This window comes from Sminthopsis crassicaudata, chromosome 3 (genome assembly GCF_048593235.1).
Source record: "Sminthopsis crassicaudata isolate SCR6 chromosome 3, ASM4859323v1, whole genome shotgun sequence".
NCBI lineage: Eukaryota > Metazoa > Chordata > Mammalia > Dasyuromorphia > Dasyuridae > Sminthopsis > Sminthopsis crassicaudata.
In genome coordinates this window covers 147,387,750-147,441,675 of record NC_133619.1, presented here as the reverse complement: position 1 = coordinate 147,441,675, position 53,926 = coordinate 147,387,750, and the positions used below count along the sequence as shown (strand labels likewise).

General features: G+C 34.5%; 1 protein-coding gene and 1 non-coding gene across 2 annotated transcripts; both read left to right on the top strand.

The window, feature by feature from the left end:
- Positions 1–7,603: 7,603 nt before the first annotated feature.
- TGDS (TDP-glucose 4,6-dehydratase) lies at positions 7,604–31,584 on the top strand. The gene is made up of 12 exons (XM_074299357.1): positions 7,604–7,796; positions 12,015–12,081; positions 12,962–13,030; positions 15,826–15,916; positions 17,584–17,726; positions 19,476–19,574; positions 21,850–21,909; positions 22,793–22,836; positions 23,417–23,582; positions 24,301–24,359; positions 26,381–26,478; positions 30,233–31,584. The coding sequence occupies exons 1-12, from the start codon at positions 7,729–7,731 to the stop codon at positions 30,304–30,306; spliced, it is 1,038 nt and encodes a 345-aa protein (XP_074155458.1). The 5' UTR covers positions 7,604–7,728; the 3' UTR covers positions 30,307–31,584.
- Positions 31,585–52,925: 21,341 nt separating this feature from the next.
- TRNAF-GAA (transfer RNA phenylalanine (anticodon GAA)) lies at positions 52,926–52,998 on the top strand. Its single transcript has one exon. It is a non-coding gene; the product is annotated as a tRNA-Phe (tRNA).
- Positions 52,999–53,926: the final 928 nt, after the last annotated feature.

Here is a 53,926-nt window from a genome sequence, read left to right as displayed (position 1 = left end):
CAACAATATTAAAAGTACCAGGCACTGTGCTAAATTCTGGAATTACAAAAACAGGCAAAAAGATACAACATACAAATATGTGTGTATCTTGTATATACCTATCTATATAGATATGTAGTTCACTCCTGAAAGTTGCTCACGTAGAGTAAAAGAATTCTTGCAACTATAGGAACAAAACTACAAAATACTTTCCACACAAATAAAGTCAGGTCTAACCAATTGGAAAAATATTAAATGCTCTAACATCATATATCAAAATGGATTCATGATTTAGACATAAAGAGTGATACTGTAAGATGTAGAGGGCCTCAGACAATGGGGGAACTCTGAGTAAGGTATAAGATTCTTCAGCCCAGAAGAAACCTACTGACAATGTATGCATATGTTTCAAAAATAAAAAGCTTTAAAAATGTTTAAAGAGAGAAAAAGATTTACACGTAGCAGCTCTTTTTGTAATGGCAAAGAATTGGAAACTGAGGGATGCCCATCAATTGGGGAATGGCTAAATAAGTTGTGCTTTATGAATGTAATAGAATACTGATGGGCTATATTAAATCTCCCTTAAGGGTTCTCATCCTTCCCAAGAAGTCAAGGAGGATGTGACCACCTGTGTTCCACTTGAAGCAAGGGATACTTATTTTTTTCTTCTTTTTTTAAAATTAATTTTATAATAATTTTTTGACAGTACATATGCATGGGCATTTTTTTTTTTTTTTTACATTATCCTTTGTATTCACTTTTCCAAATTTTCCCCTCCCTCCCTCTATTCCCTCCCCTAGATGACAGGCAATCCCATACATAATAAATGTGTTACAGTATATCCTAGATACAATATATGTGTGTGTAAAACCAAATTTCTTGTTGCACGTTAAAAATTGCATTCCAAAGGTATAAGTAACCTGGGTAGAAAGACAGTAGTGTAAACAGTTTACATTCAATTCCCAGTGTTCCTTCTCTGGGTGTAGTTATTTCTGTCCATCATTGATCAACTGGAAGTGAATTGGATCTTCTTTATGTTGAAGATATCCACTTCAATCAGAATATGTCTTCATACAGTATTGTTGTTGAAGTGTATAATGATCTCCTGGTTATACATATTTCACTCAGCATCAGTTCATTAAGTCTCTCCAAGCTTCTCTGTATTCATCCTGCTGGTTATTTCTTACAGAGCAATAATATTCCATAACATTCATATACCATAATTTACCCAACCATTCTCCAAATGATGGACATCCATTCATTTTCCAGTTTCTAGCCACTACAAAAAGGGCTGCCACAAACATTTTGGCATATACAGGTCCCTTTCCCTTCTTTACGTATTTCTTTGGGATATAAGCCCAGTAGTAGCACTGCTGGATCAAAGGGTATGCACAATTTGATAACTTTTTGGGCATGGTTCCAAATTGCTCTCCAGAATGGTTTGATTCTTTCACAACTCCACCAACAATGTCATCAGTGTCCCAATTTTCCCACATCCCCTCCAACATTCATTATTATCTTTTCCTGTCATCTTAGCCAATCTGACAGGTGTGTAGTGGTATCTCAAAGTTGTCTTAATTTACATTTCTCTGATCAGTAGTGATTTGGAACACTTTCATATGAGTGGATATAGTTTCAATTTCATCATCTGAAAATTGTCTGTTCATATCGCAAGGGATACTTAAAGATGCATTTACATAGCAATAGCAGGGTGCTTATAGTTAGCACTTGCTCAGTGTGATGTGATGATATAATGGTTTTCTAGTTGGCACAAGCTTAGTGTGCTCTTTACTCTCAAGACTTAACTTATAAAGATAGTAATCAGAACTTCAGTCCACTCAGCAGATTGAATAGTATGCAATCATACTAGCTCTTACTTATCCAGGAGATGTAAATATAATATCTGATTTGGCCTATTTAATAGATGTGATACAAAGAATTGCCATAGCCCAAATAAAATTTGTAGCTTCCAATATATTTCAGTTCTTTAAGGAACTTCAAGAGCAAGTGAGAAAGCATCCAGGTAAGATTTATATCTTACATGTCCACTCTCATAGTAGACTTTCAGGTCCTATTTTTGATGGTAATTCAAAGTCAGATAACCTGCCTTTATTGGCCAATACTCCTTTATTCCAGGCAGCCCAAGAATCTCATTCTAAATATCATCAAGCTGCTGGAACTTCACATTTGCAATTTGGGACAACAAAAGAGGAAACATAGTAAAAGCCTTTACAGCTTACTGTCCTTTCCATGCTCCTATGCTTCCTCCAGGGAAGAACCCTCATGTTTTGAGACCCAATGAAATTTGGCAAATGGATGTGACCTATTATAAATCTTTTGGTCGTCTTTTATCCATGTTGTAGTAGACACCTTTTCAAGATTTACTTTTGTAATACCAGCAGCAAAAATAAATAAATTAGAAGAACAAAGGATAATCTATCTCTCAGATCTATGGAGAAAGAAGGAATTTGTAGCTAAAGAATAAGTAGAGTACCATATGGAATGCAAAATGGATAATTTTGATTATATTAAGTTAAAAAGTTTTTGTACAAACAAAACCAATGTAGACGAGAAGCAGTAAACTGGAGAATTTCTTTTTTTTTTTTTTTTTTTTTTTTTTTTACATCCAAGAATTCTGATAAAGGCTTCATTTCTAAAATTTTTAGACACGTGACTAAAATTTAAAAGAATACAAGCCATTCTCCAACTGATAAAGGGTCAAAGGATATGAATAATTAATTTTTAGATGAAGAAATTAAAACTATTTCTAGTCATATGAAAAAATATTCTAAATCACTATTGATCAGAGAAATGCTAATTAAGACAATTCTGAAATACTACTACACACCTCTCAGATTGGCTAAGATGACAGAAAAAGATAATGATGAATGTTGGAGGGGATGTAGGAAAACTGGGACATTAATACATTGTTGGTAGAATTGTGAATTGATCCAACCATTCTGGAGAGCAATATGGGCCCAAAGGGCTACCAAACTGTGCATACCTTTTTTTTTTTTTTTTTGAGGCAATTGGGGTTAAGTAACTTGCCCAAGGCCACACAGCTAGGTGTTAAGTGTCTGAGACCACATTTGAACTCAGGTCCTCCTGACTTCAAGGCTAGTGTTCTATCCACTGCACCACCTAGCTGCCCCTGTACATACCCTTTGATCCAGCAGTGTCTATACTGGGCATGTATCCCAAAAAGATCATTAAAAAAAGGAAAAGGACCCTTGTGCAAAATGTGCAAAAATGTTTGTTGCAGTCCTTTCTGTAGAGGCAAGGAATTTGAAACTGTAGTGGATGCCCATGAGTTAGAGAATGGATGAATAATTTATGATATATGAATGTTACGAATACAATTGATCTATAAGAAACAATCAGCAGGATGATTTCAGAAAACCCTGGAGAGAGTTCTATGAACTGATGCTAAGTGAAGTAAATAGAATCAAGAGAACATTATACACAGCAACAAGATTATTTAATGATCATTTCTGATGGACATGGCTCTTTTCAACAGCGAGGTAATTCAGGCCAGTTCCAATGGCCTTATGAATCTGTACCCAGAGAAAGATTTGTGGGGATTAATAGTGGATCACAACATAGTATTTTCAATTTTTTTTTTTTTTTGTGATTTTTTGCTTGCATTGTTTTCTTTCTCATTTTTTCTCTTTCTGACATGATTTTCCTTGTGCAGCATGATAATTGTGGGGAAATGTATAGAAGAATTGCACATATTGAACATATATTGGATTACTTGCAGTCTTGGGGAGAGAAGAGGAAGGAAGGGAGAAAAAAATTTGGAACACAAGATTTTGCAAGGGCGAATGTTGAAAACTATGCGTATGTTTCAAAAATAAAACACTTTAAAAATGTTTTAAAAGAGAAAAAAAGGTTTACACATACAAAAATATTTATAGCAGCTCTTTTTGTAATGGCAAAGAATTGGAAATTGAGGGATGCCCATCAATTGGGGAATGGTTAAATAAATTGTGCTATATGATGAATGTAATGGAATACTGATGGGCTATACTAAAGGACAAGCGGGCAGATTTCAGAAAAACCTGGAAAACCTCATACAAACTGATCCAAAGTGAAATGAGTAGAACCAAGGGAACATTGTACACAGCAACAGCAACATTGTTTGATAATCAACCACATTGACTTATCTTTTTTCAGCAATACAGTGATCTAACACAATTCGAAAAGACTCATGATGAAAGATATTTTTCACATTCAGAGGAAGAACTGGTGGAGTATGAGTGAAAATCATTGAGTAGTATTTTCACTTTTTTTGTGTGTGAGTTTTTTCTCTTTTGTACTTTTTCTTCTTTTACAACATGACTGTTATGGAAAAGACTTTCCACATATAATCTATTTTATTTTTTAATTATAGCTTTTTATTTACAAAACACATACATGTGTAATTTTTCAACATTAACTCTTGCAAAACCTTCTGTTCTAAATTTTCCCGTCCTTCCCCCCCATCTCCTCCCCTAGAGGGCAGGTAGTCCAATACATATTAAATATATTAAAGTATATGGTATAACCTAATTCAAGTTAATTATCATTTTAGAGGGAGAGAAAGATAGCAGGGAAAAAATTTGAAACTCAAAATTTTATTAAAAATGAATGCTAAAATTGTTTTTACATGTAATTGGGGGAAATACTATTTAAAAGATTAATAATGTTAAAATACAATTAAAAAAAAAAACTAATTTCCAAAATATTTTACACATAGAATACTCTTTATTAAAGAAAACCAGCTAAAGAACTCCCACATTAGATTAAAATGGCAGTCTTTTTTTCAGTATTTGTCTACAACCTCTGATTGAAGAAGTTTATGATGATTGTGAAAAATACATTTCTATAAAATAGATACTTGTTGCAACAACTCTAGGAGGTAAATGCCATTATTATCTTCATTTTACTTGTAAGGAAACTGAAGCAGATAGGTTAAATGATTTGGCCAATTTCATAGAGCTACTAAAATTCTAAGACAGGTTTTGATTTTAGGCCCAATGTTCTTGCTTCTTTATTTTAATATCAATTATCAGTAATACAATTTTTAATGAAAATATTATTTTTTTAAATTTTAGTATAACTTTTTTATTTGACAATATGTCACAATATGCTGAAAGTGAACTAATTTAGGGTACAACTGTCAACCCTTCCAAATTTCCACTGTTGATTGGAAAGAACCTACATCTTACTACTATGTCTTACCATATCTTACTAGGCACAGGATATGTGGCACAATAGAGCACTTGCTTAAGGAAATCAGTTTATTAGAATTCTAGCATAGAAAGTTCAGAATGAGCCACTTTGATTTATTTTGTTAACTTTTATCTGAAATATGAAAGCTACTGCAGCAACCATGCCAGAACACTAATTTGGGTTGGATGCAAGAGTTGGAGTCAGTTTCAATCCTGGCTCTCTTGTTAACCTATAGATATATGAACAAGTCACTAAACTAGTTAAGCCTCAATCTTCTACTCCATAAAATGAAAGGGTAGGAATAGATGGGTTTCAAGGTCCCTTTCAGTTCTAAATTTGTAATCCTCATCATTCTTAGTTCTAACTCTCCCTGGAGTATTTGTCTTGTTTTGAGTCTCCCTCTTTAACTGTTTTGAAGTTATTTTATTATTTTATATATTATTATTTATGTATATATATATATACATATATATATATATATAATTTTATTATTATGAAGTTATTTATGTTATTGAAGAATTTAAGCTTAAAAAGGCCAAGGTCTCCCATTGCATCCAGTGCAGTCTGCAGTCATCCTGATCTATATTTAATCATTGGGCTCAAATGCCTCTGGAGGGTAAAGTGAGGCAGGTGACTTTTCACAGCCCTCCAATGATGAGACCTGAGAATTGAGGGTTGAGAAATCCCTTCACAGTAATGGGATCCCCTTGGCCCATGGCTGGCTTTGTGAAAGAATTTGCAAACTCCAATGAATACAGGCTCAAAGTTTGTGGCAAGAATGAATTTACACTAAGAAAACAGCTTTCTTGGTGGGCAAACTCCTGTTAGAAATTAGCAAAGGTTTACACTGAGAAAGACCCAGTGGGCTAAGTCCAGAAGGGCATTTAGCAAAGATTGGGGCTCAGAGTCATCTTTTACTTGACTGAGGTTTGAGTCTGAGAAGATTAAATTTTCTATTCAATAGAGGGTGGTGATTATGCCTCTGGCCAAGATCTCCAATTAAATGAGATTACTTATCTTGGGAGTTTCCCTTATGGATAGAAAGGTGTGCCCCTCCCAGGGATCTCCAGGGTTTTAAATCCTGAATCATCTCTCCCCCACAGATTAAAGGGGACACAATTTACATCACCATCACAGAAATACAATTCACTTGCTTGTCGTGACATCACCTCATTGATGTCATGGTTCTCTTCAAGAAGGAAGAATAAACAACAGAGGTAACCACAGTTTAGGCTAATTTTTTTCCCTTTCCATTCATGCCTTCCATTCAGTCTTCAGGCTTTTCCTTTGCAAATGTCATCCAATTGTGTCTAAGTGGAGGAGAATTTGATTCTCCTCTCCCCCATTTTACCTATCAGAGGAAATAGTAATAGATGATGAAGTAATTGGCAGATTATGGTAACAAAGTGTTAAACGTGTTCCCTTTCCAAAGTATGAGTGATTCTCTGTTAGAATGGCCTGTGCTTTGGGGGACTCTAATATATCTAAGCTGGCATTTGGAGAATTTGGCAATTTGATTGAGTTGAGGAAGATGTCAGCAGTTGGGTTAAAACCAAGCACTTCCCCTCTTCATCAGCCATGGCGTCCAGCAGCAAAACTACTCCCTTAAAAGGAGACGCCCCTAACCAGCAGGTGTATGTCATTCCAAAACACCTTAAGACACACTTGAGGGAATACCGACATATTCTCCTTCTATGGAAAACCTCGAGCCAACTTGGTGAGTTCAAGATATCTGCTGAACATCCAGTTTGGCCATCAGAGAGTCTGGGGCAGGATATGTAAATTCAAGAATCATCAGCATAGAAATCACAATTAAAGCTATGAGAGCTGAAGGGGTTGCAGCCTGTGAGTAAGTAGTATAGAAGGAGGAGAGGGGAAAAAAAAGGTCTCAGGATAGAGCTTTGATGGACTCCTCAGTCAGGGCATGAATTCGAGAAGATTCAAAGAACATCAAGAGAGGATCGCACATTTAATTGTGTACGATTAGTGTAGTTTTGAAAAAAAAATTTAACATGATAGTAACATCGCCCTGGCAGTTTGTCTCGGGCAGAACTCTTCCTTTTTTTGTCCTATTCCTTTTAAAAATGTTTCACTGGCAGTTTCTGGTTTTTCTCATAAGCACTCACCCACTACCTATGTGCTGAGCCAAGCCAAGCTAATTCGTACTTAGTACTGGTCCGAGAAAACGAGGTCTCAATTTGATCTCGTTAACAGTTTCTATAACTCTTCCCCAGTGGCCACCAATGAGGAGGTTGAGGACTAGCCAAACCTTTCCTCACCTCCATTCCCCAAGTCCCAGGCGGCTTACTGAGCATGTGCAGGCATGTACGCATGCCCAGTAACCTTCAATAGCGAGTGGCCAGCCTAGGCTGTGGCGTGGCGGGGTGGGGCTCCCCCCTGGACTCCTTAGTCCAGGTCGCAGTTCGGTCGCACTGTATTGCCGTCAAGTAAGCCAGATGTAAGGGCAAGGGTGAGTCGCAAAAGGTCGCAGTGTGCCGTTTCCTGTCAGAGTCCAAGGCAGAGCTGAGTCTAGAGATGTCGGCAGTCGCTAGTCCTAGCGGCTTTGCCAAACGAGTCCTGGTCACGGGCGGTGCTGGCTTCATGTAGGTAACGGTGATCTCTGCCCTCAGGGGGATGGAGGGATGTGATGGCCCCTCTGCTGGACGGCCCGGGACGAGCATGGGCGTGGTCCCCGCCGCCTGCTTGTCAGGTGGAGACTGATGCCTGGCCCTTCTTCTGGTCGTTCGTCCTCTGGGTCCTGGAAGGGATCTAGTGCGGAGCGCTTGAGGCCTTCTCCGGGAAGTAGTATTCCGCGCGAGGGATTCAGAGAGAGAGCTTTTCTCTCACCTTCGTCTTTAGCCACGTCAGAAGTTCCGAAAACTTAGACCTTGATTGAGTATATCATAGACATATGATCTGTGATCCAGGAGACCCGCGAGCTCTGAATTCAGCAGGCATTTGTTACCTACCTGCTCTGAGAGTGTCAAGACAAAGGTGCAGGGTGGAAATAGGACAGAATTCTGCCTTAATGTTACAGTTTGAAATGAAGTTGTGGTTTGTAATAGACACTAATTCTAGAGAACTCGTTAGTAACTTACATTAAATAGAAATAAACAATGCTTTGAAATGTAAGTCAGTCATGAAAAAGCTTGATTGGGAAGGTGTTAAATGAAGATGGGTGGAATTTTACAAAAAAGAGAGAAAGGAGGATGTTAAAGGCAAGTTGTCTTTATTAAAAAAACAAATTTTAATTAGTATTTTTTTGTTCTTATATTGCCAGATTCTTCCCTTGCATTTCTCCCCATTCCCAAAGAGCCATCCCAGCTAACAGACTTTTTTCAAAGGAGAAGAAAAGCAATTCAGCAAAATTTGCTATTATATTAAAAATAATTTAAAATTTAAAAAATCCTGACAGTACATGAAGCATTTAACACTCAACCATCCCACTTCTGCAGAAGAGTAGGATTTGATATCTTTTGGGGATAGGGGGGATGGAGACACCATGTTGTGTGTGTGTGTGTTTTTTTTTTTTTTTTTTTTGTAATTGACAATTTTGTCCTTAAACAGTTTTCCAAGTTTGGTCTAGTCCAGGGCCATTTTGGGGAATAAAAATAGATAGCCTCATTTTGCAGATGAAGAAATTGAGATTCATAGAGGTTGTGACTTGCCCATAGCTAGTAAGTTCCCAATAGAATTTGAACTCAGGTCTTCTTTTCTCAAGATCCAGCATTTTAGTCATATCACCAGGCTACCTTATATCTGCAAGCTAGAAAGAGAGTTGGACTAAATAGAATAAACCTGTTTTTATTTCTGACATTCAAGAAGGTTAACCTGGGTAAAGTACTCTCTGTGGTGTGAGGGGGTTAGATAAGATGAGTTCAGAGGTTCCTTATTTTATAATTCTTTGATTTTCAACCATTGAACCAAAGGTTCTAAGTCACTGAGTGAGTTTGGGCTTAAAACCGTTAGGTTGATGTGGTAGGCTTTGTAATTACTTAAGTGTCCCAGAAACTCAGTAAATGACAGTGATTCCTAGTGATGAGATCTAGAGTGGTATGTTGGACCAAGAGAAACTAAAGAATTGATCTCTGAGACAGATAGAGATCAGTTTAGCTCCAGAGTCCCACCCTGTGGGGAGGTCATTCAGTCTGAAATCCAATCTGTCAGGCTCCTGGAATTCATTCTGGGAATGTCATTTATTTCTATCAATTCAAGTTATTTTTAGATCCCTGAGATCACCCTGGATCTGGAGAAGTCTTACCTTGTCATGTCCTGTCAATAATCCCAGTCAATGTCCCTGAGATTAAAAGTTCCCTATAAAATCTATTTGTGAGCCACCTCATAGCTGTTACTGTCCTTTGTGTCAGTCCACACAGCACTCCCTCATGGAGTCTTTCTCTTTACCTCTCCCCCCATCCTAGTGGAATCTCCCCTAACCTCACTATTGTTTTATCCCCACTTCTTATAAGTAACTAACTCTTTTATGGTGCTAAGTCCCATTCAGGCTTTAGTCTAAGGATATTCCCTTTCTTTTGGGTAATTGTGAGTTCCACTGAGGAAGTTGTCTTTCATATGCTCTCCCACTCTATTTCATATTTACCCTTCCTGTTTTCTATTGTATCCCTTCATTTTGTCTGTAACCTATTCCCCTAAATAAATCTACCTTTTGCCAAAGAGAATGGCCATTGTGAATTCTTCACATGACTGAATCCCAACTTTTGATGCCTACCATCATCTGATGTCCACATCACATCAGTAGTATTTGGGTCAGTGATATTTGGCATAATTTGGTATAGCTCAGAGTCTTTCTCGTAGCCCTGTGAATCAGTTATTGGAAGTATTGCTTCCCCCAGTTAGAGCATAAATAGGAAATATAGGTTTAACTTTTTACAATTATAAATTCAGATGAATTAGTAATCAATTCTACATAGTATTATAATAATCATCAGGCCTTAATATGTAAGTTATGAAGGGTAAAGAAAACCTTTCATGGTGGGTGTTACATCTACTTTAGTTATTATTGTTTTCTTACATTGAGAATCAGGATGATTCATTGACTTCTTTTTTTGCTATTTCTCAAGAAATTGGCTTCTTTTGTTCATAGAATATTACCATGTAGAATAGCCTAGTAATAGTATTTTACAAATATATTTATCACTTGATTAAAGTAAAAACGCTTTTATATAAAAGCCATAAACATAAAGTAATGACTGATTTTCATAAGCCACACACAAAAAAGTTTCATTACTTCATCATACTTAAATATTATCTAATCTGATCCTCTTACTAGCCCCGTGAAATAGAATAGATTTAATGGGAAGTTTAATCTGTCAGTAGTATGTAAAATGTTATGGAGGTAGGTTGGAATGTATAAGAAGGTTTTTGTAATAGCCTCTAATGAGTCAGTGGAAGTAAAAAGAAATGACATTATGAAGTAGAATCATCATGTTTTCATATTCTCTATGTGTAGTAAAGGAGACTGATTGTGAGGGTAACTTGGAGAATGTTGCTGCAGTGTATAGAAGTAAAGAAGTCAAGAGGAACTCATCCTGGGATAAGAAAAGCAGTTTGCTTTTTGACAGTCTATTTGAGATGCCCGTGGAATGTGCAGGGGGAAATGTTCCCTATGAAGTTAGAAATGATGTATTGGAGCTTTGGAGAAAACTTTAGAAGAGAGATATTTGACAATAATTCTCGGAAGAGGAAATTAAAGACATTGGATTAGAAAAGATCAAGAAATACCCAAGTCTAATTTGATAAAAAGGGCTGAGGACAAAGTTTGTTTGGGGTGTGTGAAAACTCTGAGAAAAATAGACTTCCATATAAGCCAATAGAAAAAAAGTTTCAGGAAAGGATTAGCAAGTGGTGGCACTTGACTGTAGACAGGTTAGAGGGGATGAGAGCTAAGGAAAAGCTATAGAATTTAGTTACTAGGAAATCATTGATGCCTTTGAGAGAACAGCAGTTTTGAGAAAGGTTTAAATGAAATGTTTTTAGGCTTAAGTGAGGAGCCAGTGAAAAGAAAAAAGATTGAAGATGTAAAAAGAGGTGGGGGAAGTGGGGAAAAGGTCTCCTCTCCCCATGAAGTCCCAAAATTAACAAATGATTTCTGATAAAATTTTAGAACATACACCAGTGGAAGTGGAATTCCATTTTGCAAAATTAATCTTAGTGCATCATTTATCCTTAAATATTTGCAATTCAATTTCTTATAAACATTTTAATAAAACAAATTAGGGCTGTCTAGCCTCTGATAAAACAGAACTTTTCAGTGAGTACTAATGACTTCGTTTCAATTTTTTATTTAATACTTCAGTCAGTTTAGGCAGTCTGTTTAATTAGTAGACATAATTTTGGAGTCAAGTAAGAATTCTTTTCCTTGTTTAGTGTCTGGAAAGAACTTGAGTACTAATGTGCTATGTAGATCAAGTGCTGGATTAAAAGTCAAAGAACTGGATCCTAGTTTTCACTTTACACAAATAGGTCATCTATGTAACGAAGTCTATTTCTTTATCTTTAAAATAAAGTAGAATCCCTCACAGAATTGTTAAAAAGATCAGATGAAGTTATACATGTGAAAGTACTATAAAGTACTATACAAATATAAGATACTGTAATGAGGAAACTTAGCAGAAAAAAAAAATACTTATAGGACTTTTACTGTCTTTAAGAGGCAAGTCAGAAGACATAAACTGCCTAATTTTTTTTCAAGGACTAGTATAGATAAAAGATACATAAAGCCAACATACTAGAATTTGGGGGAAATGTCAGCATTTTTTTTTTTTTTAAATAAATTGCTCTATTTTATTTTTTTCTTATAGTGCATCACATGTAATAGTCTCTTTAGTAGAAGATTATCCAGATTATTTGATCATAAATCTTGACAAGGTAAGTTTTATAAAAAATATACAGTTTAACAAGTAATACAGAAATATAGTAATAAAAATGTTACCTTACCATGTAGAAGTATCATAATTTGTAGTTAATCATTTTAGTAAATAGATAACTGTTCAATGTAAAATGAATATAAAGCCTTGTAATTGTATGTAATTATTTATAACATGCACTGGGGAGGATAACAAATGGATAGCCCAGAAACTTAGAAAATATAAGAAAACTTTCAAGAAGACTTCTATCATATTGGGACAGTCATCTGGGATATACGTGAGAGACAAATAGAAGTTGTGATTTGCATTCAGGTAGTCAATACCTATGTCCCTTGGATCTCAGATCCAATAAGTAAGAATTACAACGCTTTGTTTACAAGCCTTCAATCAGTTTGACTTAAGTCATAAGCTCTAGCCCTGAACAGTGATGAAATAACAGGAAGGTCAGGTTTTCCCTTTAAGTTCAGAAAGAAAGGCTCTCATCGGAAGTATTACGGTGGTCATACAAAACCAATAGTGACAACTTAGGTCACAAAGATTTGTACTAAGGCTTGAATGAGCAGCCAACTGTAGATATGAGAGGATGTGGTCATTAAGAGATGTAGGCTGTCACAGAGACCTTATTCAGGTTCAGCATCTTTATTTTACAAATGAAGAAACTGAGATCTAGAGAAGTTCAATGACTTGTCCAAGGCCATGCTCAGAATAAGTAGAAAAGCTGGGCTTGAACTCTGATTTTATCATTTTAAATTCGGTACTCTTGCCACCTTAAAAGTTTAAAAGAGCTATCACTGATTCTTCTGTAATTATCTAAATTAATTGATAAAGGACAGTTCTGTGGTGAAAATCAATAATTATTTTGCTGCTTTTCTCTTTTTAAGTTGGACTACTGTGCAAGTCTGAAGAATCTTGAAACCATTTCTAACAAACAAAACTATAAGTTTATACAGGTATAGTATCTTTCTTATTACTATTCTACTATTCTATTACTATTGTTCTATAAGTCATAAGTCATAAGTTACATAAAACATGTAAACTGGCAATGAGGAAACAAAATTATTCTCATTTGTAGATGGCATGATAACTTTGAAAACTTCCAGGGATAAGCAAAGAGAACCTTTAAGAGATGATTTAATAGTTTCTGAATACTTTAAAAAAAAAAAAAAAATCAGCATTTCTCCACAGTACTAATGAAATCCAAGTGGAAGTTATGAAGAAATTTCATTTTAAAATACCATTAAAATGCATAAAATATTTGATTATTAACCTCCCTAGATATACTCAGGGCTTTTATAAATATAGAAATACTGGAAAATTTAAAATATTGATAAATTATTCATTGTTCATGGTTGGACTACATGAACAAATGATAGTACCACTTAAATTAGAGATTTAGTATTACTATAATTATCCTAATAAGATACTGTTTTATAGAAGTAGATAAAATAATTTTCAAATAATCATTTAGAGAAGCAAAGGATCTAGATACTCAGGAATGAAGGTGATATAGCACTGTCACATCGAAAAACTATTATAAAACAGTTATCCTCAGAATTATTTTGTGCTGATTTTGAAAAACTAAAAAAGTAGAAAAATGAAACAAAATAGACAAGCAGGACCTAAAAACATCTAAAATAATAGCCCCATGAATGCAAACTACCAGGGGAAGAACTCCTGATAGACAAAAGCTGTTAGAAAAATTTGAAAATAGTTTGGAGAAAAAAAATAAATGGGTTTAGGTCAGTATCTCATTCCATGTAATACAGTAAGTTTTCAATGTTTTTTAAGCACTTTTCTACGTGTTAGGGTTACAAAACCAGAAATAAAATAGTTCTTCACACAAGGTGCTTGCATTCTATTGGAGGAAACATGTACCTTTCAGAATCAATTATGACCTTTTTCTCGTTGCTTGTTGTCACTTTTTTTTTCTTAAGTGATATAATAATTATAATTGCTCTTATTTTGGGGTCCACAAAACCACTCTGTTAAGGTCAGCATGCATATATTAGCCTATTTTAAAATGATTTTACTCATTTGTAAATTGGCACGGAGGGCCAGTCAAGTATAAAGAAAAGTTTCTTTTAAAGTTTAAAGGACAATTATGATTTTAAAACATTTTTGAGAATTGGAAAAAATTATAGTTAAGTTTTTAGTAACTTTTTTTTTTTTTTTTTTTTTTTTTTTTTTTTTGCTAAGGCAGTTGGAATTAAGTGACTTGCCTAGGGTCACACAGCTGGGAAGTATTAGGTGTCTGAGATCAAATTTGAACTACTGACTTCAGGGCTGGTGCTCTATCCAGTGCACCAGGTAGCTACCCCCTTTTGTACCTCTTAAAAGAATTATCAAGGAAGTGTCTTCACTTTTTGATTAGTTGCATTGTTTTCAGTACCTTGAATCTTTTTCCTTTTAACCTTAATCAGTCTTCCTTCAGAGCAAACTACTAGACTAAAAAGTTTTTCTATGAAGACAGACTGATTCATTTACCAAACCTAACAAAACAAAACAAAAACTGCTTTTGGATGAGAGGCAAAAATATGAAGTGGAAATGTTACACACTTTTAAATTTCTTCTTGTTTCTCACAATTACTTTATTATATATTTAACAGAATAAAAGCTCTCTTAAGAGCATATACTCATAGATTCAGCACTAGATTGAGCTTCTTAAGGTTCAGTCTTAAAGTCCAACTCTCCCATTTTATAGATAAGAAAACTAAGATCAAAATTGAAGTACTTGCTCACAGTCAAAAGGTTTTGAGGCAGGATTCAAACCCAGGTCTAAATCCAAGTCTAATGCTAATAAACTACTTCAAAAGACAGGAGTTTGCTTTTTATATAATAGGCCTTTAGTAAGAATTTTAAAATTGTTCATAAGATTAGAAAAAAAAAACTTTCTTATTTTACATTTGACTAGGAATTGTAGAAATTGTGAAGATTTCTCTGAACTTGAACACAATTGCTTATCTCTTTAATATGCTTATAGGGATCCTAAATCCCCATTTCCTTCTCTTAAAATTCCTTTGCTACCTTGGATAGGTTGCCTGACACATCTAAAATTCTTTTCCCAAACATAATCGTTTGTTTCTTCAGCTTTCCTACAGCTGGTTAGCTCTTGATAATACATTTAGATTCTTTATTAAAATGTTAGGTCTCTGGAAAGATGAATTGAAAATTTTGGTAATCTGGAATCCTAAAAGCCATATGGTACTACTTCCTTTAATGTATTAGAGAACATTAACATTCTGGGAGAGGTCTCCTGGCCAGCATTTAAAGCTTAATGATTTAATTTACACACAATTCTAATAACTTTAATTATCTGATTCCTCTGGAGACTGCAGCTTGGAAAGCAGCAAATTAGAAGAAGAAAGGTTTCAAGGGCCCTGCTATTGCAACAGAAACTACAACTCTAAATGGATAAAAGAAAAAAATTTATTGAAGCAATAATTGATGTATTTATTATGGACTTGAGTCATTAGGAAAAAGATAATTATATTTATTGTACTTTTTAAAATAAAATAGAAAAATCATACATTTCAGAAGGATTTCTGTTTTAAAAGGTAATGACACTTAAGGAATAATCATAATGTGGAATATTTTATTTTTCAATCTTTACTTGGTTTGGTTGTGACTATTTACAATGTTATGTGCAAATTCAATTTTTTTTTCCTATAATTTTTATTTTTTACATGTTAAAAATGATTGTGGTGATGCTTAGGGAACTCATTTCTCTCTTTGTTTTCTTATTTAGGGTGATATTTGTGAGCCTCACTTCATAAAACTACTTTTTGAAACTGAGAAGATAGATATAGTACTACATTTTGCAGCCCAAACACATGTAGGTGAGCATTGTTATATATAATGATTGACACATTTAGTTTTCTCAGACCAAATGTTCTATTCACTATTTTTTTTTTCTATTTTGTACTTTTTATTCCATTTCTGTCAGTCCTCAAAACCTCAAGTGAAGCTAGATTGGCAAGAGTTCAAGGTTTTTGAGCATTTTTACTATAAATTAATTTATGGCTTGATCACAGAGAGTGTCATAATTGTTTGTTGAGTGTTCCAGCCAAGAGATTGTCTTCAAATTTTCTTTTAGTTAGCTGCTTGTGTGTGTGTGTGTGTGTGTATGTGTGTGTGTGTGTGTGTACACACACATCATGTGCATATATATTTGTATTTATTCCTTTTTTATACACATGCTGTATGTATTTTTATATGTACGTATTGTCTCCTTCATTTTACTGTAAGCTTCTTGCCAGTAAGGACTGTTTGCTTTTTTATATTTGTATCTCCAGATAGCAGTTAGCAGAATGGTTTTGAAAGGAGGACACTATTTGTTGTTAGAATTTGCAGGGATTTTATGTAGATAATAGTGCTGCTAAAGATTCCTATAAAATGGAGAAAAGAAGGTAGTATATTTGTAGGCATATATGACAATCATTTCAGAAGTTATTCAAGAGGGGGGATGTAAAGGAAAACAGAAGAGGGAAATAGACTTTGTCCTAGGGAAAGTGTAGTCATGTCACTTTTATAAAGTTCAGCAGATTTTCAGATAATCTTTATTTTAAATCCCTATTTAAAGAAATTTCTTATACTAAATTTGTGAGAGAAAAATATTTCCTCAGTATTTCCTGAAGAACATAGTAATGAAGGGCTAGAATTTTTTTTTTTAACTCTGAAAAGTTAATATGTATTTTTGATGTTGATAGACTTGTGTTTATGTCTTCTATGTTCTTCATTCAAGCAGTAATTCCTTCCTAAAACCATACAAGGTACTATGTGAGGTATAGAGTATGAAACAAGTTCTTTTTTTTATTTTAGTATGATTTTTCAGTTCATCAAATTTAGAAGGCAGGGACAAAGTCCTTTAGGTTCTTATTATTTATCTTATTATAAAAAAGAGGAATTAAAACTCTGCAATAATATTCTGTTTTTAAATTTTGAGATTAGGTTGTTGGTAAGTCTTTCAACTGTCCTTTGAATCTCTAGCTGGTTTAAGAGTAGAAAATTCATTTTAAATATTATCATTTTCTGCTTCCCTCAGATCATTTCTAGTGGTTCCTCTTAGCAAAACCGGAGAGAAATCATTTGAAGCTGTGGGAATCATGGTCCTTGTTTTTCATACAAATCTCTAGGGCTGGGAATACCAAAAGGATGAGGTTTTTTTTTTTTAAACTTTCTCTCCAAAACATAATTGTTATCTTTCTACAATATTAGGAATAGTTTCCCTGTAATATAGAGATGGCTGTTATAAATTGATTTTAATTTGTAAAACTTTAAAATGGTAATTGAAGAGAATTTCTCTTAATAGATTTTTTTTTTTTGTTTATTGTTCTTAAGTCAGAATCTACCATTTCACTGATTGTAGTCTCCTATGTATGATTCTCTCCTTTTTTTTCCTTTTGATCTCTGGAAATTATGTAGTAATTCTTGATGTTCTGGCTCATTCTGTTCTGTATTAAGTTCTGAATATCATATGATTTAACTTTAATTTTTTTTTTTTAAGATCTTTCATTTGTCCATGCCCTGGAATTTACCTATGTCAATGTTTATGGTACCCATGTTTTGGTGAGTGCTGCTTATGAAGCCAGAGTAGAGAAATTCATATATGTGAGCACTGATGAAGTATATGGAGGTAGCCTTGATGAGGTGAGTTTGGAAGAAATTTTTATATTTTATCTGCTTTGTTTTAAACTTTAAGAATAGATTTTTATAAAGTAGTGAAAAGTATGGGATTTGATAAAAATTGACATTTACAGAATCCACTTTATTCTTATTAGTGAATGCCTTTTTTAGCAGTTATATGTTTGTTAGATTGGATGAAAGAAAGGCTGGAAATAAGATGAAATGAGTGGTTGCTCTTATAGTCATTGGATTGTGGGTTTAGAACTGGAAGGAAGCTAAAAAGTCAGCCATTCAGGCATTTTACAATGAGGAAATAGATCCAGAGATGTTAATTCACTCAAAGTCTCATGGGGAGTAAAGTGGCCAAATTGAGGAATTAAATACAAGATTCTCTGACTATATCTAGTACCCCTTCTCCTGTCCCATGCTGTCTTTGTTTTAGCACATAGTGTGCACTTTATGAACCTGTCATAAACACAAAGCATAGTGGAGAATTGATGTAGATAGAAAAAACTGGGTGGGCAAGAACAGCTATGGATAATGTGTAAGATGAAATAGATCTGGTAAATTTAAATTAGTCTTGAAAAGTACTTAAATTTTCCTTGATTCTGAGCCTGAAATGAGCCAGCAGGGTGATAAAAGTGCTAGAAGTCCTATATGACCTCAAGCTTCATCCCGTGGAATATAGGGTTTAAATCAAGAAGAATATTAAGTCTATTGTATTCTCCATTGTTATGAGAGAGTCATTTACAATCTGGAAAGTACCCAGAGGGGCACTTGAAATCATATCAGTTGAATTAACTGGGAATATTTAGACTGAAAAAGGGAAGAGTTTGGAGGGACATGGTAAACATCGTCACATATTTAACAGGATTTTATTTCTTTGTGGCCTCAAAGGGCAAAACTAGAACCAATGAATTGAAGGTGCAGGAAAGCAGATTTTGGCTCTTCATAGAGAACTTTCAAACATACATCTCTACTGATGAAACGAGTGCTTCTTTAAGGTAGTGAGTTCCTAGTGATCAAATAGCAGCTAACTATCCATTCATTAGTAATGTCCTATTAGAGATTTATACATCACGTCTAGACACTAGTTAAATCTTCGAAGTGCTTTCTGTTCTGAGAGTTTATGTGCCTGTAATCCATATTGGATTACATATTCAATGTATCAAATGGTGGCTAACAATCTAAAAGTTTTACTAATAAAATATCGGCATGATTTTGTAATATCTGGATGAGTAGTCAGGTTTTATAGGCAAATCGTTATACCTAATTTCTTTGCAAAGTGTGATGATCAGAGCTTGGAGACAATCATGCTCTTGTCACTACTGACCTATCATGCTTTATTTTGTTAATGTATTTCTAATGTTGCAGTAGTAAACACATTATTTGAATGGCAGCTTGCCATAATGGCTAGAGAAGTTGTTCTTGAAGTTAGGAATACCTGAGTTCAAATTCTGCCTCTGACTAATCTAGGCTTTGTGGCTCTAGGAAAGTCACTTAACTTCCCAGGGCCTTAGAGCAACTCTCTAAGACCCTAAGTTGCAGAGAAGGGGCCAACCTGCATCTGAGATCCCAGATTAGTCCATGTCTGTACTCTAATTTATGATTGAACAGAAGCTAAAAATATCTTGTTTCAGTCCAGTTAAGATAAGCATACCTATTTCTTAAATGTGATGGACATGTGAAGATTATTACGTGCTTCACAGTTCTCTTGCATAGACATATATGCTAAAAGCTCTTTAATATTCCTTTTTTTTTTTTTTAAATTAGGAGTTTGATGAGTCTTCACCCAAACAACCTACAAATCCTTATGCATCATCTAAAGCAGCTGCAGAATGTTTTGTACAGTCATACTGGGAACAATATAAGGTAAGTGTTCATTTCAGAAATTTATAAAGTTATCTATAATAGCAACTGTTAATCTTTTACTTATAGGTAAAGAGACAGGTGCTGAGCAAAGTTATGTGTTGTTTAAAAAACAACAACCAAGAAACAATTCTCTTATTTGCTATTTTATGTCAACAAAATAGAGAAAACATGCTCTTGTACATGTCAACATTTAAATCACTAATTGCTCAGTTTTGTAACATTAGAAATAGAATTTGATAAATTAAGGGAAGATGATATTACAAGTACATTAAAATCCTTGTGCTACTGAGAAAATCAAAGTTCTTTCAAAAGAAATATTTAGACACATCAATGCTTTCAAAAAGTACATTGATTTTATCCTGATTTAGGACTGATTAATTAGTAAATGTGATATGGCATTTATAAGATTAAAATAAAAACAATACACCTCTGATTGACCATAGACCTCTCAAATTAAATGCCATATGGAAAATTGAAACCATATAGTTCATAAAAATGATATGAGCATTCATGAAGGAGGCTTTGAATTTTCCATTTCAAAATTTTGATACCTACAAGCAAAGGAGGTAGAACTAATAAATCCTGATAGGGTGAGGGGAAAAAAGGATGTCTTGTTCTTTCTTTTCATATTGGGATTCCATGGATTGAGGAAGTCAGGAGATAATATTAATTATTTCTTGCCCATGTTTTTGGTTCCCCATAAAGACAGTGGATTGCTCACAGTTGCTCTGTAATTCTTATTGGCTATGAAATTTGTTTCTCTCCAGTATCTATCTATAATAATTTTCTAAATGATATTGCTATAAGGACATACGTTTGGATTATTTACCTCAACTGCTTAAGGTCATTCTCTTGCATTTTAAGATTTTCAGTGTTTTACATGGGAGGACGAGGGAATTAGACAGAGGTATAAAATACCACTTCATCTTCCCCTTGCCTCCCAACAGAAGGAATCACAGGCAAGCAGGACAGCTTTGAAAGTTACATATTGATTATGCATAAAAAGAAAGACAAAATTATAGAAATTTTATGTCATCTATGTATTTAAATTAATTGTAGTTACTTTGCAATTTAATTTTCATTTATTTTAATGTTAATTTAATAAAAACATTTAAATGAAGTCATTTGTACATTACTTATTGTCCGATGGATGGAGAATAGGGGGAGAAAATCTTGAAGTGCTTTTACATATATTATTTCATGTAATTCTTACAGGAATCCTGTGAGATGGATATTGGAAGTATTGTTCCCATTTTATAGATGAGGACATGTGGTTCAGAGAATTTAAATGATTTTAAGTGTGTAGTTTAACTACCTATCACTGTGTCATTTCCCATTTCCTCAATATAATTTTCAACAAATAAATATTTTTAAACATTGATCATCTCTCAAAACATATACCTCATTTTTGCATTTCTGGTTCCCTCCCTGCATTAGCCATGCTTTACCATCAGTATCTCAAAGTCATGATTAATCACTGTATTGTTCAGTTATCTTAAGTCTTTCAGTGTTGTTTCTACCTCTACAAAATTATAGTCATTATATAAATTGTTTTCTTGGTTTTACTTATCTCACTATAGATTTATGAAAATTTTCACAAATTTCTTAGAATTCTTCATCTGGTCACTTTCTAAGACAATAAAGTTCAATTAAATATATGTACCACCAGTGTTAATCTTTTTCCCAGTTGATGGGCAGCTATTTCCCCCCTCCGCCCAGGTCTTTATAATTTACTACCATCATTCTTCTCTGCCTTTATTATTTAAATTATAAGATGTACTTTTTTATATGTTTGAAGAATTGCCTTCAAATATTTTATAATAACAGTCTTTATTTCCCCTTTTTTCCCTAGAAAAGGAGATTTGTGTAGCATGTGTAAAGATCTAACTTGAAGTTTAAAGGTTTAGCACAATTCTAGAGATGCAGTGGTGTCAATCTCAAATAGAAAATCACAATTTAACATGATCTGATTTATATTGTATTTTTATTTATTTTGGCATTTTCAGTTAGAGAACTGAATTTGTAGTAGAAGATCATTGTCAGGGACTGGGTTCAAATTTGAACTCTATTTCCTTATCTACGTGACCTCTAGGAAGTCATTTAGCTTCACTCTGTCTCTTTATTTTTTGGCAGTTTATGCATTAAGTAGTTTGTAATGTGCAGGGAGATTAACGTAAAATCAGATACCTTTAAAAATAATATTTAACTTTATAAAAAAAAAAGTCTTAAGCTTACACAACACCTCTTTAATAACTCTATCTTGTATATTTTGAAGTTTCCAGTTGTTATCACAAGGAGCAGTAATGTGTACGGACCACATCAATATCCAGAAAAGGTAAGCTTAGGTTCCAGTTGACATTTCTAGCAATGGTTTTTGTTTTTCAATGTGAAATATAAATTGTTTATAACTTTGTTCAGTCAGTGTCCACACCTCTGTCTAGATATTGTTTAGCCTACCTCTTTGCCGTCTTACCAAAATTATCATCCTTATACCAGTCAGGATAAAATTTAAAACTTGATTTAAGTAAATTTAGACAATGATATGTTAAACACAAATTAATTGCATTGCATAATCTCTGCTTTCTAGTTCAAGGAACCTAAAGTAGGATCTGAAGAGCCTAACCCTGTCTCCATTTCTCACATGGTTATATTGGCCATATTTCAAATAAGGTCATGCCACTTTAGAGGTTAAAGGCTAGCTTTAGCATATTTCGAACAGAATTGTAGTCATTAGAGAGTAGCAGTTTTCTTTTGCCCTGTATATTATACTTCTTTAACTTACAAAATCAGAAATTTTTTAATATAAGAAACCAGATTTAAGGATTATATCCTGTGAAGTATTTTATTTTTGAAATTTCCAGAAACCTTTTTTTTCTCTTTTGCCCCACAAAAAATTGGGTATGTTATGATGTAGTAGTTCTCTGTTATTTGTCCCAGATATAGTTAGTATATGATATAAAGTAGTCTCAAATATTCTTAGAGTTCTGAGAAAACTTAAGATGTACAATAGTGTCTTTTCATAGACTTCCCACATTGGAAAAAAAACCCCACAACGGAGATTCAACAAATACACACTTTTAGTAATGAAGCAGATTATGTGTAATCTGCTTCATATGCATATGCTATGATAACAGCTAATCTTATGGGAAAAGTCAAGTAAATATGAATGGGACCTAATTACTTCTAAACTCAGAAATAATGGTAAATATTTTCTTTAGGTTATTCCAAAATTTATATCTTTATTGCAACACAACAGAAAATGGTATGTAATCTTCCCTTTAAAAATTCTCTCTTCCTCCTCACTCCCACCGCTAGATGTTGTAACATTACACATGTTAGTGTGTAATGACTTATTAATTACTGATAATGGTTGCCACAATTCCCATTGTCCTTGTTATTTTTTAATGGGAGCTAATGAATCAATTAATTTTGGGGGTTAAATTTAATTCTCAGTTCTATTTCAATCAATGATATTGGAGTTTTGATTGTCTGTTTACATATAATTTAACTTTATGTTCACCTTGTGATTAGAACTGGATGTATTTGCAGTTTATTTTTCTGATATGAAAATTGATAAAATAGGGGCATATTTTCCCTAAGAAAGCATCCTGTAATCCTGATGTGATGTTAGAAAATCTGAAAGAATCATTTAAGACCAATAAAGTCACTTTGGAAGTCCTCTTGACACTATGGTGTCTGGGCCTCTGGCTTCTTTCTTAATTTAGGGAACCTAAGAAAACACTTAATTCTCTTATAAATGGGCATCCAGGCACATGCTATTTTTATAGTAAAAGTGGTCAGTTGATTATGATACATGATTGAATTTTATTTAATCTTTTTAGTTGCATTCATGGTTCAGGACTCCAAAAAAGAAATTTCCTTTATGCTGCTGATGTAGTAGAAGCCTTCCTCACAGTTCTAAAGAAAGGGAAACCAGGTGAAATTTATAACATTGGAACCAATTTTGAGATGTCAGTTGCACAACTTGCCAAAGAGTTGATACAATTGGTAAGTATAAAAAAACAGGATTTTTACAGTTGAGTTCTGACTTAATTTTGAATTAATTAGTTATCGAATAATGAGCACTTGAATAAACTATCTGAAAGTGTATGTATTTATAGAAAATGTAATAATTTTAAGTATTCAGTTCACACTTTTGTGTTATAGATCCTCATTTGTCATTGTTGGTATTAAGAATGATGGAAAGACATTGAGTTAAAAACAATCAATCAAATCTCTCCCCAACCCCGATTCCATTAAAAAGAGAGAGAAAGATAATCTTTTATACTTGAATAAAAGATTTGTTAAGAAAAAAAAAAAAAGTAATGTGTCAGGGAAACTAGGTGGCTCTGTGGTCAGAGCACTGGCTCTGAAGTCAGCCTCAGACAGCTGTGTGACCCTGGGCAAGTTACTTAATCCTGATCACCTCACCCTCCCCTCCCCCCCAAAATTTTAAAAGCAATGTTTCTGTCTCATTTTGCTTACATCCAACTATTTTCAGGCTATATAACGGATGATTCAGATGTTCTATATTATAGATACTCCTCCTTTTTTGTCCTTCTTTGGGATATGTATTCTTTTTCAAATTAATATTAAAATTAATCATCCTGTTATAGTGTGTGTTTTATATATATATATATATATATATATATATATATATATATATATATATATATAATTTTACATCCTGTTATCTTGTGACTTAAATCATTCTCCTTTTTGACAGATCAAAGAGACCAGTTCAGAGTCTGAAATGGAAAATTGGGTTGATTATGTTGATGATAGGTAAGAAATGGATTAAAATACTGGTAGTGAGTTAAAATTTTCTGTATTTTTTAAAAAAGCTTTTTTTTTTCAAATCATATACAGAGATAATTTTTTAACATTGAACATTGCAAAACCTTGAGTTCTAATTCCCTCCTTTCTCCCTACTGTCTCCCCTATTTGGCAAGTAATCCAATATGTTAAACATATTAAAAATATATGTTATATCCAATATATGCATATATGTAGTTATATAATTATCTTGCTGCACAAGAAAGATCAAAAAGGGAAAAAAAAATGAGAGAATAAAATGCAAGAAAACAACAAAAAGAATGAAAATGCTATGTTGTGATCCACACTCAGTTCCTACAGTCCTCTCTCTCTGGGTGTAAGTAGCTGTCTCCATCATGAGGTCATTGGAACTGTCCTGAATCATCTCATAAGTTTTCAGTATTTATAAAGTCCTCAAAATTTTAAGATTTAAGTCATCCAATTTCCTTTTAACATAGAACAATATTGAAATAATCATCCCAGGCAAATGAAATTTTGTCAAATTCATAAAGGTTGGCATTTCTAAAAGACCATCCCTGTTTTTTAACTCTTATTCCAAAGAATATTTTATATATAATTAAAATAAGAGCATGTGAAATTTAAGCTCATTTCTTATTATTCTTTTTTTCAGAATACATGAGAATAGCTCATCCTGAGCCCTTGCAAGCATAAATCATAGATGTATATATTTTTTCTTACTCCACCATAGTTTAATGATAGGAAAATGATCTTGTGATAAAAGCAGGCAGCCTCAGCATGTCACAAAGTCATAGAAACTCAAACTTGGAAGGGATTTTGAAGACTGTCTAGTCAAAATGAACCTGAAAGCAAACTATTTTTTTTAAAAGCACAATAATACAAAATACCTGTCTACTTGTCATTCAGTTTTACTTCATACATCTATTGAGTAGAAAATTACTATTTTGTGAGGATCATCAATAGATGCTTTTTTTTAATAATAGCTTTTTATTTTCAAAATACATGCAAAGATAGTTTTCAACATTCATTCTTTCAAACCCTTGTGTTCCAAATTTTTTTCCCTCCTTTCCCTCCAATCCTCTCCCCTAGAAAGCAAGTAATCCAGTATGTTAAATATGTGCAGTTCTTCTAAACCTATTTCCACATTAATCTTGCTGCACAAGAAAATTCAAATAAAAAAGGGAAAAAAAAATGAGAAAGAAAAAAACAAGCAAGAAAACTACAATAAAAAAATGTGAAAATAGTCCTCTGAAATACAACTATCATTCCTCTGTGAGTCTTCATAGATAAGGAGATAGGACTCAATCGCCAAGTCCAAGTTTGAAATTTTGTCCCATAGGAGAGGTAGCTTGGTGTAGTAGAAAGACTACTCATTAAGCATTAGAGTCAGATGACCAGAATTCAAGTGCTGACTTTGCCATTTATGTCTTTGATTTTGGGCAAAAACCACTAATCAATTTCTTTGTGCCTTAGTTTTTTGCTAAGCAGAAAATAAGCAAGAATTGAACTCTGTAAGTCTAAGATCCCTTCCAACTCTGTATCTATGATGGTTTGATGTTTCTGCTCTTTTACTTAGGTCCTTGGACAGTAAATGCAGCCTTTTGCTTGTAAATAAATGAGTGAGCATAGGTAAAATTCTGGCCAAAATTTACCTTAAAAGTTATGGTTTAGGGGGAAAAAGGCCAAGGGGGCAACTAGGTAACCAGTCCTGGAATCAGGAGGACCTGAGTTCAAATCTGGCCAGACACTTTCTAGCTATGTTACCCTGGGCAAGTCATTTAACCCCAGTTGCCTTGACTAAAAAAAAAAAAAAAAAAAGCCAAGATTGCTAATTAATGGTACTTAAAATTCTGAATTTGTGATGATATTGTCATGGGCATTTTACATCCTTTAAAGTTGTAATTGATTACTGTATATGAGATTTAGATTTAAATGTAATTTTTTTTTACTCTATTATTTACTCTGTTGTCCATTTTTGTTTACTTTGTTGTTTTTGTTGTTGTTTTTCTTAGACCTTCCAATGATATGAGATACCCCATGAAATCAGAAAAAATGCATGGTTTAGGATGGAGACCTAAAGTTCCCTGGAAAGAAGGAATAAAGAAAACAAGTATGTTTTTAAATACTTTTTTTCTGAAGTTAGGCTTAGGATTTTGTAGAAAAGGAAAATGTGATATATTTTAAGAATACTATAAAGCTAGATTTGAATATTAAAATCTTTGAATTTCAGATGCTACACATCCTTGCACAAACAAGAATCTTATAGCATAAGTTGCCATTCAAATTCTTCTTAAAGACATTTAATAATGTGTTACATAGCTCCTTTCAGGGTTCACTATAGGACTCTAAATTTATCTTATTAAATTTCATCTTTTTGTTTCTTGGAAAGAATGAATAATGAGTTGAAACTTCAGGAGTCTTAATATTATCATCCATCATATTAACAAGACTTCTTAACTTCATGGCAAATACAAGTTTTAAGAAGTTTGCTGTTTTCACCAGAATCACTGTTAAAAATGTTGAGAAGAAAATGACCAAAAGTCCAAACTTGTGGCATTTCACTTAATGTTGTCCTCCATATTAACAATGATCATTCATTTATTAATCACTACTTTTTTAGGTCTGGACATTCAATCAGTCCCACCACCTCCTAAATTTAGAATGAAAGAGATCTTGTCAAATGTCATGCTATAATCTTTTTTTCTTGGTGGGGAGATTGGGGTTCTGATTTCATTGGTGTGAGGGAAACCCCTTCCACCAGAGCAGATCAGCAGCTATTATGCAGTTTAGAGTAGTAGAGAGGACTTATCTAGGTCACCACTAGTTTGCGTCAGAACAGGAACTTGAACCCAGTGCGTCCTGACCCTAAGATTAGTCTTTTCTCTACTATCTCTTGCTGCCTCTTGCCATACAAAACTACTTATGTATATCATTGTTTTGATTAACTTATTTAGTAAAATTGTCAGAAAAGGAAATAAGGTTAATATGGGATGATTTGTATTTGAGGAGCCCTTTTTATTGAATGTCTTACCTCTTTCTAAGTGCTTAAAAATCATATCTCAAAGCATATGCATGGGTAATTTTTCCAACATTGACCCTTGCATAATCTTTTGTTCCAAATTTTCCCCACCTCCCTCCATTAGCTGGCAGGTAGTCCAATACATGTTAAATATGATGAAATACATGTTATATCCAATATATGTATTCATGTTTATACAGTTATCTTTATGCACAAAAAAAATCAGATCAAAAAGGAATAAAAAGAAAAGCTGAGAAAGAAAACAAAATGCAAACAAACAACAACAACAGAGAGAGTGAGAATGCTATGTTGTGTTCCACATTCTGTTCCCATGGTTCTCTCTCTGGATGTCGATGCCTCTTTTCATCACCAAGTAGAATTGGTTTGAATCATTTCATTGTTGAGGAGAGCCACGTCCATCAGAGTTGATCATCTTATTGTCTTCTTGTTGCCGTGTATAATGACCTCCTGGTTCTGCTCATTTCACTTAGCATCAGTTCATGTAAGTTTCTCCAGGCCTCTCTGAAATTATCCTGCTGGTCATTTCTTATAGAACAATAATATTCTATAACATTCATATATCACAATTTATTCAGCCATTCTCCAATTGATGGGCATCCACTCAGTTTCCAGTTTCCTGCCACTACAAAAAAGGGCTGCTACAAACATTTTTGTACATGTGGGTCCCTTTCCCATCTTTAAAAAGATCTCTTTGAGATATAAGCCCAGTAGAAACATTGTTGGATCAAAAAGTATACACAATTTGATAACTTTTTGAACATAATTCCACATTGCTCTTCAAAATGATTAGATCAATTCACAGTTCCACCAACAATGTATTAGTGTCCCAGTTTTCCCACATCCCCTCCAGTATTGGTCATTATTGTTTCCTGTCATCTTAGCCCATCTGAGAAGTGTGTAGTGGTATCTCAGAGTTGTTTTAATTTGTATTTCTCTGATCAATAGTGATTTGGAGCACCTTTTCATGTGGCTACAAATAGCTTTTTTTTTTTTTTCTTTTTTATTATTATAGCTTTTATTTGCAAGATACATGTATAGGTAATTTTTTTAGCATTGACAATTGCAAAACCTTTTGTTCCAACATATCCCTCTTTCCCCCCCACCCCTTCCCCCAGATGGCAGATTGACCAATACAATACAAATAGTTTCAATTTCTTCATTTGAAAATTGTCTGTTCATATCCTTTGACCATTTATCAATTGGAGAATTGCTTGAACTATTATAAATTTGAGTCAATTCTCTATATATTTTAGAAATGAGGCCTTTATCAGATTCTTTGGAAGTAAAAATGTTTTCCCAATTTATTGCTTCCCTTCCAATCTTGTCTGCATTAGTTTTGTTTGTACAAAACCTTTTTAACTTAATATAATCAAAATTATCTATTTTATGATTATTAATGATCTCTAGTTCTTCTTTGGTCATAAATTCCTTTTTCTTTCACAAATCTGAGAGCTAAACTATCCTATGTTCTTCTAATTTGTTTATAGTATCACTCTTTATGTCTAGATCATGAATCCATTTCAACCTTATCTTGGTATATAGTGTTAAGTGTTCTTCTTCATATTGGCCATGTCTTCTCATCACAGATCTCAAAGAAATCTTCCTTGTTTCTCTGATTTACTTTTAATGTCACTTTTTATGTCTTAAATCATGTATCCTTTTAGAGTTCATCTGGTATGTGGTTTTGAGGTGTTAGTCTGTGCCTGTTTTCTACCTAACCAATTCACAATCGATTATTTCTAGTGGTCCAGAAATGAATAGTGTCAGTAAGAGAGGCCCTTACTTCTTAAATCCTTAAGACATATCAGAGTATACAGTCATCAGGAGTTGATTTGTAAGGTGGTAATTTTTAAAATATTGTTAAATATTTGGTAGAACATTCAAGAAACATTCAACACATTCTGAAAAATCCATTAAAACTTTTGGTTTGTATATTTATTCTGACCTAAGGAGTAATTTGACATAATGAAAAAAATCCAAGGTGTGAAGGCAGCAAGATAGTAATTCAGATCCCCCTTTGCCATTAAGTAGCCATTAAGTGTGGGCAACTCTCTAATTTCTCCAAGCCTTATTCTGCTCTGTAGCAAAATGGGAACAGTAATACCTGTATATTTACTACTAGGGGTATCCATGAGATCAAGAGAGATAATGTACAGTGCTTTACAAATGTTGACGTTACTTATCTGTGTGTCTCTCTCTCTCTGTCTCAGTGCTTCAGCTTTTATAATTATTACTAGAGGGAAGATTGGCCCAGATTGGTTCTGGGCTCAGAATAGAGTTAGTTAAAAATATTTTTATTGAATTCAAAGAAAGTTTGCATTTAAAAAAATATTATTAAGTTAATTGGGAGAATAAAAAATTAACTTTTGAAGACTTGGTTTAAAAAAATGCCAGCAAGATTATTTTGAATTACTTTTCAGTTCATTAAAATTGCCTATAAAGGTTAATTTATTCTTAAATCCTGATTTATGTTATTTTCTATTCTTGAACAACTCCCAAGTTTTTTGAGGCATTGGAGGAGTATATATGTGTGTGTGTTGTGTACACACATGCATATATATGTGTGTACTTACATGCATATATGTGTGTACATATATAACATACCTATATAAGTGTGTGGATATTATATATTGTATGTACAAGTAACTACATAATAGTGACACATAACTAGATATTTTTTAAAAGATAATTTATCACATTGGTTGATGTGAAGAAAAAAATTTTAAAGTGTTAAAAATTATGGCAGGTAGCATAATAATCTTCAAATATTATGTGTTTAAATATACAAGAAAAGTTAAAATTCTTTCTTTCTTTTTCATATCAGTTGAATGGTACAAAGAGAATTTTCACAACTGGAAGAATGCAGAAAAAGCTTTGGAGCCTTTTCCTGTGGAATAAACATTTTTATAAGAAGAAACATTTATGGAGAGAAAAGAAGAAAATCATTCTACCTCATAGATACTTATTTTAAAATCAGATTTACCAAACAGAATCTTCTTTCCTTTTGGAAGTAGATTCGGGTGTTTTTGCACAAAATCTCAAGGACAGAATTATGTTATAAATAATTGGTATTCTTGGTTCATAGAAGAATCATATTTTGAACTGACTTGATGGAATTTTGTTCTGTTGCCAACTGGGTTCTCCAAAGATGATGCTACTTTTCTGCACAATAGGAATAACAATGGGAAATGAGATGAATGAAGTGTAGAGATGCACAATTTAACAGCTGTATCTACAAGGAGAGAGTCAATCCCTTGGTTTGAAAGTTTTATCAGTCAGAGACTTGCTTCATATATGGTCTATTAGCCCAGAAATCAATCTTGGCAGTAGAAAGGCATCACTTGCAGGGTTTGTCCTCTTCTCTTACACAGTAAATATGCTATGGATCTAGTTCTCCTTGCTGGGGATTGTTATAAATTAGAATTTAAGGTAATATAGAGTAAGTTTTTATTCCAATTAATGGTTGAAATTCCATTATATGATTTGCCATAAAATGAGAAATACTTGTCTGTACAAAGCAATAAAGTTGGAACAAGATGAAAACATTTTAAGCACTTTTAAATTTTGGTACTTGATTTTGAATAATTAACTTCAATAAAGTTACTGTGCAATTTAAAAACTTCTAAAATAATATATTTTTAAAAATAGGAATGTAAGATTTGTGTGTTTAGTTTTTTTAACTAGTTATTTTCTAAATTTAGTTATTTTAACTCCAAAAAAAATTTTGAGTTGAAGAGGAAATGTATTACAAGTCTAACTTTTGTTTTATATTTACAAAATCATATATTAATGTTTTTTAATGATACATTCATGCTTTTTATTCTATGTAAAATACAATGAACACTTCATATGTATATATGTATGTATAATATTTTATCTATATTCATGACCAAAATGCATATGTTACTAGAAACTTAAAACATTCAACAAATATTTTTGGAGCGTGCTTTGTACATATCATTGAACCTAAGAAATATTTTTTTAAAAGTGTTCTTTTTTAGAAACCAAAAATTTTTGTTTTTCATTTAAAAAATTACTTTTATGCCATTAAATTCAAGTCTTGTAATGTCAGTTCTTCTAACTAGCTACTTATGGTGGGAAACATCATTTAGATTTTTAACATTTCTAGTTTATGTCCACATAAACCATTTTGTAGTAAAGCATTTTTGACATTTCTTCTGTCTCATTGAATTTTTTTAACATGTCATTTAGCATTTATTGTTTGCTTACAGGGTAAGTGACACAATATTGTGACAGTGGGAAATATGATAAAGAGAAAGACATGTGAAAGTTGGTTTAGTGATATAAATTTAGCACATATTGTGGAGATAAATTACTGGATGCAGAAATATCCTCAAGCCATTCTTGGAACTGAATCAGTTCATAAGGATATTGGGCAAAATTATGTGAGCTAATTTATCTGTGGTTATCTTAAAGGTATTTTTCCAGAGATTTGATTGGAAAGTGAGTTTTCGAAGTGGATTCATTGGTGACTCTTACATATTTGTTTTATATAAATGCCTTTTGTAAATGTCTCACAGTCTCAGATACTATCTAAATAGATTGATTTATGAATGAAATTGGGCAGTATGATGTGGATGCTTCACAATATTACCTCCCAGTGCATTTGTGTATGCAAACAATTCAGATATTGAGGAAACAGGGGAAACATGGGTGTTCCGTCTTTGACACCAGCTTTGCCAGAACAATAGCTTGGATAGAGAATGAACAAGAACATGCAAAAGAATTTGGATGGATTGCCATTATATGTCCATGTTATATGATAATCAGGACAGAAATATTCAATATTACAATGTCAGCCCCACACCATCTGTTTCCCCTGTCTTTGCCATAGGACAATTACCAATATCTCGCACCAGTCCTGAATCCTGGCTACTTGTCTCGAGCTTCCTGTGAGCCTTCTCCAGTGCTGCAGAGACCATCTGATGGACCAGAATCAAATTTCCTCCACCCTCAATTTTTTTTCAGCACTATAATATCTGCCTTCACCTGAGGCAGAAACACCACCACCTGTTGTGAGGCTAAACTTCAAAGGAAGACTGAACCATCTAATCACGTCACCTGATGGTGCAGTGGATAGAGTGTTGAACCAGGAACCTGTGTTCAAATTCAGCCTCATATATTTATTAGCTGTGTAATTGCACAAATCACTTAAAGTCTGCCTCAGTTTCCTCATTTGTAAAATGAGAGTAACAATAACCTATGTACATTTCTTTTAAGGATAATGTGAGGATCAAATGAGAACTATAAAAGTGCTTAGCACAGTCCCTGGCACATAGTAGTATATAAGCAGTATCTTATGTTTGTAATCATCTGCCTCCCTCAATGAACTTCAGTGATCCTGGGCTCTTTCCTCAATAGTTGGCATACTCCCAATATCTCATTCTTCCCCATCCTAATCACTTTGAACACCAGACTTCTGATGGGCAAATCCTACTCCCCATCTCCAGCTACCTTTCCTTCCATATTCCTCAACCTTACCCTCCCTCTTCTCACAATTATTCTATTCTAGATCTACAGCCTCCTCCCATTTTGATCTTTGGACTTCCATCTCCATCATTAACAAAACTTTCATCTTCATTCTCTCCTTTTTTCACTCCATCTTTTGGCACTCACTGAGACCCCACTCTCACCTGATAATTAAAGTAATATTCAAAGAATAAGTGTTTATTCTAATTAATGATTGAAATTCCATTACATGATTTGCCGTAAAATGAGAAATACTTCTTTTTCCCATCAAAATACTTCCTGCATCCTTCACCACTCTTTCTGATAGTGAATTATTACAAATGCAAAAATGTTAGACTTGTGGTCATACCTCACTCATCATGGTGGGAGGGGTTGGAATGTTTTTTGTTCTACAGATCATATAGGGATTGAGTAACGAATTATACTAATATAATACTCAGAAGAGAAGGAGTTGCTATGTGATGGTGGTAAAGGGATAATCTAGAAGTGGCAGGGACACTGCTGTCCCTTATCTAGCATTACCAGGACACACTCCTTGGCATGAACCCTTGATGGCATCACCTTCCATCTCCAGCAAAACATCCCCGCTGTCTGCTCCATTCTCTTGGCAATCTCTAATTTCTCTTTTATCTATCAGCTCCTTCCCTGCTATCTACAAACAGGTCTGTGTTTTCCCCATCCCTAAACAAAAACAAAACCAAAATTTATTTGATCCTACCTGCCCTGCCATTTATTCTTCCTGGCTAAAGTCCTTGAGAAAGCCATTTGTACTCAGAACTTCATTCCCTCTCATTTGATTCTAAATGTGCTTTCTCTTTGCATTGATTTTAATTTTTTTCCCCTAAAGCAGTTTATTTTTATTAATTTTTATTTTCTTCAGTTACATGTAGAAACAACTTTTGGGGGGGTTACATATACACATTAATTTTTTTTTTACATATTTCCTAATGAATCATGTTGAGAGAGAAAAATCAGAACAAAAGAGGGGAAAAAAACCAAGAAAAAGAAAAAAAAAGTGATCATAACATGTTGATTTACATTCAGTATCCACAGATCTCTCTTTGTATTTGAGTAGCATTTTCCATCCAGAGTTTACTGGGATTGCCTTGGATTACTGAAGAAGCAAGTCTGTCATAAGCTGATCATTGCATAATTTTGCTGTTGCTGTGTACAATGTTTTCCTGATTTTGTAGTTTCACTTAGTGTCAGTTCATGTAAATCTTTCCAAATCTTTCTAAAATCATCCTGTTCATCATTTTTTATAGAACAATAATATTCCATTACTTTTATATATCATAAATTATTCAGCCATTCCCAAACTGATGGGCATCTACTCAGTTTCCAGCTCCTTGTCACTGCAAAAAGAGCTGCTACATTTTTATATATGTGGAGGTCCTTTTACCTTTTTTATGAACTCTTTGGGATACAGGCTCAGTGGAAACATTGCTGGATCAAAGGGTGTGCACAGTTTGATAGCCCTTTGGGCATAGTTCCAAATTGCTCTCCAGAATGTCTGGATCATTTTTGCATTGATTTTAAACCCTCTGCAATTTAACTTCCAGTCTCATCACTCAAATGAAACTATCTTTGTGACCAATCATCTTGATGAGGTTGTCTAGTTTTTCGGGGTTCCAGTAGGTCAGAGAACCAAAAATACGATGAGGGGAAGTCTAGTTTTCAAGGTCAGGGAACCAAAAATATGATGAGGTTTAGGTTTTGGGGTTCCTTTTCATAGGAACCAAATGATAAGGTCTAGATTTAAGGAACCAAAATGAGATTAGAGTTTCTGGTGGTCAGGGAGTTAAATGATAAAGTCTAGTGGCAGGTTCGGGATTCAGGGAACCAAATGGAGAGGGTTGACTCCCCTGCATCCCCTTGGGATTTGGCACAAGGGTAGGGAGTTTGGGGAACCCCCCTTCTGGCGGCACAGAGATTCCCTGTAAAGGAATTTACAGACCCAAAAACCTAGATTGATAAAAGAGGTTTATTATAGTGATTGGGAAGTAAGGTTAGAAATCCTGACAGAGGCATAAAGTCTCGTAAGGGAAATAGGTGAGGATAAAGAGAGGGTATCACTGGAAAAGAATATCGTTCCAGTGGGCAGAGGCTCCTTGGCATAGCATGTTTAAAACCTCTGCAAAGAGAGGATTTTAGATTGGCGCTTTTATAATAGGAGTTTGGCTACAAGCTGGGTTTCAGCTTGAGCTGAATTTGAATAGAAGTAAATGAGTTTCTTTAATTGAATAGGATTGGAATTCTTCTAACTCAGGACTGAACCAACCCCACCTAGATAACTGAAATGAAGCTGTTTATCTTGTTTCTTCTCGGGTGGGGTCCCTCACTGAAGCAAGAGTTAAGAGATTTTTCTCTTTCAAGGAGTTTTAGAATTTCAGGATCTCTTCTTCAATCTCAGTGGTCAAATCTAGTGACCTCTTCTATGTCTTGATCCTTTTTGATCTTTCTTGTATTCTTTAACACTGTTGATCACCTCCTGGATACTTTCATCATTCTAAGTTTCCATGACATTTCTCTCCTACTTCTTCTTGATCATTCCTCATTTTCCTTTGCTGGATCTTCACTAAGTTTTGCCTACTCAACAATGTTCTCCAAGGCTCTGTCCTGGGTCCTCTTTTCTATCTATAATCTCCAATCTAGTGATTTCATCAATTACCCTGGATTCAATCATCATCTCTATAATGAATCTCAGATCCATTTATCCAGCCCCAAACTCCATATCCAAAAGAGAATTTGCGATCTTCCTTTTCTTCATCTCCATCCCATGCTTTAATAATAATACTTATCTCCCAGAGTAGTGAGGATCAAATGATGTAATATTTACAAAGAGCTTTAAAGTGCTATATAAGTGCTAGCTGTTATTAGTAGTAATTTTTCTCATAAAAATCAATAATTTGACACGGTTTTTGATATTTTAACTATAATCCATGGAATAGACAAAGATGTTAAACACAGAGTGCTAAAAATAAGAAGTTAAGATTTAGCTGAATTTTGGTGTTCAAACTCTGAAAACAGCTAATCCTCTGACTTGTCTGCCATAGCAACATAAAGCTGAAAAGAATACAGAGATCAAGTAGTTCATCATTCTATCTTCAGACAGCTTATTAGCCAATTATTTTCAGGACAGATAAATATTTCTCTTCTCTTTTTAAATATCCAGGGGAAAATGATATTGAAACTCCCACTGCTTACCTATTCCAGTATTTAACTTTGCAGTCATTATTCTTCATGTGGAAAAATTAAGGTGTTCCTTAGTAAAATGCATTTTCTTTTTCACATCTCTATTTCAAAACCTAAAATATTCTTGCTCTCTTGCCTTGTATTTTTAGTTACTTGATTATCATCATCTTAATGTATTGAGTTGGGGCTAATTTCAGAGTTGAGGGGAGAGAAATTTGAATGGCTAAACTCAGGTGATAATCCTCATGCCTTTTCTGAGCTGTATTGTTGTTCAGTCATTTTTCAATTGTGTCCAATTCTTTGTGACCCCATTTGTGGTTTTCTTGGCAAAGGTACTGCCATTTACTTCTCCAGCTCATTTTACAAATGAGGAAATGGAGACAAACAGAGTTAATTGATTTGCTCAGGATGATGGTAGTGTTTGAGGTTACATTTGAACTGAGAATGATCAATTTTCCTTTCTTCAGGCTTGGCACCCTATCATACCATCTAGTATCCTTTGTAATACATAAAAGTTCCATATACAATACCGTATTTTATTTTGTCTTAAAACTTTTATATGCTTATGCCTTTATATTTCTAGTGAAGGAATGAAAATGCTCATGAAAAACATTTATGAGAATTAGTAAATAGAGGGAAAAATTAAAACTATAGAAAGACATACAAAAAGCCCATCAGAAAAATGTTTTATATTTTTAGCAAGAGTTTTATTTATAACCTTGGAGTCACACAGATCTCTTTATTTCAGGTAACAAACTAAAAATGGAAATACAACAAGGATTTGCTCAGAGAAATTACAAGTAGCAGCCTAACATGGTGGTCTCATGCAATTTTTTGCATAATATATAAGTGAACATTCCTAATCATTATTTTTTAGAAAATACAAATTTTCCTTAAAAACAAATTTGATTCTTTTAAAAGTCTTTTTTCATCTTGAAAAAAAAACCTTAATAACACTTTAAATGAATTCAGTATATTATATTGCAAATATTTCTGTTATCTTTAGGGGGCAAAAAAGAATAACATCATATAACTAAAATGAAATCAGTTTTAAATTCTTAGTAGCTGAAATTATGATTTGCTAAGCTAATGAACTAATCAAGCCACAGTTTTAAATGGTGTTACTACAGTATTCTAATTACTGCAATCTGATTTTCCTCAATGCCTGTGAAGGTCAAAATTGAAGGTCTAAATCAACAAGAAATGTAAATGTTGAATGCAAGAACCCAGAGAGACATTTTGTCCTCTGAATAACAGAATAATAGAATTGTGGAGTTGGGAAGGAATTTGAGGTCATCTATTGATTTCTTCTTATTCTATATAGGAATTGCCTTTAAAACAGGATTTCTTAACCTTTTTCGGTGTCATATTTAAACTAAATAAAATAAAATATATGAGATTATGAGGGAAACTAATTACATTGAAATAAAGATGTTCTTTTCCCTATTCAAGTTCATTGATCCATTATCTTTCCATATTTCTTTCATGTTTATCATTCAGATAAATTAACTAATGAGTGAGAATCTTTGCAATTCTAACTTTTGCAAACCTTTAACACATATTTCTTTCTTTAAATTCTCTCCCTAGAGGCTTTCTATATTCACCATCAGATACAATAATAATAACAACAATAACTAACATTTTATATAGCATTCTAAGATGGGCAAAGGACTTTATAAATGTCTCATTTATCCTCATAGAACCCCTGGGAGATAGGTGCTATTATTATCTCTTTTATAGATGAAGAAAGTGAGGCAGTCAGAAGTTAATTGACTTACCTAGAGTCACAAGTGTCTGAGGCAGTATTTGAACTCTTGTCTTCCTGACTCCAGATCTGGCATACTATCTACTATGCCATTTAGCCAACAAATCAGTGACTTTCATTTCTTTCTTTTACTTTTTCTTTTTCTAAACTAGTTTTTTCCTACAAAATCTGTTCTCCCAGTCTGAAAATCTATTCTAAGCCATCTATTGTGTACCCTCTCACATATATTTTGCCAAACCATTATAGTATTATCAATATACAATGTAAATGGAAAGAAATCACAGAAAGTATTCACCTGCATGGATTGAGCATTGGACAGGGAACCAGGAAGATTCATCTTCATGAATTAAAATCTGACTATAATTTAGCTCTTTTCAACAATGAGGTGATCCAAGGCAATTCCAAATAGGCTTGGGTTGGAAAAAGCCATTTCACATAAAGAGAAAGAGAACCTTGGAGACTGAATGTGGTTTAAAACATAGTATTTTCATCTTTTGTTGTTTGTTTCTTTGCTTGCTTATTTTTTTTCTTTTCCCTTTTGATCTGATTTTCCTTGTGCAGAATGATGACTATAGAATTGCTCATATTTAACCTGTATCAGATTACTTGCTGTCTAGAAGGGAGAGGAAAAGAAGGGAGAAAAATATGGAATACAAGATTTTGCAAAGGTCTTTGCATAAATTTGGAAAAATAAAAAGTTATTACATATATAAAAAAGCAACAACAAACAAACAAAAACATTATTTGACAGAAAAAAAATCTGATCATAGATAATTACTAGTTGTATGTCCCTGGGCAAATCATTTACTCTTTTTTGCTTTAATTTCCCCATTTTTAAAATGAGCTGAAGAAAGAAATGACAAACCACTCTAGTCTCTTTGACAAGAAGACCCCCAATAGGCTACAAAGAATTGGACATCACTGAAAATGACTGAACACCATTAATTGGGGAGTGGATGTATGGAGGAGGGGGAAGACTGGAAAAGGCCTCTTGCAGAAGGTAGAGTTGAGGTAGGTCAAGGAAACCAGAAGGTGAAAATGAAGAAGGAAAACATTCCTGATAACAGAGGGAACTTTCCAGGATGGTGAAAAGGCACATAACTAAGACATGGAGTCTTATGTTTAAGGAATAAGAAAGACAGAATCACTGGATATTAGAATTTGTTGAAGAGATATAAGACATGAGAAGAATGGAAAGATAGGAAGTGGCAAAGTCATGAAAGGTATTATGAATCAAATGAAAATTTATATTTGATTCTGGAGGTGGATAGGCTATTGAGACGCAGGCATTTTTTGAGTGAGTGCTAATATAACAATACTTATGCTATTGGAAGATCATTTGAGAAGCTAAGACTGCAGTGGGGAAGAGATCTGAATCTGGGTGACTAAATAAAAGACTATTCCAAAGTCTGGGTCTGAAGTGAAGAAGGTCTATATTAGAGTGAAATCTGTGTGAATGGAGAGGAGAAAGTTTAGATGAGAGATATGAAGGTGGAAGCAATGATACTTGACAACAAATTGGATATGCAGAGTGAGTACAAGTGAGAAGTTTAGGTTGTCCCTGTGGTTTAGGAGGTAGGTGACTGGGTGGATGGAAATGCCCTTGATAGTAATAGAAAAGTTTACTAAAGGAGGGATTTGAGGTTAAAGAGAGTCAGGGGGAAATAAGTTCTGTTTGAACATGTAGAGTTTGAATTGTCCAATATAGAGTAAAACTGAACTGCTTTACTACAGGTTTGGGATGAGAAAGGTAGAAAAGTGAAGTCAGAGCAAAGGTCAAGGCCTGGGAAAGAACTGAGGAGTGGAGAGAGTAAAGGTCATAGTGAGAAAGTAGAATATGTTGAAGACGATTAAATTTTAGGGAAAGATAGAATAATAAGGGGTTTCAGAGATCTTGATCATGTGAGTAGGTAATAACAACACCATGAGTGTGACCATCTCATGTAAAATGAAGGAATAGAATGGAGTTGAGTAAGTTGATAAAGTAGGAGGGTAAAATAATTTTATTTTTCTAGTGATTTGAAATTTAACCCCAATTTGTGATGTTAGAAGAGGTTAAGGCTGGATAGTGATAGGAGAATCATATTCAGAGAAAAAAATTGAATCCTTGGGAAATGATTTGATTAATAAGGAAGATTGTTTAGAAAGAAAAGGGTCATCAACAGGATGATTTCAGAAAGGTCTAGAGAGACTTACATGAACTGATGCTGAGTGAAATGAGTAAAACCAGGAGATTGTTGTATACTTCAACAACAATACTCTATGATGATCAATTCTGATGCATGTGGCCATCTTCAACAATGAGATGAACCAAATTAGTTCCAATAGAGCAGTAATGAACTGAACCAGCTACACCCAGAGAAAGAACTCTGGGAGATGACTATGAACCACTACATAGAATTCCCAATCCCTCTATTTTTGTCCACCTGCATTTTTTATTTCCTTCACAGGCTAATTGTACACTATTTCAAAGTCCGATTCTTTTTGTACAGCAAAACAACTGTTTGGACATGTACACATATATTGTATTTAATTTATACTTTAACATATGTAACATGTATTGCTCAACCTGCCATCTGGAGTGGGGAGTAAAGGGGGGAAAAATTAGAATAAAAGGTTTGGCAATTGTCAATGCTATAAAATTACCCATGCATATATCTGGTAAATAAAATATATATATATATATGCATATATATATATATGCATATATATATGTATATATATAAAGAATAACAACAACTAGTTAAACAAAATTTGAATTTTGGATCTAAAAAAAGAAGAAAAAAAGGAAGAAAAGGGTCAGAAACAAATCTTTGGCGGATACCTAGTGGGCTTGAGCTAAATGAAAGTTCAGCAAAGAAGACAAAAATATAGAGGTCTTAAAAGGTAAGAGGACAAACAGAAGAGAATAAAATGAAAAGAGAGAAGAGATTAGCAAGAAGAAGGTGATCTATGTCAGACTGCAGACTTATGAAGATTGAGATAAGACCATTTGACTTTTTTTAAATAATATTTTTTATTTTCAAAATACATATAAAGATAGTTTTCAATATTCACTCTTAAATAATACATATTTCCACATTTGCACAAGAGAAATCAGATTTTTAAAAAAGCAAGCAAACAACAATAAAAAAGGTAAAGATACTATTTTGTGATCCATATTTAGTCTCCACAGTGTTCTTTCTGCATGCATATAACTCTCTCCATCACAAGTCAATTGGAATTGATTTGAATCCTCTCTTTGGTGAAAAGATGCACAAAACTGTTAGACTTTTAATTAAGATATCTTTGATTTTACTCCATCCTTCTTTGACCACACCCCTCATCATCTCTCCCCCAGATAGTCTCAAGTGACCAGGAATAATCAATGAGACTCTGATAAATACCTTAATGAGGCACAATCAGAACTAAAGAAAACTCTCATTCAAACATGGCTTCATATTCTTATTGACTAGGGAACCCCTGTGTAAGCCACTCAACTTCTATCTGCCTCAGTTTCTTCATCTGTAAAATGGGGATAATAACAGCATCTACCTCCTAAGAGAGTTGTGAGGACCAAATGAAATAATATTTGTAAAGGATTTAGCATAGAGCCTGGAGTGTGATGTAATTAGCTCTTGTTATTAGTAATCTGTTCAGGAAATGTGGAAAAGGGTTACTGACATTTAGGTGGATCATAATTCCCTTTAAGGAATCAGGTGATTAGAGAAGAACTACTTCTCTTTCTAAATTTGATTATCACTCTCAGTCTATTTTCTAAGTTCTTAACTTTGTTCTTGACCTTTTAAAAACAATTCCTGAAAGAAAAGGGTTATACCTAAAAAAGGAGAAAAAAGAACTTCAGACTGGAGAAATATTTATTTATTAACATTTTTAATTGAACTCAAAAGGAGATTTTTAATATGCTTCCATATTAATGGGGAGTTCACTCAGGCTTGGCAGGTGGGGTGGTTATTACTGATCTGGAGGATCAGAGATGTTTTGTGGAGGAAGTGTCATTTAAAATGGATTTAAAAGGTGGATAAGAATTAAACAGATGAAGGTGAGAGGGTGGAAGATTTACCAGGCATTTGGAAATGCAGGAAACATTCTGAGGTAATACTCATGAAGAAAATAGTTCGATTTGGCTAGGGCATAAAGGACAGTGATTAAAATAACATTAAATAGAGCAGGAAAAGTAGTATAATATGAGATTATGGTGAATCTTGAAGGCCAGGAAAGAAATTTGAATATTCCTCAGATAATAGGAAGCCATTAAAGATATTTGAATAGACAAAGATATAACCATTTTTATGTTTAAGGAAGATTATTCCTGCAATCCCCCAAAAGACATTTTGGAGAAAGGAAAATAGAGGAGGGAAGACCTATTCCCTATCACAATAGTACAGGTTAGTAATGTTTAAGGTCTTTAAGAGCAAGGTAGAAGTAAGGATAGAGGGGAGGTGATGGATGTTAGAAATATTGTGAAGCTGAAATCCACAGGCTTTGGAACTGATTGGATAAGAGGTGAAAGAATACTGAGTTTGAAATATAGCCTCAAAGTTTTGAACATAGAAATTGCATGAAAGTTTATCCTCTTAACAAAAATTGAAGTCAGAGTGTGTTAAAGGGAAAGTAATGTACAATGAACAGAACCAAAAGAATATTGCATATAGTAATAGCAATATTGTTTCAAGGATGACTTTGAATGACTAAATATCCAATTTAAATATAAAGGACATAAAAAGGAAGATGCCATCTGTATTCAGAGAAAGACCTGATGAATAGAAGCATGTACAGAATAATTTTACATACATCTTTGTGTTTAATAGTAGCCATCTGTAGGTCAGGGGTGAGGGGAGAAAAAGCAAAAGGGAATAAAAAGAAATTTACACATTAAATATGATATATTTAAAAGGAACAGCAAATTGTACATAATTGATTTGCTGTTTCATGTGCCAAAAAAAGGAAATGGATATATTGGGCATATTAAGTTTGAGATACTAGTGAGTCATCCAGATGGAAATGCCTCATAGGTAATTGGAGAAATGGGTCTAGGGCACAGAAAAGAATTCAGGACAGATTTGGAAATCATCTACACAGAAGTAACAGTTAAAACCATGGTAGTGAATGAGATTACTAAGTAAGAGAGAATTGGGAGAAGTAGACCAAGGACAGAACCTTGGGAACTAGAGGGCTGAAAAATGCATAGGCAGACAGCAAAAGGAATAGAGAAGAAAGAATAGAAAGGAAAACTAGAAAAATTGACATCTCTGAAGTCAAGGGAGGAGAAAGGGAGTGTTTAAGAATACAAAAAGAAAGATGAGGGTGTGAATTTTGAAATATTTTTGCATTTAGTGACTAGGCCATTTGTAACCTTAGAGAAATTAGTTTCAGTAGTATTAAAGACAGATCCCAGATTGTCAGATATTGAGGAAGCTATAGATAGTGAAGATGTGGAGGTTTTGGCTGCAGACTTTTTTTTTTTTTTTTTTTTTTTTTTTTTTTTAAGATGTATAACATTTAAAAGAGGAGATGAGAAGGAAGTTAGATAGACTAGGCAGAGTAAAGACCCTATGTAATGCTTTTTCTTGTCTTTTTTTTTTTCTCTTTTCTTTTTCTTCTTAGAGACCTGATAAACAATGAGGAGTCAATTAAAAAGAAAATTAAAGATACATGGAGAGAAAGAATGACTTAGGTCCTGAGGTAGGCTTAAGGCTTAGATTGAATCTATGGTGGGTCAACTAGCATTTAAGTCCCTATATACTGCACCTGGATTTAGGGACACTAAGATTAAAAAAAAAAAAAAAAAAAAAAAAAAACAATTTCTGTCCTCAAAAGGGAATTATAATGGGGAAAATAAGATGTACACATATAAGTAGCTATATACAAGGTAAATTTCAGGTTGAGGTTAACATCAGAAAAGTCCCCATCTAGGAAGTGGCATTTGAGCGATCTCTGAAGGAGATAAGAGATTCTAAGAAGTGGAAATGAGAAGTGTGCACATTCTAGGTATGGAGTACATCTTATATGCAAAGATCTAATGAAACAAAATGAGTAGAAGGCTGAAAATAGAATAGTTTAGTGAACTACAGAAGCTGTGAAGGGCAGTAATATGTAATAAATTGTTATGGGCCAGAACTCTGAAACAAGGATTCTTACAAGGTGTTAAATCAGTGGAATTGATGAAGACAATGGTTATTTAGTTTATCATGGTACTTAATGGTTCTCTAAGTTCAGTATGATTGATTTAATCTTACAACAAATAATGGTTTCCTAGTGATATAATGATTGGTTTATACTCAGTGTAGAGCATATAAGCTAGGAACCTCAGCCAAAGGAGGCAGAGACAGATTCATTCCATCACCCACCTTTGTGGTGGCTGGAGGCTGAAGCACAAACCCTTGGACTCAGATTCACTTCATCTCACACCCTGTGGTGGCTGGCCTGTCCTCCTGCATTTTCTCCATTGAAACCAATCACCTCAGAAGGCCACAAGAAAGTTAGCTGAGCACCAGGAGAAGGAGACAATAAAGACTTTTGGACTTTCACACCTGGCTATTCTCGTGGTGATTACTTACTCTGCTGAAAGGAAGGCTGTCCTAAAGACCTCCAGAAAACCACCGAGAACATTACCATAAATCTGGAAAGGTAAACTGAAGTCAGGCTGGGAAGGACTTTCAATGCCAGACCTAGGAATTTGTATTTTATTTTAGAAGTAATAAGAAGCTATTACTGCCTTTTGGGAAGAAAAGTAACACACACCTTGGAAGTGGTGTAGAAGATACATTCAGCCAATTCAGTCTTAGAAATCAAAGATTATAAATTTGAAAGGAACTTTAGAGATATTTCCCCTCAGTCTGTGGAAAATAAGGACCAGAGAAATTAGTAATTTATATAAGGTTACATAGTTTGTGGTTGGGGGTAGAAGGTTATCTAGCCAGTTCTCTTTAGCTCCTTCTTTCTGATGCTCAGAGCTGCTCCTTCCTAATGCCTCCCTTCAGGTATCTCTGTGGGTTGAAACTTCCCTGTATCACATTATTTCTGGGATGGGAGTTGGGCCTAGGAGCAAGGAGCTCTCAAATTAGCTCTAATAGAGGTGGGAGATGGGGGAAAGAGCAAATTAAAGTTGCTTGAGGCCACTGCTAAAGAAGCTTTCTTTTATTTTTATTTTTATTTACCAAGCTTATTCCTACCAGAAAGCCACAGCTGGCTCATTCTCTACCCAGACCAGAATTTATTTAATCTTCTCACTGCTTTTGGGGAGCTATATAAAATCTTTCTTATCCCACTTCAGCTCTCATTTGAGAAAGAATCACAGCACATAAAGTCTCCTTCATTCTGTATACCCTTGGGTATCCATAATCTCACTCTGCTACTTTTAATCCCCTCATGGATACATACACTATGAATTATACCTTGGAAAACCGGTTTCTTTTAGAATGTTCATCAAATAAAGAAAAGACACAGATTCTCAAAGAAATGAGGAATGGGATATAGATACAGGGTGAGAGAGCCAGATAGAAGTCTGAGACAGAGAAGTTGAAATTTCATCAGCTTTGTTTTCTGAATCAGAGATAACTATAGCCATTCTTCCTTGTTCTGGGTAGCTCAACTGTGTAAAACTCAAATCCCTTTCTGGGAGGAGCATTGTACTTGTACCTGTTTGGTTCTTAGAAAATTTCAGTTCTTCCCTCTCTCTCCAAACTAAGAGATAGCTATTTCATTATCTCATTGACATCAATGCCATAGGATAAAGAGATTCTAGCTATGAGTTTATAGATAGGACATGGAAAACTATGAATATTATTTTCATCTGCTATGAACTGAGTGGTATTTTGGACTGAGGGAATGAAGAATAAATCCCTGAGGCAAGCTGGGATAGAGATACATTTAACTCCAGAGTCCCATCCTCTGGGGAGGTCAACCAGTCTGAAGGTTTCAGGAGGTTTCCAATTGTCCCACCTTGCCATGATCTATCAGAAATCCCAGTTATGTCCCTGAGGTTAAATTTTCCCTATAAAATCTACTTATGGACCATCCCATGACTGCTACGCTCCTTTGGGTCATTCTGCCAAGGCACTCTGCCTTGTGGTGTCTTTCTTCTTACTCCTCCTCCCTCAAGCCATGTGGTATCTCCCCTAACTCCACTAGGCTTCTCAACCCCACTTTTTCTCCTTATAGCTAACTAACCCCTTCAGGAAAACCCCTTTCTATGCTCTGCCATTCTATTTCATATTTACCATTCCTGGTATCTATTTGTATTCTTTCATTTTATTTGTAACCTTTTTCCTAAATAAATCTACATCTTGCCTAAGAGAATGGCCATTGTGAATTCTTAAACAACTTTTGGTGCTTACCATCTGGCGTCTACATCAACTGCATCATCTACATCATTTTGGTCCTAAATCGCACCATTTTGGAACATACTAGGCATTTAAAATATTTATTGATTTATTAGAAATGGCCAAATCCATGTTTAAGTCCTAGAAATTTCTTTGCTTTGAACAAAGGGAAGGAGGTAAAAAGCTTCATTTGTGAAGAGATGGAGGCTGAGAGTAGAAGGCTTGTTGGACTCTCTGAAGTGGAAAGCTAGGTCCTCTGTTATAAATATGGTGGTGGTGATGGGTTTGAGAGTGCAGGTAGAACTTGGCAGAGGAAAACCAAATGAGCAGGACTCAGCTGGTGGTGGCCCTTTCATCAGAATCTGTGGGGGGGCTCTTGTAGCCACTACACAAAGGTGAGCTGGGGGTGGGGTTTGCTGGGACTAGACCTCTGTGGATCAGCAGAAAAGAGAAACAGAGAAAGGAAGAGAGAGAGAGAAAGACAGAGAGAAAGAGAGACAGACAGAGAGAGACAGAAAGACACACGGGGAAAATTATGGAGAAAGAAATAAGTTCAGAAGTATAGACTTAATTTTTTAGTTGCCAATATTTATTTTTATAAGATTTTGATTTCCAGTTGGCAAGATGGCAAGGGATGTTAGATATAAAATGTGTACCAGGGGTCCTCAAACTATGACCCGCGGGCCAGATGCAGCCTGCTGAGGATGTTTATGCGGCCCGCCAGGTTATGGCAAATGGGCTGAGGGGTGGAGACAGAGTATGAGTTTTTGTTTTTACTATAGTCTGGCCATCCAACAGTCTAAGGAACAGTGAACTGTCCCCCTATTTAAGAATTTGAGGACTACTGGTAGACTATTAAGATTGTTAAGCAACAAACATGAAGTTTGAAAGTCTATGATGCAATATAAAGAATTTTGGCTTTAAAGTTAACTGGAAGTGTTATAAAGATCTGGATCCACTCAAAAATACCTGAATTGACATCCAGCCTCAGATAATTATTAAATAATTGGACAAATTACTAACTTTCTGTTTGCCTCAGTTTCCTCAGCTAGAAAATGGGGATAATACATCTTGAAGAGTAGTTGTAGGAATCAAATGAAATACTTATAAAGCACCTAGCATGACAAGGGGAGCCCCAAAACACACACACTCTCTCTCTTTCTCTCTTTCTCTCTCTCTCTCTCTCTCTCTCTCTCTCTCTCTCTCTCTTCTCTCTCTCTCTCTCTCTCTCTCTCTCTCTCTCTCTCTCTCTCTCTCTCTCTCTCTCTCTTTCTCTCTCTCTCTCTTTTTCTCTGGGATTTTGGGGGGAAAACTTGGAAAACTCCCTCAGGGAAGTTCTTCCCTGAGACACTCGCCCTAGGGAATCAAGATAAAGTGGTTTCATTCATCTGGGTGGGACTAGTTGAGTCCAGGAATACTCCTACCTTAGCAGGAACTGGACATTAAGATTTCTATCCAACTCTATTGAGTTTGAAATTAGTCCAGGGACACTCATTCAATTCAAAGACTCTCTATTCTAATTCCAACTCAAACTGTTCCTAGCCCTCACCAAGAGCTACCCTTATAAACAAGCTTCCTTCAGCTCAATTCTTTGCAGAGGACCCAAAAGCAGGAATCATATCAAGGAACCCTCTCGCCTTGGCATAGCTGAGACCCTCTGCCTGCTGAGAAGACATTCTCTTTTCAGTGTTATACCCTCTTTATCTCTCTAACCTATTTCCCTAACAGGACCCTATCCCTCTTTACCTCTCTGCTGGGATTTCTCTGCTAGAAACTTTCTCTTTCTCTGCTAGATCTTTACTTCTCTATTGTGACCCTGCCACTAAGGAAGTCAGCCTGATGACTTCTCAGTTCTAATAATAGACTTCTTTTGACACTTTAACTTTTTGGGCTTGTAAATTCATTTACAAAGTACCTGCACTGATCAGAAGGGGATTCCCACAACACCCTGCCCTGTGCTGAATCTCATTGACATCAATGCCATAGGATAAAGAGATTCTAGCTATGAGTTTATAGATATGACATGGAAAACTATGAATATTATTTTCATCTGCTATGAACTGAGTGGTATTTTGGACTGAGGGCATTTTGTAAATTCTATATTAATACTAAATATTATTATTATTATTTCCAGTGAGAAGTTCAGGGTCGAAATAAATTCCTAAGAGTGAAAAGGTTTTTGCAACTTGGCAGAGAAATTCCATAGAGTCAGGAGTGCATAGTGGAGAGGAATGAAGAAACAGGATAATATTGGTCAGAAATAAGTTTGGGGGAACAATGCCTTCTGGTATCTTGATGTTTTGGTATGTAGAGTCACAAAACATTTGCTTGCTTTTCTCTTTAAGTTTTAAATTGGGAGAAAAGAGAAAAGAACCTATATCAGTATTTCTGGTGTACTCACTTTGAATAAGCACAGGTTTTGGGGGAAATGCTCTTAAACTTATTTGAGAAAGGAAACACTTGAACAGAGATTTCTTTCTTTTTTTCTTTTCTTTCTTTTTGTGGGAAGGGGAGGGTTTATTTTTTAATGTATGATTAAGGTTGTTAATCCTTTGTGAACAAGGACTCATGCTTTTAGGGTCTGACACACTTCATTAAAGTAAAGACTGGGATTTGAGCCAAGATATTTTTAAGAAGAGTCTTTGCCTCTGGGACTCATCCTCCAGAATCCAAGTTTTCTGGCCTTTAGGGCATTGAGCCAAATTCACTTGGTTATTCAGGCATTTGTTTGATGGATGTGGGAGTAGTGCCTATGGAAAAGTTAGTTGGATATTCTGGAGGATAATTGAGTTAATTGTTTTTGGCTTGGCAAACACACACAGAAGCTTTATGTTGATGTCTGCAAAGACAATAAAAACAATAAGATCTTCATCAACATGTGATTTAAAGGCTTTAAATAAGTACATTTCCTTGGATTAACCATTTACACTGATTTTGTTCCTTTATATTCTTAAAAATCACAATTTTAATTTATAGTTAAGGAGAAATCACTTTCACTCTAGCCAAAAACAGTTCATCAAACAAGTATGAAGCTACTATATGCCAAGCAATGTGCTACCTAGTATAAAGAGAATTTCTAACTTCAAGAAATTTACATTTGAACAAAGTGAAGACCTATGCACATAGAGAGATTATACAAAATACACACAAAGCAGACACACAGTAACCTTTGTAGAGGGAGGCACTTTCACCTGGGAGGGTCTCAGGCCGAAAATTGCTGAGCTGATGAAAGGGCAGAGAGGCAGTCTGGTGACTAGAAACCCTGTAAGAGCCAGGTGTGGTAATACACATCTATAGTCCTTATGCTAGGAAGTAGATCTTGTGAGCTCTGGATTTCTGAGTCTCAGAATCCTAAAAGTCGATCAAGTATCTGTATGAAGTCTAGCAACAAAATAGGGAGCTTCCCATCCCCAAGCTGAGTTAGGGACCAGGCTGCCTAAGGAGAGGCAAACCAGCCAAGGTTAGAAAAACTGAGCTGGGTGAACTGCCTAGGTATAAAATGGTGATGATCAGCAGTGAGGTTGAGCCTATGAATTTGAGAGAGATAGGGAGGCTCATTATTCTAATAAACAAGTGAACAAACAAACATGAATAAAAAAGTAATTAGACAAATAAATAAATAAGATCCATGTGGCTGTACAGTAGAGTGCATATCTTCTCTTCAATAATTCAATAAATATTTATTAATGAGAATTTTTTAAAAAATCAGATATATAATTTCATTAGCGCCTAACAAGCTGCGAATGAGAGGTTTGCTTTACCAATGAAAATCAGTATGGGTTCTGCAATTTATGGTCATGGAAAGCTGCATGGGATACTGAACTGTTCAAAGTTTTCCACTGAAGATTCCACAGGTCTTAACCCACTCCAAGACCATCTGTAACCACTAGACTACACTGCCTGTTAGAAACAGAGAAATAGAATTTTATTTTACATCCATTTTCATACAACAAACAGCAACAACAAAAAAGCCTCCAAAGTCAATTTGGGCCTGGCAATATCAAGAAAAATATAAGGTAAAAAATATATTTTTCCAAACTTAAATGCTATCTAAGAAATAATAAACTTATTATTAGCTTAGCTGAAAATGTCTTGATTTCATTAGTAAAGACGAGAGATCAGTGTAATTCATTAAGACTTCATTTACACCAAGATGTACCATCAGAGATAATACAAAGGAAAGTTATAAAGCTAGAAATTTTTATGCTCTTCTCTGTCTGCCCAGTTGTTAAGCTGATTTCTATATAACTTACTCCAAAAGTCTCTTAATGGTATTCATACCACTGGTCTCAATCTCTGTCTTTATCTCAGTCTTATCCTTTTCTTTAGAGTTAGCTTTCTCTTCTCCCAGTAAGCCCCTAGATTAATACATATAAATTAGAAGGTAGGTCTATTTGTTTGACTTGTTTGCATTTCATTACAATCCGTAAATAATTATTGAGCATTTTGTGCATGACTGAAATCTATCTTTGGTAACTTATTGTTTGAAGAGGGAGAGTTGGAATATTCCTTCCTTGTCTTTGTCACTTTTAGGCTTTCTTTCTGCTTCTGTCACTCAGTAATCTCTCTTCTTTTGAGATTCATTCAAATCCAAATATCTTTTCAAAAAAGTTTTTTTAATTGATGTCAGTCACAAAATCTCCCCCCAATATTCCTCCCCTCTCCCAGGGAATCATCCCATATGCCAAATAATATTTTTTAGAGTAAAAAAAGACCAAAAAAGAAAAGATAACTGATGAAAACATCAAAAAAAGTTTTAAAATGCATGTAATTTATCATACTCATGCGCCTTCCATCATTGCAAGGGGTGACCTGAGAAGGTCTTCTCATAGCTCTTCTCTGGTGTCATGTTTGTTCTCTGCAATTTACAACATTCATCTTACATTTTTTGGGGGGAAGTTCTATCCATTTACATTATTACATCACCATTTAAATTGTTTCTTGGTTCTGCTTCCTTTCTTCTGCATTAGTTCATTTAGATCTTTCTATGTTCCTCTGTATTCATCACATTTGTTATTTCTTATAGCACAGTAATATGTCATTACATTCATATTTGCCATCCTATCAGGATTCTGGTAACTTAATGAGTTCAGTGCCTATCCATCTCCTCCTTAATGCTTGACTATGTAGTAGGAGACTATGTAGTAGAAGACCTGGTCCCTCTTACCCTTTCAATCTTTTTGCATCTTGTTCTCACCTCCTTTAATCTGAGATCCAGTGACATTGTTCTTTCTACTTGCTGTGCCTGGAACAAAATACTCCCTATTTAGGGTGCTGCTTACTTACTCCATGCCTAGGATTCCTGGCCTTCCTAGCTTTTTTCAAAGCCACAACTAAAATACTGCTTTGTTTTAGAAAACTTTTCCAAGTATCCTTAATATTATTACCTTCTCTATTCATTATTTTCAATGTATACTATTTTTACATTTTTTGCACATATTTCTTTGCAGGTTGTCTCCTCCCTTAGAGGAACTCCTTTTATCTTAGTATTCTACCGCTAAACACATCTGGCATAACAGCATGATGGACACTTAATAGATTCTTTCTTTGGGGCAGCTAGTTGGTGCAGTGGATAGAGTACCAGCCCTGAAGTCAAATCTGACCTCAAGACACTTACTACTTCCTAACTGTGTGACCCTGGGCAAGTCACTTAACCCCAATTGCCTCAGCAGAATAAATGAATGTTACATTGACAAATAGGCAGAGCTCAGCTAGACAAGGTTGGCAGAATTAGATAAAAGCTGTTTTGGGGACCACAGACAAATTTCCAAGGCTTTTAGTGGCAAAGAAAGTGCTGATTTATACTTTATTCTTTTCATTCACAAGAAAAAGGTCCATTCAGGAACGTTTTCGTTCTATAAGAAATGATAGAAATGATCAGGAGGATGATTTCAGAGAGGTCTGGAGACTTGCCCTTTTTGATCTAAATTTTCTTGTGCAGCATGATATTTGTGGAAATATATATAGAAGAATTGCTCATGTTTAACATATATTGTATCACTTGCCATGGGGGGGGGGAATGAAGGGAAGGGAGGGAAAAAATTAGAACACAAGGTTTTGTAAGGATGAATGTTAAAAATTATTCATTTATATAATTTGAAAATAAAAAGCTTAAATTAAAAGTCCATTTATCAAGGAAATGACAGTCCCGGGTCAATCCAACTACAACAGTATTGTAAAAGAGCTAAAATTGTGCGTGCTTTAGAAAAAAAAAATTCTCACGTATTCTATCAATGATTTCTCTTGTATTTATTGACAAATGGCTCCTGGGTTCTCAGTCACCAATGTAATTATGGTAGCATATATAATGATAGTGGCTCATTTTAATGTTTTATTCAACTTTGCGTGATTTTTTACCTTACTTTTTTCAAGCTTTGGGCTGTAAATTAATCTGAGTAGCAGAGTTTAGAGCAGTTAGGAAATTGTATTGTTTTTGTTTTTAAATAAGGAATTTTAGAAATGTAAGTTATTTTTAAAGTAATGCTTATTAAATTAATAAAAATTAAGTTTATAATAATAAATAGTAACATTAATGACATCCTCAAGCATAATAAAATTGTGGATAGCATATGCATATGTATAATCTTGACAATTATGCTACAAGATTTTTAGCACCACCTTTTGAGATTGTGGAGAATAAACACGGAAGTATTATACTAAATTAGAAACTAGAAAAACCGATTACAAAAGGAAAGGGGTTAAACAATAACAGATTGAATAGCTCAGAAGGCACTTCCGTAGTGGCCGAAATAGCTCAGTTGGGAGAGCGTTAGACTGAAGATCTAAAGGTCCCTGGTTCAATCCCGGGTTTCGGCAGAAAGTTTTGAATTTCTCCAAAACATAGAAAACCTCATTGGGAAGCTTTAATATCTTTCGGAATTGAGTTACCTCCAAATTTCCGACCTTACCTGTTTCAGCGCATTTAGTTCGTTAACTCTTCGTCTTTCTCTATCCCCGCATGTTTTTGGTCGGATGGAAATAAGGTCTTCTCTCCCTCTCCCTCCCCTTGTTTCTTTCCCTTGTTTTATTCGTGAGACACGTGCAAAATAATTCTGTGCGCCCTTTCTTTTTGCAGTGTAAGTCCTGAACTTCTTTTTAAAGCGAATCCCTATAGGAGCAGAACCCAAAGACGACTTTACAAAGACTGACACTGGATAGATAACCTAAATCCATACTCAAAACACTTACTATCTGTGTTAACTTAGGAAAAGTCATCCAATAACGTCTCTCTGAATCGGTTTCCTCATCTGTAAAATGGGGATAATTAATTGTAGCGTCTCCCTCCCAGGATTGTTGTAAGGATAAAACGAGATAATATTTGTAAAAGAGAGTTGCACATCTTAAAGCATTACATAAATATAACTATATTCTAATTATTAGCGGCAACAGTGCTGAGGGACGGGGTGGTACAAAAGGGAGGGATAGATAGTATGTGTCGGAGCGAAGATAGAAAAAGGAAGAAATTGGAAGTCAGGGAAAACTCGCACTCTGGATTTATTCAACGCTGTGCTTCTCTTCTGGCTGGCTCGGGATTACAGGGGTTGGGGGTATCGCTACTATTTTCGTTGTTGGTTGTTGTGGTCAGTAGCCGGAATGAAGCGGAGCGCTGTCCGATTGTTCCTGAGACTGAATCAGGGTCTTTCGGAGCTGCGTGAGCTGAGCTCGCTTTATGAGAAGAACACAGATGTGCATATAGCAGAAATAGACAATGAGCTCTACTCTCTCCTAGCTGTAAATGAGAGAG

Excerpts from the sequence above, each read along its gene's own strand:
- TGDS (XM_074299357.1), top strand. The coding sequence starts at position 7,729 with ATGTCGGCAGTCGCTAGTCCTAGCGGCTTTGCCAAACGAGTCCTGGTC. Across the intron at positions 7,797-12,014 it reads ACGGGCGGTGCTGGCTTCAT|TGCATCACATGTAATAGTCT; the intron begins GTAGGTAACGGT and ends TTTTTCTTATAG. Across the intron at positions 23,583-24,300 it reads CCAAAGAGTTGATACAATTG|ATCAAAGAGACCAGTTCAGA; the intron begins GTAAGTATAAAA and ends CCTTTTTGACAG.